At 47.3% G+C, this 68,801-nt stretch overlaps 5 protein-coding genes across 14 annotated transcripts in view; 2 read left to right on the top strand and 3 right to left on the bottom strand.

Annotated features, from left to right (window-relative positions):
- Positions 1–5,291: 5,291 nt before the first annotated feature.
- Positions 5,292–17,852, bottom strand: DRG2 (developmentally regulated GTP binding protein 2). Of its 3 annotated transcripts, XM_043523956.1 has the most exons (14): positions 17,460–17,655; positions 16,402–16,562; positions 15,791–15,880; positions 13,978–14,038; positions 12,778–12,868; positions 11,871–11,943; positions 11,623–11,713; positions 11,210–11,307; positions 10,427–10,503; positions 9,820–9,908; positions 8,140–8,198; positions 7,761–7,792; positions 6,766–6,819; positions 5,292–6,675 (listed from the first exon to the last, which is right to left on the bottom strand). In XM_043523956.1, the coding sequence occupies exons 1-13, from the start codon at positions 17,521–17,523 to the stop codon at positions 6,795–6,797; spliced, it is 1,011 nt and encodes a 336-aa protein (XP_043379891.1). In that variant the 5' UTR covers positions 17,524–17,655; the 3' UTR covers positions 5,292–6,675; positions 6,766–6,794. The 3 variants fall into 3 exon arrangements, with proteins under 3 accessions (XP_043379891.1, XP_037766962.1, XP_037766963.1); XM_037911034.2 differs by lacking the exon at positions 7,761–7,792 and having other exon boundaries at positions 17,460–17,852; XM_037911035.2 differs by lacking the exons at positions 7,761–7,792; positions 17,460–17,655 and adding an exon at positions 16,889–17,087.
- Positions 17,853–21,163: 3,311 nt separating this feature from the next.
- On the bottom strand, positions 21,164–31,831 carry GID4 (GID complex subunit 4 homolog). Its single transcript, XM_037910866.2, has 6 exons — positions 31,515–31,831; positions 27,503–27,562; positions 26,396–26,503; positions 25,372–25,473; positions 24,487–24,617; positions 21,164–22,519 (listed from the first exon to the last, which is right to left on the bottom strand). The coding sequence occupies exons 1-6, from the start codon at positions 31,704–31,706 to the stop codon at positions 22,456–22,458; spliced, it is 657 nt and encodes a 218-aa protein (XP_037766794.1). The 5' UTR covers positions 31,707–31,831; the 3' UTR covers positions 21,164–22,455.
- Positions 31,832–31,974: 143 nt separating this feature from the next.
- ATPAF2 (ATP synthase mitochondrial F1 complex assembly factor 2) lies at positions 31,975–42,500 on the top strand. The gene is made up of 8 exons (XM_007062749.4): positions 31,975–32,630; positions 35,636–35,680; positions 36,111–36,256; positions 36,899–36,996; positions 38,509–38,589; positions 39,165–39,277; positions 40,989–41,104; positions 41,763–42,500. The coding sequence occupies exons 1-8, from the start codon at positions 32,501–32,503 to the stop codon at positions 41,898–41,900; spliced, it is 867 nt and encodes a 288-aa protein (XP_007062811.2). The 5' UTR covers positions 31,975–32,500; the 3' UTR covers positions 41,901–42,500.
- Positions 42,501–44,039: 1,539 nt separating this feature from the next.
- Positions 44,040–63,980, bottom strand: DRC3 (dynein regulatory complex subunit 3). Of its 6 annotated transcripts, none has more exons than XM_037910791.2 (14): positions 63,712–63,970; positions 63,229–63,288; positions 62,659–62,835; positions 60,904–61,020; positions 57,915–58,081; positions 56,887–57,033; positions 56,424–56,543; positions 54,517–54,629; positions 52,876–53,050; positions 49,935–50,066; positions 48,685–48,755; positions 47,601–47,724; positions 44,588–44,719; positions 44,040–44,331 (listed from the first exon to the last, which is right to left on the bottom strand). In XM_037910791.2, exons 3-14 carry the CDS (start codon positions 62,816–62,818, stop codon positions 44,218–44,220), a joined length of 1,572 nt encoding a protein of 523 aa, XP_037766719.1. In that variant the 5' UTR covers positions 62,819–62,835; positions 63,229–63,288; positions 63,712–63,970; the 3' UTR covers positions 44,040–44,217. The 6 variants fall into 6 exon arrangements, with proteins under 6 accessions (XP_037766719.1, XP_037766720.1, XP_037766718.1 ...); XM_037910792.2 differs by having other exon boundaries at positions 63,708–63,970; XM_037910790.2 differs by having other exon boundaries at positions 63,690–63,970.
- A 284-nt stretch (positions 63,981–64,264) lies between these two features.
- The window catches only part of TOM1L2 (target of myb1 like 2 membrane trafficking protein), a 65,329-nt gene continuing 60,792 nt past the window's right edge, over positions 64,265–68,801 (top strand). Inside the window, exon 1 of one of the 3 annotated variants that reach the window (XM_037910105.2) lies at positions 64,265–64,501. In XM_037910105.2, coding sequence (XP_037766033.1) covers positions 64,450–64,501 — 52 coding nt within the window. In that variant the 5' untranslated portion in view covers positions 64,265–64,449. The remainder of the gene's footprint in view (positions 64,502–68,801) is intronic. The other 2 variants (XM_037910104.2, XM_037910106.2) reach the window with 2 other exon arrangements.

Consider the following 68,801-nt stretch of genomic DNA (forward strand, 5'->3'; position numbering starts at 1 on the left):
TGCAGCTACCTCCAAAGAGGGAGAAGATGGGTGGGACAAAACCTGTTAACGGGGACCTATGGGGAAAAAGGAGGGAACGGTGTAGCCAAAAGAGCAGCTACCTGCCAAGGGCACTAGAAGAGGAAGCCAAACAGACTAGCGTGTCCCATTGCACCTCCTACTGGATGATGCTTGAAACAGACACAGGTTTTGGAACAACAGTGCAAGGGGATACAGGTACGTGCAGACACTCAGTACCCATCAATACCTGTCACGATGAACTAGCTTCTGTATGTCTGAGGGCCAGAGGAGAATCATTTGGGAGAACTCAGACCAATACATAAGGGTGGCTATAAAGGCAGATGTTATATTTTGCCAACATAAAATTAATCCCTCCACATGAACCAGATGTGATCTTTAAACCACTCACTGAGGGCAGGTGTTGACCAATGGTTTAGCACAGACCTGGCAGGCAGAAGACCTGGGTTTTTAACCCCAACAATAGCACTGACTCATGATGTGAGCTCAGGCAATTCACTCCCCCTCTCTGTGCCTCTGTTTTCCCAGCTGTATAATGGGTATGTTACCTGTCTTTATAAATAAGGCTTTGGAAGTAGCACTGGCAGATGACAGCGCTACAGAGGCATTATTATTCACTCACTCCTAGCCCTGGAGTGGTGATTAGTACCAAGGGCTGAGTGACCTGTTAGCCAGTTGTGAGAACCGTTTGCATTAACAGATTGTGGTTTTTAGGTTTACGGGCTTGGACTGTGGTGCATTGTGGGGCACCAAAGGGCCTGAGTTCAAATCCCACAAAGGACTAAGAACCTTTGCAGTTGGTTGCATTGAGACCACAAGCTCATAGACTTTCAGGCCAGAAGGGACCATCATGATCATCTTGTCTGCCCTCCTGCAGGTTGCAGGCCACAGAACCTCACCCACCCACTCCTGTAATAGACCCCTAACCTCTAGCTGACTTATCGAAGTCTTCAAACCTTGATTTAAAGACTCCAAGTTACAGAGAATCCACCATTTCCTCTAATTCAAAGCAGCAAGTGCTCATCCTAGATGGCCTTCCCTGCACCTGTTCCAGTTTGAATTAATCTTTTTTAACCCTGGGAGACCTGAACTGCACACAGTATCCCAGAAAAGATCTTACAAGGGCCTTGTATAACAGTACTAACACTGCCATCTTTGCTGAAAATACCTTGCCTGACGTAGCCTAGGATTGCATTAGCCTTTTTCACGGCCGCATCACTTTGGCAGCTCATAGTAATCAACCAATGCACTCAGGTCTTTCTCCTCCGCTGCCATTTCCAATTGATATGTCCTCTGCTTATATCAAAAAGTCTTCCTGTTAGTCTTTAAGGGCAGGACCTTGCATTGTGCATTATTAAATTTCATCCCATTTCTATTACTCCAGTTTTCAAGGTTGTCCAAATCTCCTTGCGTGATATTCCGGTCTTCCTCCATATTGGCAATACCACCCAACTTTGTGTCCTCTGCCAATTTTATTAAGACCCTCCCACTTTCTGTGCCATGGTCATTAATGAAAATGTTAAATAAGGTTGGTCCCAGGACCAATCCTGAAGGAACTCCCTTGAGATGGACAGTTCACCTTTCAGCATGATCCACTGAAGTCTCCGCTTTCACCACTTCCTTACCCATCTTTCGAGACTCGTGTTAATCCCCAACATCTCCAATTTCACTAATAATTTAGTGAGGGGGGATTTGATAGCTGCTTTCAAATACCTGAGAGGATGGAGCTACACTGTTCTCAGTGGTACCAGATGACAGAACAAGAAATAATAGTCTCAAGTTACAGGAAGGGAGGTTTAGGTTGGATATTAGGAAAAACTTTTTCACTAGGAGGGTAGTGAAGCACTGGAATGGGTTACCTAGGGAGGTGGTGGAATCTCCTTCCTTAGAGGTTTTTAAGGTCAGGCTTGACAAAGCCCTGCCTGGGATGATTTAGTTGAGGACTGGTCCTGCTTTGAGCAGGGGGTTGGACTAGATGACCTCCTGAAGTCCCTTCCAACCCTGATATTCTATGAATTTCCCAGGTGGAAGCTGTTACACCCACACTGTTACGTAAAGAACAATAGGGACAAGGTTAAACTGGCAGTTTTGTGCTCCTCTCTCCTGTTAGTGAGCCTGCACCAGCTTGCACCTGCTCCAGACTAATGGAATCTGCAGTCTTAGCTCTAATGCAGTGGGTATTTATTATGCCAAGTCTTCAGAAAGCAAGGGCTTAATTGCAAATTACAATCAATAACCCCCACAGGGTGACCTCCACATTTAAAACATGCCACCAGAAGAATTCAAAAGTATGTGAAGGCAAGCAATCCTCATCTCAGCAGCCTCCTGAGCCACCTCTGCTACAAAGGAGGTTCACAGGCCTAGCTTGGTTGGGGTGACCCTTGTCACTGTTTGAAACAATTAAATTGGCACGGCAAGACCGTGACTGTTATATACTGCCCCGTGCAGCACCTTCAATCTTGCCAGGATGGCAGGAGCGAAGATAGCAGAGGAGAGCCCATAGCTGTAACTGTCTCTCATTGAATTAAACAAATGTAGCTGGAGTCAAGTCCTGTTTTATTACCTTGCAAATGATTCCTGGCTAAATTAAATTATAAAAGGAGTGTTTGGCCAATCAAATGTGCTTGATTGCCTGGAACATGCACAGGCCTCTAGTTTTGAGCAGAACATGCTTCAAGCCGCAACCATTTCTAGGATGACAATCTCGAGGGAGTAACTGCTGGACTGTCTAAAACTGAAATCACACTCATCAAAATATAGGGCTAGAAAGGACGTCAAGCAGTCATCAAATCCATCCCTGGACCGAGTAAACCTAAAAAATGCTGGAGTTTGTTGACTTTGCAGGGAACTTAGACCATCCATCCACTCGCGCTTTCGTCAGACGAGGTGGTTGGGAGCTGCGTTTAAAGGTATAGCTTAACTTTACGTTTGAGTTGTACTTAGTTTGACAGCGGGCAGTTGTATTTTGCAGATTACGTACATACACTGGGAGACAAATGGTGGGAGCATTCTATTACAATTAATCTGCTACTCCCCTCGATTTGCTGTATGGCCTTGGGAGTCATTTAACTTTCTGGCCCTCTGCGATCTCCTGTGGAAAGAGGGCTAACACTAATCTCTCCCTTTTGTGAAATGCCACACTTGGCCTTTGAGCAACATGCAGCAGCGACTTGTGAAGTTGTATTTTAAACACACAAACCTAATCTTTCCGTGAAGCAGGTAAGGGATATAACAGGGATCCTCTCACTCAGCCCTGAAGTGCAGCTGCTTCTGGGGTGGAACGCAGCACTAACATCCTGTAATTAGGGCAAGACACTGAGGAATACCACATCCAGTTGAAACTGCAAGGAAAGGACGCTGGGAGAGCGGAACTAGCCCTGTCATTTGGCCAGAACAGCAGGGCTAACACCCTTCTCTTGGAAAAACAGGGTGATGTCATTAAGCACAAATGGTAAGATTGCAGCTGTACATCTCATACAAGAGACAGCATAGAAACACAACACAGCCTTTCACTGTTACAGGGTATGAAGTTCTGCTACTTCTAACCAGAGGGTTGTAATTCAAATGTTCACAATTCCTCACAAGAGATTTTAAGTAAACTGCCTCATGAGAATCTACCACTCTATACGGGTACATGCGCACGGAAGTGGAGCGTGTGCTTCCCAGCTTGGAGAGACACCAGAGTGCAGCCCCAGGGGGTCCAGTCGGGTTTGGACTTAGGCCACACTATTATTTTTAATGCGCGAGGTGAAGCAGAGCGAGCCTGGGTCCATGTACTCAAGATGAGAAGCATGTTCCCAGCTTCAGTGTAGAAATGCCCAATCCCCACTGCACAAAAGCACCTCCTTCCTCACTAAAGGTCCCAAAAAATGTTCTTGGAATGTACTGGGCTTGCCTTTGATCTCCATGAGCAATAAGATAACTAGGGGTCTGATCCAACTCCCACTGGAAATCAATGGAGCCTTTCCATTTCCTTCAACGAAAACTGCTGGATTGATGTTAAAGTGTTTGTAAGAATTTGATCTTCCCATGCAGATAATTAGGCACTTCAGGATCCCCACTAAAGGTTCTATATGTAGATCTTCAGCCCAACGTGCTCTCACCGCTGATACTAAACTGTACCGCTTGCAGCGTGTGCTGCAGTTAATCTGAAAAGATGGAAACGTACAAAAACCTATTTCCAGATGTAGCTACAGCTACCCATGCTTACCCAAGCTAGTCATGCATGCAGCAGAATTAGCTGCTCTCGATCTGTTTCCATTTTCTTCCCTGCCAAGTTTAATCAAAGTTCAGCTGCTTTATACACTTGGACTATGATGGGGGGAAAAATCGTTGGCTTTCCAAACTACTAGGGAGAGCAGCTCAGTTAATTTGACAGTGGTTCCAATATTGATCCACCAGACTATTAAATTTGAGACAACCAGCTAATCTAAGACAGCTGTAATGATCAGCCTTGTATTAACCAGTGCAAGTTCGCATTTTTTTTTTTTAGATTTACAATGAGTTTTAATAAGCTATTTTGAATATTTTTGTTCCCCCTCCCTCTCCTGTTTGAGGAGCATGTGCAGTTCAGTATTCTGACTATCAAGTCATGCATGGGCTTTCCTCCATTGTCCTTGTTTAGTAGTTAAACGCCAGCACGGTTAAAAATGAAACAGTTAAAAATGAAACACGAAAAGCTTTGTCCTGGCGTGTTGGCCTGCGCAACCTTCATGGGGAATATAAAGGGCGAGTCAATGTGCTGGAACAGCATCCCACTCAATTAGCAGAGAGAAGTGCAGGCATTAGAAAGCCAGCTCAGGCATAATGCAGCTAATTTGGAGATTATTCTCCAGTAGCTTCTACCTGAGCCCTGATTCCCTCTGCATTCCAGCTGCGAGCAAAATCATTAACACCAAAGGTAACCTACAAAGCTCAGTGTCACCTTTTTGGCTTGGTTCTTGTGTAATTTATCCAGCTCATGTCATCCGAGGAAGCCCTAATGCGTCCAACTCTTCTCCATCCTTAGAGCGCCCTTTGTTCACTCTTCACAATGCCACTTTAGTCTCATTTCAGGTTTGGGTTAGCGTGTAGGTGCTGGATGGTGGTGGTAGCCTGAGAGATACAGGTCAGACTAGACATCTAGTGGGTCCCTTCTGGCCTCAAATTCTATGACACACTACCATCAAAATCCACTCCACCACACAGCTCCTTACCACTCAGTTGGCCAAAAGGGAGGGAGAGGGGTGATAAAGCAAGTGTTCCCGTGTCTGTTTCGAGAGGCAAGGGCATAATTCACATGAAATAGCCACTTTTATTTTCTTAAATAAAACACTCCCAGCCATTGCAGTTCAGGAGGAGCACGAAAGAGGAGTTTGGGGGCGGAGGAGCTAGCCATCCAACCAGGCTTCATGGTTCAGAATTCGGCATTGGAGGCTCTTGCTCATGGAAAGAAAGAGCCTGTACCTATCAGACACTATAAACCATTAGCAACAACATTTAATAAAGCATGATTAGAAAATCCAAGTTTTCTGATGGAAGATCTCCATTAAGAAGCATCATTGTTCATTTATTTTAGCCAAAAAAGGCCACAGCTTAGAATGGGATTTGAGCCTGAATAGCTATTTCTGGGGTTTAGGAGCCATGGATGCATGATTTAGAGACAAGTGGTTTCCTGACAACTATTCCTCAGGTACTGTGTCAGAAAAGGTGGAAGAAGGCGGCAAAGCAGAGGTTTCCCCCTGGGAAACTCCTAATGCCACTTCTCGGACCTGTGACATGGACGGAAATGAATCCTCACCAAGTCTTGGAGCTCTTCTAGGATGTAGCTACGGCACCTGTGGCTTGGCCACGTATCAATCCCTTTGTTAATAGGGTTGCACCTTCCAGCTCTCTCAAGAGTACTAATGGGATCAGGACACCCTATAGGCTGTGTCAGAGGGTTAAGAGGCATGGGGTGTTGGTTTTAAATTTGATAGAGTGGGATGTTCAAAAGCTCAGCCTAGGGCTGTCTCGGATGTGGGAAACCCGCGGAAGCTAGAAAGGCTGTGAATTCTAGCAGCCCTCGTATTGGGCGAGTGGGGGAGGGAAAGGTTTGCTTTAATGACACTCTTACAATAAATGACAGGAACGTGCAACGAATGGCAGGTACCCTCTCTTAGTGCTGGTATCAATGGCACCAAGAGAAGAGTCACATTTGTGTGGACAAATCCACAGATTCCAATTGGCCAGAAAGCTGCTGGCAGGTATAACAGACAGACATGTATGGGAAATTTGCAGCGGTACAGGAGGGTGGAGGATTCTCATCGCATCGTAACAAATGGGTTCCATGATCCAACTTTTAGAGATGTTGTGCAAACAAGCTACCTTGCCTGAAATGTCACAAGATGGGAAACCCCTCGTCTCCCTGCTCCCCACCTGTTATAGTGTATCCTTAGTCTCTTCTCGTCTCCAATGGAACAAGCTTCATGGAAGCCTACGTGGCTTTGGAGCACATCTTCCTTTTTTTGGCTTTTATATGGTCACAATAAGTCAGTTCTGATTCTACAGCCTAGGGCAGGGTCAGGCACCAGTGAGCAGTGGCTAAGAGGGTTACTTCTTGACAATCTGGATGACATCTTCGTGCTCCATCAAATGAGTTAATCCTACTCTTTGAGGACTGTATTTTGTGCTGGTTCCCTTTAAATCAGGAGAAAGCAAGTTGAAACGTGTTAGGAGTGGACACTTCAAATACAGGCAAATCAAATTCAGAGAGTATTAGTCACTTACCCACACCAAGGCATATTTGAACTGGCTGGCTAACGTTCTGTGAATTCGATGGCACTGCAATAAGACAGAGTGTGAGACAGTCAAATGATAATGCTTCACTATATATCAGCCTCTATTCTATTTAGGTTCTTATACTGTGCCCCTCACCATGGTGTCTGAGCACCTGAGAATTAGATATGAAAACACTGTTTTTGATGATTAGCTCCAACTAATCATGTCTCCCAAGACAAGAAGTGGAGATTTTCCCCAGACTTCCAGTACACTGCTGTATTCAATTAACATCTAGCCACTACAAACAGGAACACCTTGGGTCCACGCTGTTTACTGCAAAGGCAACTTCAGAGCCACATTCAAAAACGCACAAAGAGCATAAAGTAAATGTACCAGAATCATGCTTTCTCCATACAAAGTTCCCAGGAATAGCATCAAAAAAGTCTCATCATTTCCATTTGCTTGTTCGCTGAACTCTATTAGGTTACCTTTGTGATGTTACATGCCACATTCTTTATAGAAATATGGTTATGATATGAAGATGGCCTAAGATATATTTTATGCGAAGTGAGCTGTAGCTCACGAAAGCTTATGCTCAAATAAATGTGTTAGTCTCTAAGGTGCCACAAGTACTCCTTTTCTTTTTTCTTGAAACCAGTCTCTTTAACATCCTAATCTTAGTATGTGTGTTTTGTTTTATTTGCTCAGTAATCTGCTTTGTTCTGTTTGCTAGCCCTTATAATCACTTAAAATCTGCCTTTTACAGTTAATACATTTGTTTTGTATATTATTAAACCCAGGTTGTGCATGAAGTTGTGCATCTCTCTTCACACTGAGGGAGAGGACAAATTTGTATGAGCTTGCGCTGTGCAGATCTTTCTATATAGTGCCAGACAGTATTATTTTGGGTTTATTCCCCAAAGGGGGTGTGCACGTGAGTGCTGGGTGAATCCTCTCACACAGAGCTGACTTCAGTCTATGTCTGCAGCTGGGTGTGGCCCTACCTGTGTATGTATGCTGCAAGAGGCTGTAGAGCCTAATTCAGCAAAACAGAGAGAGAGAATATCCAGGCTGATGGAGGAGAAAGGGCTAAGTGAAACCCCAGTACACCAGGTGGCATGTCAGAAGTGGGGGTCCAACTCGTCACAACCTTCATCACCTTTTATCTAGTAAAGTACATAACCAGAAAAGAAACATTTGTTTCTATATCTCAGTTAGACCAAGCTAAGGAATGCTAATGGGCAACAAAACATCAACATGTGTTTTTTCATAGGACAACCTGAAATATTCAAAATCCTACCAACAGTTTGGGTAGGAAGTTTGCATTGGACTGAGTGCAGTTCCACCACCAGAGAAAGATCTTTCTTTGTGTTATTTACTTACCACATGCTCTACAGAAGCCCCTTTTCGGAGAATAATGGCATCTGAGAAGTCCGGTCTCTCTAGAGAGCACAGAAAAACAAGAAGGGAAAAGATAGCATCGCTTTCCCGATCGCTGTCCTTTAACACAATCTGACAATTTGATTATGTACAACTCCTTGAATCCCCCCCGGTCCCCCGCGCCAGTTACACCTGACAGCAGGCTGGCATACAAATAGCCATTCACCTGAGTTATATTGCCTACTTAGCTCCACACACACTCCAGTGGCAGGAAGTACAAATTGGCTACTTACCCTGGACTTTTAAAGACCAATACAATACATTGAATCAATTCATAATCTTCAAAGACAGTACTTCCAAGTTTTGATTTACTCTCTCTCAGGTACCAAGTTTTGATTTACTCTCTCTCTCTATACCGACTTTAACATTTAAAAGTCAAAGTCAACCATTTCCTTAGAATTCACAAGCCCATCCAGGCCCAATCTTCATTCAATCCACATGACAGGACTTATCGCAACAGTAATAGCCAAAGTCTAAACACACACGTTTAAATAAAAGGGAATCACTGCTGCAGTTTCCTTGAAGATCCTAACATTTTAGGATCTAATAAGCTACCACAAAATCTCACTGACGTTTACCCAAAATTCAAGCTTGCAGCCCTCCAATGCCAAATGCAACAACGGCCTTTACAAAGTGACAGGGAAAGTGACAGCTGTACAAGGACCCTCAGTAATGCGTTTGGGGAGTTAAAGCCAGCTGAGGAGTGCTGCTCCTGCTCATCCTCAGCCTATGTGACACCTGTAAGCAGCCGCTTGGGAGTTCTGTCTCAGGAGGGGATGGTGCTAAGTGCCCATCCTTCCCAACTCCCCTGTGGGCTCCTAGTGGGACTGCTGAAAGAACCTAAAGGGACAAATGAACTAACCTGAAGGGAAAGGCAGAGGTGAGTCCAGACAGTGGTCCAGTCTGTAAGAAATAACTGGAACTCTGAGCTACAGAAACCCTGCATCCTGCCTAATTCAACATTTAGGGTGAGAAATTACATTTTGTAACCTGTTTCTTTAGTGAATCAAGCTTAGTTTGCGTATTTTATTTGCTTAGTAATCTGGTTTGTTCTGTTTGCTATCCCTTATAATCACTTAAATCTGTCTTTTGTAGTTAATAAACTTATTTCTTGTTCATAACATAACCCAGTTTGTGCAATTCATATGGGGGGGAGGGGGAGAAGCTGTGCATCTCTCTCTCCACATTGAGGGAGAGGGCGAATTTTTATGAGCTTGCGCTGTGCAGATTTTTCTATCCAGCACAAGACAATACACCTTTGGGTCTGCACTCCATGGGGGGTGGGCACCTGAGTGTTGGGGAAAGTCCCTTAAGTGGAGTTTTCCCAGAGCTGATCTCAGTGTCTGTGTCTTTCTGCAGCTGGGTGTGGCCCTGTCTGTGTGTGTGCTAGAGGAGGCTTAAGAGCCTTGCTCAGCAAGACAGGTTAAAGGGGGCCCAGGATAGTGGAACAGGGGGGCTCAGTGGTATCTCAGTACATCAGGTGGCACCTTAAAGGGGGGCAACCTGTCACACCAACTACTCACTGACAGCCAATGGGAGCTGGGCACCTAGTGCCCAGCTCCCATTGTATTTCTGAAAATCTCCCCCTTGGACTCTTCTTTTGCCTGTCAGTGTTTTGCTTACGTCCTCTCTTCTTAGTGAAGATACAGGTAAGCGCCAGGTACTCCCACAGCTTCTCCAGTAAATAGTCCAGGTTCAGCTTCATTCCACAGCTGCAAAACACCATGAACATCTCGGCTTAGTGTAATTCTATTCCCCAAAGAGCAGCCCAAATTCCGTCTTACCTGGAGTCCACAAAGAAGTGTGATCGAGAAGCCTATTAAGTGCTAGATGACAAGGTGAAGCTTTCTGATGGGTCAGTATGATGAAACAGACAATGCTTTCCAAAGGTACACCACCTTCAAAGTGGCAGAGCCCATCAGTTTAACAGAACAGATAATATAACAGAACTACTGGGAAGACCTGGTTTATTTCAACCTGGAGATGGTGCGAGGCAGCTTATAGCAGATTTGCCTCTCTCTGTGGATAGAGGCCACTGAATATTTTGTTAAAAATGACAGGGTACTTGTTGAGTTTCACTCTCAGCCAGAGCACAGAGCAGCTAAGTGGTGTGCCAAGGAGCGTGCCCATCTTTGGGATAGCAAAGGAAAAGGGTATTAATGAAATGTAAACCAACTTCCGAGTGCAGAACCTGTAGAAGGTGTGGATTGACGGGCTTGCAAGCTCTTACCTGATCACAACACTGTTTGGTCTCCTAGCCAGACGATCTACTTCCTCCATAGATATCTGGTCAATCTTGTTATAAACCTAAAATCAAAAGGGAAAAGAACATATCCTTTAGAAAGTCAATTCAAGTGACACTGCAAGCAAATTCGATACATGCAAGTAGTTATGAGGTTCTGCAGCTTCTAGTCCTCGTAGACATGCAATAATGAGATGCCGGGGCTTGTTAAAAAATGTGGCTCTTATCAATATTGATCAAAGATTTTTGGTAAATTGTTAAAGTTCATAAGCCTCAAAATAAATGACAAGTTTTCCCATTTTAACATTCTTTCCTTTAGGGGTCACCCTCTGGTGTTTTGTTCTTGGACCGCATTATAAAAATCCAAAACATTATCAAAAGGGGCCCCTGAAATGAAGGGTGCATCTATAGCGCACCAAGGCTGTGCACATACAGACACCATGGTTGTTAGAGGAAATCAGCCATGGAACTTTCAGCACCAAAACACAAGTCTCTACCCCAGCTGAGCGACAAGAGGAATGATCAGCTCTAGGTAGCCTGCCGCTATAGTTATCGGGGCCAGCCACAAGAGGGCGCTGGAATCATGTGCTAAACGAGTGTACTACACAGGCACATGCGCAACAGGTTAACTAGATGTTTGATGACAAGTGGTGGTTTTCACATACAGAGTAATTCTCCCAAGGCAAGAGGTCAAGATCATTCTGTATTTAGGACCCCAATCTTGCTGTCCCATTAATTATACAGAAATAAGGCTGTTTCCGGGATACTCACATAAAGGCAGGGCATGTAGACTCTGTTACCGACAATCACATCGATAAACTCATCAGGAGAACAATCTTCTCTAAACAGAACCTCTGCATTGAAGATTTCTGAGGTGGCATCATTAAGGCCAAACTTCCTCTCTTGGCTAAACACACCGGACAGGCACAATGGGCTGGATTTGTTTAATCTTGGTATAATGGGGGCTGCTCAGATGACCCCCCCCCCAAATTACTACTGCTTTTAACTACTCCGTCACCCTATTGGCATGAACACCTTGCTCTGGAATTAGTATTGAAGATACAATCCCATTCTAGTTCACCTTCACCGAGTGGGCTGCTGCGGATCTGAGGTGTGGGACGGGGGTCAAGAGAAGCGGTTTCTGGACGTTGCCCCTTTCTGGGCTCTCCTTCAGGAAAGGATACTGTACTCATGGAGGATGAGCTGCACCAGCTTCTCGGAGCACTGGGTCAGCGTGACAGTCGAGTTAAAGGAGATGCCCCCACCCTTCTTTGGCTGGATGAACAGAACAAAGAAAGTTAAAACAGTCTGTAAAATGTAAAGTCCACGTTATCTGTGGCATAACAAAAGGGACAGGCACAGAGGAATTCGTGTTTCCATTGGATGAGCACACGCAAACCCATGACTGTGCAGGGCCATTGGTAAGTCTCACCTTGAAATAGATGTTTGGTTTGCATTTGTTCAGCCGGATTCCTACAGATTCCAATTCCTTTTCCAAGAGAGACCTGCGTAGACACTGCAAATTAGTCATTGGTACACTGGACTTAGTGCAATAAGAGGAAAAAATGGTCAAAAGCTTGGCCAGCACCTTGACGTTTCCCAGCTCTAAATCACCCTGTGGATCTCCACCACCCTGTGGATCTTCTCTATACCACTGACTGGGGCCCTCCCATTCAGCAAGGCCTCTAGTTGGGACCTAAGAACATGGCCATGGGAGGAGGAAGCCTCAAACAAAGACACCACCATGTAATATATTATCCTTCCCTGCAGAGGCCATATGTTGATGTTCTTCCCCTCAAGAAGCTAGAACTGAGATTCCTGGAAATCTTAGTAAATGCTGCGCCTACCTAGCCAGTAGGTATTTCTGTTGAGCACAACTAAGTCCATTGCCCAAGCCTGGGCTGCTTGCTTGGAAGCTACCAACAGGCCATCCAGCCCAGGCAATAATCTGCAGTAACAGTTATCTTGCTAGCGAAAGCAATGGCCAAAAAGCCCCAGTAGAAGTTTAAATTTAAACTGAAACACATTAACAGAGTGGCCTCATGATGCACAGATTTTGAGATGAGCCAGCTAGCGTGGAAGAACAATTTAGCAAAAATCAGCACAGGCGGTTCATTTTGGAACGTCCATGGAGAGCAGGACTAAAATGAGAAGATGATCCCAGGAATATTAAAGAGTAAAATTATTAGCTGACTATAGATTATATTAGGACATTAGTAAATATTTAGTGTGCTGCATACGGGGTATGCCTAGTTAGCCTCCGCAGCTGGGAAGTAGCAAGCCATCGGGATTCATTGGCTTATCAGTCCAGAACTGTCTAACCTGCTCCCTGTGCTCACCTCTGTACTTCGCCCTTGGTGGCATCCAGCATCATGATAACGACATCAGCAGTCCTAGCCACAGCTATCACCTGACGTCCTCTCCCTTTCCCTGCAAAGAAAGGAGATGGCGTTATCCGTGGGAAGGCAGAATAGTTAAAAGCTCCCTCGAACCAGGAACCGTCCCATGGGACTTCTTCGAAGCAAGAAAGAATTTCATTCCTGCTTTGGCTGCACTAACCTGTTGGGAAGGCGGCCAGGCTAATGGGGTCAAGGCCCATTCAGAGCTCTTGCAGGCTGAAATATGTGCTTGTTCCCAAAAGAAACACCATATTTTGAAGGCCAGTCCAATAGAAAGCACTACACAAACACACAAGGGACTTGGCTCTAAGCAACCGCAGGATCCATTCCCCTAGTTGCATGGGGCTGGGATGCGACCCACTCAGCCTCTAGTGTGAGGGCATGCAGTTCTTGATGAGCAAGCACTGCTCTGCAGGCAGACAGTGGAGAAGCATTGCAATCCCATCAGACCGCCTTCTTTCCAAGAAGCAATGTGTGTGCAATTCTCTCTCTCCTCTGCACTGAAGTGAGGATACCCAGAATAGCAAAGAGGAAAACCCTGAGATCCCAGTTGAAATCAGCTAGACACACTTTCTGATCAGAAGTGAAAGCAGACTACCAAACTACACTCTGCTCAGAATGAAACATCAGGAGACTCCTACCAACCTCACGAGACTCCTCTCGCCACAGCTGAGCGACTGGCAGACAAAGCGAGAGGAAAGAGGTGGAACGAATTCCTTGGTCCCAAATCAAGGAGCCACATCAGAACTCTCAAACACCCAGGCGATCGTAGCTGAACAATATTTCTTGTCTTGCTTAACCCTCCTCCCGCACATCTCCAGGTTCTTTCTCTAGTGACCAATACCAAAGACCTCCCCTTGTACCAGGAGAACAAATGAGCAAGGCCATGATTCCCCCTGAATAGGGAGGTTTGCTTACTTCTGCTACCCACCTCCAGAACAAGCATCTTCTACAACATAATATGATTTTTTGTAATTCAGGGACTCTCTTACAATTGTCTCCCACATTCAGGACCTCAGGTTTTAAGTCTAAGGTGTTCACACAATACATGACTAGGCTGGCAAGGTTGGTACCATTTAGAAACTCCACACAGTACTGAGAGCAATGGCACACATTAAATTAATGTAAGAGCTAACCAACCTTGTGCAGCTCCTTCGATGATTCCAGGCAGATCCAAAAGCTGAATGTTTGCTCCTTTATACTGCAAGATAATCAGAAAGGTGGAAGATTATGAGGACCTCCACAAAACCTTTAAAACTGCTTTCCGAACACAGGCTAAGCACTCAATGTATTGTACACAGAGGGCCAAATTCTGAAATCAATGGGGCTGCACAGGGTATAGGGCAGGGCAAAACCTGGACCAATAAGTTGAACATCCCACTGAACTGGAAACAATTTGCAGAGTTTTTACCATGAAGCTGTTTCACTAACCTTCTGAAAATTCCTCCTTCCACCTCAAGATACATTTTACTGCAGCAGTTAATGGCCAAAGCTACAAAAATTCTAGACCATCTTGGTTTGACTACAAAATGACAAGACTAGAGCACACTTTGGCTGTAATATTATTTTGGTCCTCTGTTCACCAAAGAAACTTGTCCACACGAGTAATAAGTTTCTTATCTGGTCCAACAGGTGAAATATTTTTATGATAAGAGCACTCTCATGGCTGGATTCAGAATTACTCAGGTGTGAATCATAGGCATAATATTACTCCTGTTAACAGAGATTCTCCTTGAAACTCAAGTGGTGAGGGTCACTTGCTTATGGAGCAGGAAGATAAGAGTTCCATTCCTGCAACGGCAGTGAAGTTTAAAATGACGACATCGTGCAGTAAATGAAGTTGCAGGAGGCCTCAGATTTGTGACAATATTTATGCTTGTTTTGACATCAGTGTGTTTGTTTTAATTATTTTCACTCAGCCTGAATTTTGACCCCAAAATTTCACATTATACTAGAGGGATGCTTTTCACTTTGGTGCTTTTTATAAATTTGCTTTACAGATGGATGTACAGGGCACAGATAGCAAAAACTCCTCAAGGATAGGAGTTGTCCTATTTGCTGTCCAAATTGATTACTGCACAGATTGCCTATTTTAAAGCTTCATTAACAACAAATCTGTCAAGGCTTCCAGCCATCTGGTCAATGGTGTTATACAAAAAAAAAAAAAAAAAATCAGTTGAGAATTATCTTGTTGCCTGGCCACTCAAAATGCAGAGTCAGATTCCCAGTGCATGCTGCCTGTAAAAGTGCCAGGCTCCACAGACCTAACTGCAAATGCTCGAGACCTTCCAAGAGTTCAAAACAGAAATCAGCTGGGAAGCAGGAACCTTTGGATACAGCTGCTTCTGAGCCCTACCATAGACCTACCTGCTTCTGAGCCCTATCATAGACATAATTAGAACACACACATCAGGAACAGCACATCCCTACATACTAAGTTGTGGGTCTTGTTGCTAACAGCTTATGATTAAGGCTATGTTTTAGTCACAGGTATTTTTAGTAAAAGTCATGGACAGGTCACAGGAAGTAAACAAAAATTCATGGCCCGTGACCTGTCCATGACTTGTACAATATACCCCTGACTAAACCTTGGAACCGCAACCAATGGGAGCTGTGGGGGTGGTGCCTGCAGGTGGAGGCCGTGTGCAGAGCTGCCTGGCCACGCCTCTGCCTAGGAGCTGAGGGAGGGAGATGTCACTGTTTCTGGGGAGCCCCCAAGGTAAGTGCCGCCCAGAGCCCTCACCCTGTCTTGTGTCCCAACCCTCTGCCCCCTCCCGCACCCAAACTCCTGCTGCTGCGGGGGGAGAAAAGACAGTGGCTCAAGACTGCCCCGGCAGCAGCCGGTGCAACTGGCCAGGCACACTGGCTGCTGCAAAAGTCACAGAAGTCCATGACTTCTGTGACAATCTCGCAGCCTTACTTATGATGTAGAATCCAGCCAAATCACACTTACTTCTATGACACCTGGAATACACGTCAGCGTTGTGAATTCATATGAGGCAGCTTCACTGGCTGTGGAGGTCATTAAGCTCAGAAATGTGGACTGAAAAGCAAGATATCATAATATGGAATACATAAACAAATGACAGCACCACTGAATAAATAAAGATACATGGAAATAATGCACATCGACGACTTCTGAACTGGAATGGGGAGAAAACTACTCTAGTTTTTAACAGCCATGTGCTCTTGCTATGCCGGCCATGGCAGTTTTAGAGGTGAAGAGGAATATTTGGCATGTTCTCTTGAATGTCAGTTACCGGGCTGCTCTTACAGACCTTTCATAGTGGTGTTGCTGTCAGATGGGAACAAACGAAAGGTTTTGATATGCACCAAGTGTGCTTTGCATGCAGGGATGATGACAGACTTTCCCCAGTTTTAGCCTTCAGGTCTGGGTGCGCGAGCAACATTCTTTCCTTTCATTTTTGGAAAACAAACACTTAAGTTGTGGAAATACAGAAAAAGTCAGAAACATTAGCGGTCAGATCACAAAAGCATATTTCAAAAGACTGAAAACAAACTTAGGAACGGCACGTGCTAGAGTCAGCTCTGATAGTCACTGACCTTACCCACAGAGGGAAAGCCAATCAGTGCCACTCTGGCATCTCCAGATTTCATCACATCAAAACCTTCTCCTTTAGCAGCAGCAGATTTGGAGGGTTCTAGTAGCTGAGCTCTGTACTTGGCAAGCTTTGCCTTCAGTAGGCCAAGATGGTACTCAGTAGCTTAAACAAAATAACAAGAACAGTTAGCAACCAAATAGCCTGCAACAGCATGGGAACATGCACCTATTTCCCTGTTAGTTCAAGTGACTTGTTTCTAGTTTGGGAATTGCAGCAATTAGGACATTACTACAAATTAACATTGTAGATCAAGTTTGGTGTTTTTAACTATTTACTCTTTATGCCTGATGTGGCACAAAACACCGGAATAAAGGTAGCTCCTGCCTTAGGAGTGTCCACTCTGACAGAGAAGGGAGCGGATTCCTAGGGAGAGAAAACAACAGGGTTTTGTATTTTCTCCCCCCTTAATTTCGTTATTATAGACTCACTTCTTGTGGTGTAAGTTATGCCTTGACATTTAATCTATTCCCAGGGGCATATCAAGACACAGGTATACACCACGCACGAGGTGCAAGTGGTATTTCTTTGCCCCAATACGGCATCCTGTAGGTGTGTAGAACAGGCACCCAGTCAATTCTCTGGGGTGCAAATGGAGCCCCCCCAAAAGGATGAAAAAAATCAGTGTAAGGGAAGAGGCTGATAGAATGCCCCCCCCCCGCACCTCCCTGCTGCCAGGCTCCCCGCACCCCACCTGTCTCCCCCCGCCTCCAGGCCCCCCCCACACCCCTCCCCTCCCCGCTGCCAGGCTCCCCGCACCCCACCTGTCTCCCCCCGCCTCCAGGCCCCCCCCACACCCCTCCCCTCCCCGCTGCCAGCCCCCCCTCGCACCTCTCTCCCCCCGCCCCCAGCCCCGCTGCCAGCCTCCCCCCGCCGCCGGCCCCCCACCTCTCTCCCCCCGCCCCCAGCCCCGCTGCCAGCCTCCCCCCGCCGCCGGCCCCCCCACACCCCACCTCTCCCCCCTCCGCCAGCCCCCCGACAGAAGGGCGGGCCGCCCCTGACCTTTGTTCTTCTGGGTGCGCGCGATCTCCTTCTCGATCTCCGAGATCTTCTCCAGGATGCCCATGGCGCCGGCGGGCGGGGGCGCAGCCGGGCTCTGGGGGCTCCGAAGCGGGCGCCGGGGGCCTAACGCGCCGCGCTCCAGCAACCCCGGCTCCTCGCCCGGAAGCTGCCGCCGGCTCGTCCGTCGCACTAATCACCCCCTCGGCGTGACGGTGTGGCGGCGGGTGCACCCACGTTCCAGTCCGGCCGGGACACGCAGCGTGCCGACCCCCGCTGCAAGGGTTCCGGGAGCACAAACGTCCCACGCACAGTGGGCAGTGGCCCTTGGAAAGCGCCGGGTCCCCGTGTTGGGCCTGGCTCCCTCTCCCTACAGAGGAGCCCCGGGGCTGGCCCCAGCAATTCCCCCCCCCCGCCCCCGACATGTGGTGCAGCTGCTGTGGGGGGAAGGGGCAGCAGCCTCACCCTGTGCTTAGCTGCCCCCAGGCCCCCTGCCCGTGCGCTGCAGCCCTCGAGCAGGGGGAAGGAAGAGTTCTAGCTCGGGGGGCTGTGTAAGGAGCTTGTGTTATGCAACCCCCCCGCACTGTAACAGGAGGAGGCCTGTGCTCAACCCCCACTTCCGAGCCTGCACAGTCCCCCAGGAGAAGGGAGACGGGGGGCAGACAAACGAGGCAGGACTCGTCTAACTTCCCCAGCTCCGCCTGCTCCCACTCAGCCACCGGTGACACTCCTGCGACAGACAGCGCCCAGGGAAAAGGCTGCAGCAGCATTTCAGATTGCCTTGCACGAGTCGTATCCCCCCACCCTTGCTAAACCAGAAGTTTCCCCGAGTCTTCTCAAGCAGAAAGCTCGGGCTTCTGCAGTGGTTTGTCCTTTTAACGTGCAGGCTGATTTCCTTAGATGCATCATTCCGTTTGCCATGCCCTTAGCTACAAGGGCTCTGCGATTCTGCCCCCAGATTATTTTGAACAAGAGAAATGGCCACTTAGGTTAATGATATAAAGCAGTGGTGATTTTTCATTTGTACAGTAGATAAAAGAACGGAAGGGGCATTTAAATAATTAGCACTTAAGCAGATACATCAAGGCCCCTCCCCAAAACTCTTCTTACCCTAGTCTAGCAAAGAGGAACATGCTTTTTAAACAGACTAAGACTGATGATTACAAGAGAAAAAAAAAGCTGATTTCTATATTATCTATTGGGGGAACGCCACAAAATGGTAACAAATCCTACCTCCTTTCCTAATACACCAAGGTCAAAATATATACTCATGCCATAATTACCATATAGAGCCTGTAGCAAAAGTACAGATTGAGCATGCCAGGAAAGTTGGTTACAGATATAACTACTTTGATTGTTGCTTATAATATTAAGCCTATTTAGATTTAGACTTGCCAAACATTAACCCCTATGTGTACAAGTAGCCCATTGTCAGATGTGTCCCTCAAACAACATAGCTGTACTCCAATATGATGAGGCTATATAAGAACTAACCTGATTATGAATGCGTTAAAATTAAGTCTTTTTTAACTGCTAAGGGTTTAGATAGTATCCCATTAACATTTGGATTCAGTCACAAAGCTCTGAAACCTTAAACAGGATGCCATGGTGGGGGAAAACCAACATTTGTAGAAAAGTGACCATGGGCTTCAAGAAGATAATTTGTTAGCACAACTCCCCACAACCACTAAAGAAACAGCAAATGCAAACAGATTGATGTTGTTATACTAGTCAGCAAACATGACTCCATTCCTAAGACACACACACCAAAAAAACCCATCCAGGCTTTCCAGGAAAGGGAAAAAAAAATTTAAGCCAGAACAGCAAGACATGTAAACTAACCACAGAGCTGATTTTCCTGAAGTGACCATGTTCTAGGTTTGATGTGTGGTGCTGTAAGAGCTGTGTTGTCAGTATTGTACCTTTAAGGCCTAGACCATGGTGTGTGGGAGGGGTCAGCAGACTTTTCAGCTGCCAGTCAGCTGCTACTCTGAAACCAAGAAAGGAGGGGGCTAAGGTGCTCTGGCTAAAAAAGCTAACAATCAGAAAGAGTTTTTCAGAGAACTTTCTCACTATAATTTGATGGTTAGCTTATTTTCTGCTTGCCATTCTAGTCCAATTAAAGCCAGGGTAATTCACTTAAGACAATCAGTTGCTTATTGGATTCTCCAGCCATAAAGCTTGATCAGCAAGATGCAACTTGCTGTTCCTATAAAACAAGAATTGCTTTGATTTACAAACACACACACAAGCGCTCCTTAAAATACATTTCTTTTTAATTTGGACGTTGATAGCTCTGCAAAATACTTCTCCCAGTCCCTTTTCCACAATTAATCATAAATATACTCACTCTGCACCCACATTAGGTTTTCTGTAAAACTTTCACAAGACTCAAAGATCCACCCTCCGACTTACTCTCCCCAAGAAGTCTCACCTTGTTAGTTTTCTTTCACCACAATGCAACATAATTAAGAGCATTTCCTCTTAGCTTAAACAGTTTCAGAAGAAAAAAAAACCCAAGCAAATCAAGGCTTTAGAGAATAAAAGCTTCTCCTTTTCTGAATGTAAGACAATCCTTTAACATTTTTTCATTCCTTTGCAACTTTTGGATTTCAGCTGAAATATGCTTTATGTGAGGGGGAAAGGAGCCCCTTCCATCCCAAATCCCTCTCAAAAACATCAAGTCTCAGTGGTTTAGGAAACACATTAGGAGAGCTTCCTGATTATTAGATGATTCCAGGGACCTCCTGCAACCTGGTTTCTGCATGTGGCCACCACAATGTTTAGAAAGTTAAAGTCTAACCATAATTGTCACAAAAATGTCATAGTGAGGGGTCGGGTATCAGTGACAATATTGCACACCGCTCCAGAGGCACAGAAACAACTAACGGATTAAAAGTATTTGCAAATTTAATTTTTGTTAAAAGGGTCTAAGGAGGCATTAGCGCAGATGGGCCTGATCAGTTTTAGTTTGGAAAACTGAGAAAAATGTTCCATTCATATTTTGTGGCAGAACCACCACCTCTGAAATAGGACAAACCCATCCCAGTGCACAGGAGCAAGCCAGCAGCCCTTGTACTGCCAAGGTGCCTTATTCAAGTCATCGTGTCATCAGAATAGCAGACCTAGACAAGACACCTCTCACCCACCCTGTCCTCTGGCTGTTATCGCAGATCATTTCAGCATTTGTCTTCTAGCCATTTTTTAACTCCATCATTGCTATCAATCAAAACCTACAAGAAGTTCCCTCATCCTTCACCTTTTTTAATACACCAGGTGGTTTCCCATCTAACCTTTAAGATGGAAACCGACTCCTTGCCTGTTTAGGCAACTTTTCCCAAATTTGTCTTCAAGATGGGGTACAGCTAGGATAAACAGGGCCACAGGACAAAGCTTTGAACACTATGTCACCGAGCAGGCTAAACCGGTTCATTTTCTTAAGCAAAATAAACCAAGTTCCCAATGTAGAATATACAAAGTGAGCCCACTGAGACCTGAATGCTTTCCCATTAAGGCTTGAACAATCAGCTCAGCCTCTGCAAAATACAATACGGATACTGTGAAAAGGAAAAGTTAGTTAAAAAAACAGCTTAGCACTCAATAAGTGAAGGGCTTTGCTTTTTGATTGCAAGCGGCAAACATTCTTAAAAAATGATCTGCTCTCTTGGAACAAATCTCCCTTTTCTTAATAGCTTCCCCCCCCGACCCCATAAAACAGCCAGAAAAAAGCATGGTAAGTTGTCCCACGAAAGCCCTGCACGCATAGAGCGTCATATTAAATATACAACTGATGCCAACTTTTAAAATGTCTTTAAAAAAACCTCCCCCCACACATACACGCGCACACTTTGGCACACAAGCCGTAAGTTATTTCACTTGAACGTTTCAAAGTTGTAGGACAGCCACTGTTCTTTTTGTTGTTTTTTTCGTTTTGCCTGGTATAAAGATAGCAAGCAGTGATGTTGGTGGAGCACGAAGAGTAGGTACAAATGCTAAACAGTTCACTAGCATCATTTCTGCAATGCTGCTAAACACTTGTACCAGGATGATTTTTCCAAAGCTGCTGGTTGATTACATACATATATATAAAAACTAATGTAGACATTCACTGTTTTCAATGTGAAAACAGTAAAATGTAATTCTGAATAATTGTGCATTTGCCATAGGGTCCTTGGGAAGAGGAACCATAAAAATATTTTTTTTATTAAAAGTCTTTTTTATTTTTTTACCCTTAAGTAAAGAGCAAATATACACTTAGTAAGCAGAGCTCAGATCCACTTCTACTGAGGGCCTGGAAGTCTTTACATTTAATCTATTCCCCGTGGCATATTGAGACAAAGGAACAGCTTGCAGCTCAGAAGTGGCTAGCGTTCCTGAGAGATCTACAGCTCCGGCTAACCTCATTAGCCAGTACGAGCTGGAGATTCATTAGGTCTTCAAGACTTGTCTGTCTCAGCCAAATGCTTCTGTAGAGGACTCTCCAGATCAGCAGTTCTCTCCACTAGGCAAAGCCTCGCAAATGCATCGACACGCCCAGGCTCTGGAAGTGGCAGCGCAGTCAGAGCGACAAATGTGAACGGCCACAGTTCTTTGTATTTCAACCCATACTAGGGCATAACACGAAACCAAAAGTGCTGAGCTTATGTTTTCTTATTACTCAGAGGAAAAGGTCTTGATTCCAGCTAGGACCAAACTTCCAGAAGGGGGTCAGGAGGAATTTCAGTGATAAAGAAACTAGCTGTGCAAAAAGAAAGTGCATTTAAAGGTAGCTTTAAAACCAGATTAAAGATCAAATTGCCACTTGGCAGGAGGGAGACTCCAGCTCCTGCAGCCATGCTCCTTGGATCGGATGGGCTGACATTCATGCTTTCTTTCACAAGTCCGTTGGGCAGAAGAGAAGCGCGTGTCCCCCCCCACTCCGACAGGGACACATCTCTTGTGGCAGATCACGCTCTCTCCTGCCCGTGTTGTTTTCACTTGGTATCATTCTGTCCACCTGTCATCGGAACTCATAAATGGGTGCACTGTGCTCAGGGACATGAGTTAGATTCAGAGACTGATACCTGAGAGGAAGGAAAAACAGGGAAGATAATGATAAGACACAATGAGCCATTTCCCCTTCCGACCTTTCCCTGAGCCCGGCATCTGTTCAGCTGGTTACACGTTTTAAGGATCTGACCATTCGACTTCAGAATGGAAGCAAGCTCTAAAATGTGCCTCTTCGATTGAATCCTGATTTTCAGCCCCATCACTTTGGATTGTCTACAGCTGGTTGTATTTTGCTGCAAATCACAAAACGCTTTTAAATTAACGTCTGACACATTCATTACATCCGGAAAGAAAAAGCTGCACCCGCATCAAGGGCTCTCAAACTCTTAGACCGTTCCATTCATCGCTGTGCACACTTCCCCACCCATTCGAAATCACTTAACAGCTCTGGCTGTTGCTTACTTTCCTAATATTGCTAAAAATACAGGGCTAATAGTCTTTTCAAGCTATCTAGCAAAGGAGAGCCAGCACCCTAGGACTTGCCTGCTCACCATGGGTCCTTGGCAGAGGCTCTGCAGACTGGGAAGCACCGACCTGAATGAAACCTGACTGAAGGTTGTAACAGCAGAACTGTTAGTTACAAGAACACTCTTCACTCTCTTTTCAAAAGGTCCTCCTCCACAGATGCCTGCTTTGCAGTTGGTCCCACCCAGGGCAGATGCAGAGTGTTGAGTGCATGGAAGCTCAAGTTAGAGGAGACTAGCAGAACAAGAATTACAGGAGAAGCCAATCCTGCAGTGGTGATACTGTACTACTGTTCCCCACTCACACCGCCCCCCAAACCTCTTTTACCCTAGCATGGGAGCAAGTATGTGAGAGGCTTGTGACTTGCTAGTGCCGAGGACACAATCTTACCAAGCCCACAGGCAGCCTCCGCCCCACTGCTCAGGAGAGCACCTTACTCTGCCCCTTGCTAGATGCACGGTGGACCAAGGCCACAGCAGTGCAGCACAGCCATGGCCAGCAGTTTGGCTCCGGAAAGAGCCCCTTGCACGGTGGTTCCTCTATTCCTTTCTCATGAGCTACAGAGATTTCTCGATAGTAAAGATAGAGGGGGGCTAGCTGTTCAGGAAGCCCGCACCTGCTGTATGTGTGGAATTACTGAAGGGGTCAAGTTAGCAGCTACTCACCACCAGGCTTGACATCAGTTATTGGGATGGTGTTACCAAGATGGGGGTATTAATGTAGGGACAGCTCTATAGGCAGTAAGAAAACCCTATTCACAGTATCTAACTGTGCCCCCAAAGCCTCAGCATTGAGCAAGAGCCAAGTCCAGGAAGCAGCCATGAGCCCATGACTTTGACCTGCTGGTGAGCCCTGCAACTAAGTGACTGACACTGGGCGTCAGCACACCATGCTAACAGGGCAAGTGGGGAAGGGAAAACATTCAAAAAGTCAGTCCTGAAGAGGTTAAAAGTGAATCGCCAGCATCACAGAGACAGTATTTTAATCTCAAGAAGCCGAGTGTTCTTCGCTATACTATCATGTGTAATACAAGTCATGGCTTCCTCTCAACAGCCGGCAGCTGAAGAATGAGTCACTCGTGTAGCATACGGTAAGTATGATGCCAGACAAGCAGAAGGAGGGAAAGAAAAGCTTTTGACATGTAGCAATAGTACTTAGCAGCAATTCACCAGCCGCTGCCGGATCTCTCCACTTCAGATCTTTTGACCTCGATTTTACCGTGCTCCATGGCTAGTGAGAGGTACGTGAACGGGCAGAGCTGTCAGACAGAGCGACAAATGCGACACCACTTTTGGTGCTGGCACCTACAGCTGACCTAACCACACACCATATAGAAACTCTCTCTCCAGGCCAGCCTGAGTTTCAGATGCCAGGGGCTGTGAGTAGGGCTGGTGGAACATTGTTCTTTCATAGCACAGTAAGGTCCTACATCCAATCCCAGGGCTGTGACGTGATAGAGGAGCCCAGACACCGCTAGCATCCTTCAGCCTGTAGAAGGGAAGGAAGCTCCCCTTACCATTCTGAACTCCTGTGGTAGTAATAACCCTCTATAGATGCTGCAGACTTCTGGAAGCTGATGTAATAAAACCCAGCAAAGGAAGCTCCGCTGATGTCTTTGATCGTGTGATCTGGGACTAGGAACTGCTCCTGCACAAAAGAGAACAAGGGTTTGTATTTAAAATGGGTTTGAACCTTTGCCTCCCAGAAGTCCTAGGGTGCACATTTGCACTTGTTATAAGTCAGAGGGGTTGAGCTCTGGAAACTCAATAGAGAAAGATGTCAAGTGAGTATTTTATAGCTGTGAATTCATATTAGTCATACCAGCATGGACCAAAGGGACTATTCAGCAGGTATATAGTGACCATTGTTCCCTTTCAGAAGATCTCCACTACGACAGTCTTAAAGGGACATTGTCCATTTGCAACCCAATGTTTTTAAAGAGCACATTAGAAGTCATTTCAGCTTTCACCTGCCAATTTGTGGTTTGACAATCACATTTTCCTGTTTTTAAAGACAGTGGTTTTCTCCCCCTGTAACAGCACGAAAGACCCACATAAATGGGAAGGAACAGATTTAGCTACCCAGTGGAAACAACGAAATTGGCTATACAGTGCGTCAAAAAACACACAGCCCAAAAAGTCTCTCTTATTCCTTCCAGGTACCTACATGTGCTGAGTGGTGCAGAATAACTTGACAGAAGTGCCATTTTAAAGATGTTTATGTCTCTCTCAAGCAAGGAGGGACAAATCCTTAGTGCTGCTACAAACACCCCCTTCCCGGAATCTCATTCTGTATGCAGTGCCCATGCATTTCATGTTCTAAGTGTTGGCAGTTTCATACCAGCTGCCTGGGCCGGGGAAGGGGGGGCCGGGAGGAAACACATCCACAGGAAGTTTTTTACCTTCCACCTCATGAAGACATAGTCCCCGTTCTTCAAATCCTCGTAATCAAAATCATCCGAGTTAAATGTTTTCGCATATTGGTAAAAGGCCTGGAATTTCCCCTGAAAGCATAGGAAAAACAAAAATCAATTCCTAGAGCACAGCTGGCTTTCAGTTAGCAGAGTTTATGAAGGGAAGAACGTGTTAGCAGGTAAGAGTCTCTGGGAACTGCACCCTGCAATGTCAGGAATAGGAATTGATGATCCAGTAGGATTTTTTGTTTTGTCTCCAGGTTTGGCAACTGCAGTGAAGATGGTAAGGGATTGCTGCTGTGACTTGCCAGCAGAGGGCCCAGTAGAAGTGGTGGCTTTTGATATGGGTGCCTGCCCTGGATCAAGGCAAGCTGGCTAGTTAGTCTGGCTTGAATCTATCACACAATAAGGCCTTACTCCAGGGGTGGTCCCTTCAGCCCAGAAGATCATATCATTCGTTCTCAGGAACAGATCAGAGATTCTGGCTGGCAGCACTTGTAAAGTCTGCAAAGAAATCCTCTAGCCAAGCCACGGAAGATCAGAACTGACATTCCTGATCTATGGGCTTGTCTACGTGGGTGATTCTTGCACGAACATAGCAGCACAGATGTCACTGCACTGCTGGAAATCACTAGTGCTGCACTTGGGTAAAGAGCGACTTTTGCCAGAGGAGCTTCCCCTCGTTTCAAACCAGCTGAGTCATGCTGGTGCCAGTCACTTTTTTCACCAGTACAGTGTGTCCACACCAGGGCTTTGCACTGGTGCAGCAACATCAGTGAAGCTACATCAGTAGGGGTGAAAAAAAGCAAAGGAAAGAATCCCTACAGGAAAAAGCAACCAGGAGAAAAGCCAAGAGAGAACTTTCCAGGCTGTCTTTGTATATCAACAACAGAGATACACAAAGCCTTAATTGTTTCTTTTTGTAAAAAAACCCTCTGCATATCCCCTTTAAACAGGTAATGTGTTTGGTGTGGTTTTAGATCTCTAGTTGGTTGCCAATATGTTTAATTACCCAGTGTTTACGATCGACGTCTTCATCTGCATCCCATTTCCGCGTTAAGAAGGGGTGCTTTTTACTGATTATTTCCCCTTCAAAGAAAGTGGTAAGGGTCGGGTATTCCTAGGAGGAGGGTAAAAAAGATGAAAGATTAAGGAATTTTGCCAACAAAAAAACAAAAACCCGGGCCCTGTACAGGAGAGGACACACTCAGATACTGGCAAGCATTTCAGCAAAGAATGACACATCAGCACCAAACCCCCTAAAGTGGTCGGAGAGTTCGGTCTGATGTCCCCCCTCTCTCTGCTTTGCACCTTATTTTATCCCGTTCCATACACTTCTAATGGGGTGCCCCTTCCCATCTCTCTCCCATAGCCCATTTCTTCCCTTCATCTCTCCTACACTGGTCCCCTTGCCCACAATCTGTCTGCTGACTCCCCACACCTTTAATTTGCTCCTTGAGAAGGGATCAGAGGCTATGGTGAAATTAAAGAAAAAGGTGACAGATCAGCCAAAGACAGACAGAAGAATTAGGCTGGATGGGCTTCCCCTGCTCGCATACATTGAAACTATGGTCTATTTTAGAGTTCCACTGCATAGAAATGCTCAGTAAGCTCTACAACAGTGGTGAGCCAACGTGTATCATCAGCTGAAATAAGGAGCCTGTGTCAGGAGAACCTTGTGAGGAAAGGAATGCAGAGGTAGAAAGAAACCGGACAATCTGCATGTTAAACCAGTCATCTTGCTGAATGCCTGAGAGGTCAGCTGTTAATACAGGCAGGTCCTACATGAAAGGTGTGGAAAGAAGAACTTCAGGAAGATCTGGCTTGTCTGGAGGTTTGGGGCAACAAAGATACACGCACAGCCAATTAACTGGTGATGGCAAACTCAGGGCCGCTTCAGCTCAGCCCTTACAGCGCTGCTATTAAGTTAAAACAATTTTTAATTAAGTTGCTACAAAACCATTGATATTTGGTTTACACTGTGTAAAAAAAACAAAGGAAAGGGATGAAGGTACCCAACGGTCCTCTTAATTATGGGCTCAACCTCACAGACCCTCATACCTTTAGCCAGAAATAGGAGAATGGAGTATAGAAAAGGAGTGTAGTAACAAGTGCTCACCTCTGTAAGGCCTTTAATCTTCAAGTATCCACAAAGATAGGAGTTTTCCATATCCACATGCTAGGATGGAGAGCACAAAATCTGTAAGTGTGTGTATCCAGGGTCAAGATACCCAAGTTGGCCCAATGCCAGAGCATTTTGAGCATTGGGCCTTAAAGTCTCAGCTCTGTTAAGGATGGTACAGAACTGCATTGCCCAGCTTTGTTCATAAGTCATTTGTGCTGATCACACAGTGGTATCTGGACTCAGGAGAGAATCATTTAGAGGTATCCACTTTACCTTTTCTGAAAGCGGGCTGGGGAATGTCTCACGTGCTTTCAGCTAATTAATAATATGTTCTACTTGTATAGCACCTTTCACCCAAGGATCTCAAAATGTTTTATGAAGATGGGTAAGCATCCCCGTTTTACAGAAGGGGAAGTTGAGTTGGAAGTTAAGTCATTTGCCCAAGATCACAGCACATCAACAGAGCCAGATCTTCTGATTTGTCTGTCACCTGTTCTAACCACACGCTACCAGCGATCTAGACATCTGCGAGTGACAAAAACAGAGGGAACGTCCTCAAACAATCAGATCTTTCTCCCTCTCCACCTGAAACTCTGGTTTCATCTTTGACTTTGAGGACAACTGTGTGTAAATCGGTCTCCCACCACTTCCATAACATGACCTACCCCAATGAGTTCTCTCTACTTATCTGGCACTAAGGCCTAGTCCCTTCTAAACAACTCCATGACTGCTGCACACAAGAGCCTTCTCTGGAATGTTTGCCATCTGGAAAAGTCTGCGTGTACCTCTCTTTAAACTGTGTCTAACACATACCTGTCTCCCAATGCCTTTGTTTCTCCCCCGCCCTTTTCTTGGGCTTCTGACTGAATGTTCCATTTACTCGCCATGCAGTGTCTGAACACTGGGATACTTTGATTTCTAGAAACTTCTGCTCAGAAACCCACCAATCATCAGATCAGCTCTCAAAGCCAAACGAAGAGTTTGACAAGCCCAGTCATCAAAGGTAAAGATGCATCTTTCCCATCTGTAGCAAATTAAGCTCAATCTTTCACTGTGCTTATGCAGAATAATTGTAGTTAACACTACCTTTCAGATGACATGCAAAACATCAGCGTTTAACCTAAAAGACTGGGTAGTCTTTGGGGGAAGAATAGCTGTAACGAACCTGATCACCCATAGGAGGACTCCATTGACGCTAGCTGTTCCAGGTACTCTTGTGCTGTTGACAAATGTAGCACTGTACGTGAAGATTAACAGTATGGTTTAAATGCTACTCATGTCTGCTGACCTTAGGACTTTGACATTGTTCCACAACACTAACCAATGTGTCAGGCTTCATCATAGCTCTTGTTATATAAACCTCCAGATCTTTTGCAATCCAGCTGGAAACAGAGCTGTAACATGCAGGATGTTTTATAGCAAGAACGTATCAGATATCTGCTTGCCACTTACACACGACCCTACATCTCGCCAGCTCTGTCCAAAGTGATCATGCCAGTGCCTACAACTAAAAATAAAGCACAGAGAAACAATCACTCTAAATAGGAATGGGAGGGCTGCAGAGACAAGTGCTCAGTTAAAGAGATCCCTGCAGCACAGCTGGGCCCAACAGCTGCTCTTGCTTCATTCCGTTCCAGGACTGATTGCTTGGATTTACTCTAATGCCTGGTCTACACTTACAATTGATCAACCTAGCTACCTCACTGAGAGCTGTGAAGGAATCATCCCTGAGCACCGTAGTTAAGCTGACCAAGTTCCCAGGGTAGAAGCAGCTAGGCTGACAGAAGAATTCTTCTGTCAGCTTAGGCTATGCCTATACTTAAACCACTACAGTGGTATGCTGCACCGTAGACACTCACTACATCGATGGGAGGGTTCAATCCACCTCCCTGAGTGGCCGTAACTAGGTCAATGGAAGAATACTTCCATCGACCTAGCACTGGGGGTTTGGTCAGCTTAACTATATCTCAGGTGTGTGGATTTTTCACACCCCTAAGCAACACAGCTGGGTCGACCTAATGTTTACTATAGACCTGGCCTCAGCTATCGCTGCCTGCAGAGGTGGATTAACTACAGCAACAGAAAACGCCTGTCGGTCGCAGTAGGAAGGGCCAACCCTATAGCACAAAGGCACAGCTGCAGTGCTGGAGCTGTGCCGTTGAAGTGTCAGTAGACACGGCTGTTGTTCCCTTGTCAGCAGGAGATCCAAAGGCTTCAGAGCCAGGAACTAGACATGCACGGATTGTGAATCTCAGGGCTGGAGAGCTGAAGTCCCAGTGTGAGCCCCTCAGAGACAAACCACCTGCGGTGGCTGGAAAACCCGATGTCTGGGGCATCTTACGCCCAGATGACTAGTATGGAGTAGTTTCCTCCCCAGCCCTCCTCATGCAGGCTGGCCTGCCATGCAACTACCCACTCAGCCTATTACCCACCCACTCAACCAGTCCCAGCTGCTTGCTTCTTCCTCGACTGAAGCTGAGGGAAGAGCCCCCAGACTAGCAAAGGGTTTTGTTCATTTACTACGTTCTACCCCCACTGCTCCATGAAGGATGAGGGGGAGACATCATTTGCTGAGCAGATTTGCTCTAGCTCATGCCGGGGCAATCTGGGGTGGGGGCCTGGTGGGTCCCAAAAGAGGTCTCACCTGCCTCGCCCAACTCAGAGGCTGTTCTTGTCTGTATTACAGCTGCCCTTGTGTTGCAGGCCTGGATTGGGGGAGCCACCTGCATCACCTCCACCTCGCAGGTGCTGCTGGCCCAAGGTACATTTAGAGCCATGAAGGTCTTCCTAGGGTGGGAAGGGTCCCGAACCTCCCCTGGACATCCACCTCACAGGCACTGCCGGTGCTATTTGGCTTGGGGTCCCCTCCTGATCTCTGAGAATGAAGTGTCCTACAGGCAGGGGGCTTCATGCGGAGGTCTCAGGAGGCAGTAGGTCCGGATCTGAAGAAAGGGGTGCCCTGGGAGGGGGGAGTCGCATGAGTGCATGAGTGTGTGTGTTTTGGGGACAATGTAGATCCCAGTCTCTGCCAGAGAAGGTATGTGAGAGAAGGGGGTCCCTGTGGAGATCTCAGGGAGCAGGGGTCCCCATCTAAGAGAGGGACGTGCTTTAAGAGCAGATATTGCATATATAAATGTTGGATCCTGATCTCTGTGAAATGGGGGGATTAGGGAAAGAGGTCCCCATGGTGTCTTTGGGGGAGGGCTCTCAGGGGGCAGTGGGTGCCTGGGCTCAGGGGGGCTAAGGTACATGGGGGTCCACACTCTGGGGGACAGGTATCATTCTAGGCCCTGGTGGGGCAGAGGTGCTCAAGAGGATCCCCAAGAGGTGCTCTAGGAGAACAGGAAGGATCTTAGGAGAAAGGACCCTAAAAGGCAAGACAGAGTACTGGGGCGGATCCGGGGGGCGGGGGGGGGGGCAGGCGCTCAGGAGGGTATATGAGAGGCACTCTAGGATGAAGTGAGGGACCCCAAAAGGGAGGATGATCCCAGGGGGTGCTCTCAGGGAGAGGAGCAGCGGGTGCTCTAGGGGGGACCCCTGTGGGGAGGACCTCAAGGGGTGCTATGGGGGTCCCAGAGAGGGGGCACGGTAGGAGGACGCAGGGGAGGAACCCAGGAGGGGGCAGGGATGCTCTAGGAAGTCCCCAGAGAAGGGGTGTTCTGGGGTGTCCCCAAGGCGAGGAGCCAGGAAGGGAGGCAAGGGGCACTCTGGGGATACCCGGGGAAGACCCTAGGAGGAAGTGCGGGGGGCACTCTAGGGGGGTCCCAGGAAGGGAGCAGAGGGTGCTCTAGGAGGGCTCCCTAGGGAGGACCTGGGCGGGGGGAGGACCCCGGGAGGGGCTGCAGGGGGCGCTCTCGGGGGGGGTCCCCCAGGGAGGGGGGACCTCTGTGGGGCCCCGGGGAGGCGGCGCGCTAGGGGGAGCCGGGGGAGGAGCCCGGGAGCGAGCGCTAGGGGGAGCCCGGGGGGGGGTCCCGAGAGGCGGGGCGGGGGATCCCCGGGGGCTCACCTGCATCACCACCTCCACCTCGTAGGCGTTGCCCTTGCTGCGCTGCTGGCCGCGGAACTTGGCCCCGCTGTAGAGCAGGGAGGTGGCGACCCCGGGCTGCGCCGTGTTGATGGGGGGCGGCGGCACCAGGCTGGCGGCGGCCCCGCGGCCCCGGGCTCCCCCCGGGCAGCAGCACTCGCTCCGCACCGGCATCTCGGGGGGGTCCCCGGGCGCCAGCGTGACTCGGGCTGCGGGGAGCCGGCCCGGCCGCCTGACCGACCCGGGAACTCGCCGGCTGCCCCCGCCGCCCGCCTCAGGGCCTCCCAGCGGCGCCTCCGCACCCTCTGATTGGCCCAGCGGGCTCGGCGGGGGGCGGGGCGCCGTGCCCATTGGTCTAGTGGCGTCACGTGTGGGGGCTGCAATGCCCCCTGGGCCTCGTAGTTTCCTGTAGGTCCGGGTGACGGTGCAGGCGGAGGGACAAAATAGCGATTATGATGCTGATTGGACGTGGGTGAGCAAGATGGCGGCGCCCAGAGGCAGGGCCGTTCGCCGAGCCGCGGGAGTGAGGGGAAGGCGGCTGTCCCTCCAGCCGCGTCCCTGCGCCCCTGTCGGGAGCGGGAGACGGGCCCAGAGCCATTATATACTCTGTAGGGTTACACAGGGGATTCCGTGGGGTTCTGCCCTCCTCTCTTTGGGGCCCACTGATCCCGGCGGGGGCGATTCTTTGGGCGGCGGGGGGCACTGATCCCGGCCGGGGGGTTCCTTGCGTAGCCTATTAATCCTGGCGGAGGGCTCTGGGGGGGCCGTTGATCCTAGCAGGAGGGCTCTTGGGGGGCGGCGTTGACCCCGGTTGGGGGGCTTTTGGGGGTGGGCATTGATCCCAGCCTGGGGCTCTTGGGGGGAGGGGCGGGCATTGATCCCGGGGGGCGGTCCCGAGTCGTGAGGAGCCCAGGTCTTTAACAGGGCCGGGTCGTCCCCATCTTGCGGTTGCTCGCTGCCTCCCCAGAATGTGGCGCAGTTGTCAGCGGCTGTTCTGCGCCAGGCCGCCCCAGGCCCCACGGCTGTGCCCGGCCCCCCTTGCTGGGGGCCCGAGCCTTTCACTGCCGGGCACGGCACGGACCTACACGCCACCAACAGGTGAGGACAAAGCTGGACAGCGATCCTGCTGCACACGCGGCGGATTTCAACACGGTTATTTCCAGGTGGCAGGGACGTTCATCAGGGGTGGATTTAGCCCGTCCTAAAAGCTGGCTGTGACCACGGTTTATGAGAGGGGCCTGATCCCCTATTTACAGAGCAGGGCGGGCCCAACATTTTGAAGCAGTAGTTGTGGAGACCCAGGTATTTCAAGCCTGATGATGAACATTTATTATTCACGTATGTGCAGGCTGCTGCAGAGGCAAAAGACAACCACACCCCTGCCCCAGAGAGCTTGAAGTCTAATGCCTCATGCCTGTTGCTGACCGTGTGTGAGTCTGCGGCTCTGCCTGCCTAGGGCCTCACAGATGCAGCAGTTAGCACGGGCTGTCAGTTCTGTTTTAGGTTCTGCTGTGACCTCAGTCACCACAGTAGCTGAGTACCTCACATTGTTTAATTTATTCTTTCTCACAACCCCCCTGTAAGGCTGGCCAGTGCTGTGATTCCCCACTTAAAAGACAGGGAACGGAGGGACAGAGAACCTGAGGTCCCACACAAAGTCTGCGGCAAAGCAGCAAATCAAATCCAGGTCTCCTGAGTCACAGGCTAACACCTCCACCACTAGTCCATCCTTCCTTAGTTGTAGAAGTGGCGCTTTAAACATCTTTCCCCTGTGGTTTCAGTAGTTTGTACAAGGATGGTGAAATTTGACCCTTTGTTTCTCACAAGCCAAAACCCTGAACTTGCAATGAAATGCATGTCCTGGAGCCCCATTAAAACAGGACTAGGGAGTGTGTCTTATTGCAGGATGAAAGCTGTGGACGCATGCTTTTATAGTCCTAACAACATGGCATTCTTTAAGTCCCTTGATCCTGCAACTGTCTTGGTCTGGGCAGACTCCCTTTGCCTTCACTGGGACTCTGGAAATCCAGGGGCCTGCATGTGCAGTCAGATGTAGGAATGGAGCCATAGTCCAGGCCCAGTTTGTCACTACCGTAAGGGCAAGGGTTTGGAGAGGTAGCCCATTCTCCCTGCTTTGTGTGGGAAATGGGTCCAGGTGTCTGTCTATCTCTGTAAGTGGCCCAGTCCCCGTGTTAACGCAGCCTCAGAACTGGATCCACAGCACAGGCACGTAGCTCCCAGTTTGGAACTTATTTACCTGCTGTTGCTCTGCATGTCCTCAAAGAGCCGGTCTTCCTATGTTAATTTATTACTACATTATAAAGCCAGAAGGAACCACTGTGATCATCTAGTCTGGCCTCCTGCGTAACACAGGCCCTAGGATTCCCTTGAATTCATTCATTAACATTGACCGTGGTTTTTGTTTGGGGCGGGGAATACTGTGGGTGTGACGACTGTTAGTGCAGGGATCTAGCTGTGTTACGTGTGGGCGCAGTCAGGGAATTAGCAGGTGCCATTCATGCCATTTCAAAGTCTATTGGTTGTGCCTGGCAACAGTGCAGGTGCCAAATGGAAACGGCTTCTAAAACCGGGGCCCTGTAACCCCTAGCAGTAGATTTGCTATTGCACCAGATTGGCATCAGACAGGTGCAGCTGGGAGGGAGATCCTCAGTTTAAAGGCCTGGGGAAGACCAAAGAGATCATTGCTTCCCCAGTATATTAAATTGCACGCTGCAGTATACATCTACATGAACGCAGGTTTGTGCTTTATGGGCAATGCTCCTGGATCCAGCCAGAGGGCGTTCAGGGCAGAATGACAGGCTAGCTTGTTGCTGTAATTTAGAGGCTATTCTAGACTCAGGCACATCGTCGGCTTCCGTCTGAAATCACACCCGAGGGAGCTGTTTTAAAAGCTGGCTGGATATTGGTGACCCACCTAAGCTACATGGGAGTTGTAGCTCCTGCTGATTGGAATTGCTGCATCTCTCCAGCAGGTGGAACAGCTTTGACCAGCTGAGAAAAGCTCCTGACAGGTCACTGGAACACTGGGGTGACAGCAAATGACATGTTAGTGCCATGGTTTTTTTTTTTTTGTTTTTTTGTTTTTTTTTTTTTGTGGTGGGTTTAGTTAGGAACGGCTCAGCTAACTGGAGAGAAAAGGGCAGGGGAGAAGAGGGGCCGGTGGGAGGGAAACAGGTGAAGAGACTGGGAGAGCTGGTTGGAACAGTTGATCAGCACTGGGCACAGATAGTCCAGTCAAAATTGCTGCATATTCTCTGAGTGTCCTGCTTTGGCTTCTTCTGCCCTGATCAGCTGGAGTCTCTGGCTCCTCCTCCTTGCAGGTGTCCCCCAAGGCCACCTGGTGTGGGGAGGAGAAGCAGCATCTGGTCCTAGTGCCCCAGAGTAAACAGCATTTGAAAGCTATATGTAGAAAAAGATCAGGAGTGTGTAATATGCCGACTCCGTATTCCCCTGTTGAAATACATGGGACAAGGATTGCTTTGACAAGGGACATGGGGGGAGGGAGGGATGGAGGGGAAGAATGGTGCTATAAGTTGGGTGTCTCCCTTTTACCTGGGCACAGCTGGCGCTTAGGAAGTGGGTGGGGGGAGGGGTTAAAACTAGAATGGATGACCAAGTTGTATCTCTGGGGTGGCTCTTTGGCTTCAGTGGGCTCACAGCAGGGCTGAGCCTGGCTCGTTACTAAGCCAAATGAGCCATAACACCCTTGTCGAGGTCATGCCCATTGCTTTGTATATGGGTGCCGCACAACAGGCGTGAGACTACAGCTGGGCGCAGCATGCTAGAGGGAAGCAGCTGCTCTGCTTAAAGAGGGGCCCCTGGTTCATGGTGAGCCCTCTCCCAGGACAGGCCTCGCACCAAAGCCCTGAGGCAGGTCCAGAGGGACTCAGGCACATGGGCTAGTTTAGAGGGACTCTGAACCAGCAAGGTTCCGAGATGAGAGGGAGGCCAGCTGTGCCATGCTCAGCACTGCCGAGGAGAGACGGTATGTCAGATCTGCAGTGAGCGGGGATGAGGAGAGGGGCTTGACTGTTGTTCTTCTTGCTGCTTTCTGAGTATATTAATTTCCGCCCCCCCCCCAGAAAGGAAGAGGTTTTACCAGAACGTTAGCATCTCCCAAGGCGAAGGTGAGTGCTTCTGCCAGGAGTCTGGCCGGGTGTCCGACGCGTTGCCGTTTGTGTGACAGCTGGGCACAGGGAAGGGTGGTTATGGAACGCGGGCCCTGCCTTCCGGCAGATGCTGGCCAGGCCTGGAAATCAGACCTTGAGAGCTAGCTTTGTCACAAACCTGGTTTGCCCTTTCCCCATTGGCTGGCAAAACCATGGGAAGGGAAATGGCTTCCAAGAATGGTTCTTGGAAATTCTTTTCTGGTAGAGCGGGGCCCCTAAGACCTTCAGTGGGGAGACTCCTGGGCCAGGTGTATCACTGGCATTGCCCGGGGATGAGTTTGCTCCCTTCAGCTTTATCTCTGAATCTGCCCCCTGTCTGGGGGTTGCACATGAATCGCTCGTGTGCTTTACCCTGGAATCCCGCTGGGTTTCTAATCTGATCCCCCAGGTGGCTTTGAAATAAACCTGGACCACAGGAAGCTGAAAACGCCCCAGGCCAAACTCTTCACTGTCCCCAGTGAGGCCCTGGCTATTGCTGTTGCTACAGAATGGGATTCCCAGCAGGACACCATCAAGTCCTACACCATGCATCTGGTGAGCGCTGTGGGCTTTGGTGGAAGGGGAGGCTCCATAGTGAGCCTCGAGGTGGGAAGGAATCTAACAAGTGGTTTCACTGGGGCCACTGCTATGGACAGCCTCATCTTGGATAAAGATGGAGCATAGCATGCTGGGAACTGTAGTCTGTGCAGGCCCCATCGCTGAGCTAAATACATGAACTAGATTGATGTATAAAGGGGCTAAGTCTAGTTTTTTTTTTTTTTTTTTTACACTTTCTTGGCTTTTGCCTGACCCACAGTGCTGGGGCAAAGCACGTTTCACCTGTTAGCAGCTATTGGGTCTAACCCTAGGGTTAAAAACTTCCCCCTAACATGGGCCAAACTCCCATGTGAATGGGACCTGACTTGCAGCTGGAAATGCTTCTCATCCAGATTATTTTACCCCAAGGCCTCCAGCGTGCTCCCGTCCTGTCATTGCTCATGGGAGCACTGTGTTTATGGGCCTGATCCAAAGCTGGGAAGATTCCCGTCTCCAGTGGGCTTGGACTCATTAACCTCCCGGGCTAGGCTTTGCGTCACTATAGCTTAATCAGTCACTAGCATGATAAGGATTCTTCAGCTGTTGTCTGGGACCTTGTAAAATCAGAGCTGGCTGGTGTAACTGCCTTTTGTTTTGCAGACCACATTGTGCAACACAGCTTTGGACAACCCATCTCAGCGAAACAAAGATCAGATAATCAGAGCAGCTGTAAAGTTCCTGGAGACAGATACTATCTGGTAGGGGACTGTCTAGGCTTGCATTTCACTAGGGAAACCTCTGGCTTAGAAGCCAGGGCAGTCTCATTGCATTATTATGGGTTATTGCATCTTCCAGCTGGGCAGACCGGAAGGGTGTCTAGAGGTTTGGAAACACATTAAGCTAGGTGACTAGTTGGCACAAATGTAGCCTTTGGGACAAATGCCCTGGCTTGAACAATGCCTCTGCCCTTCTCTTTCTGTAGAGGTGCAGCCCCGGCAATGACTCCAGTGTGTAGTACGTCCCCTTGAGCCTAGCAGCCAACGTGGATCAGAGGACGGGTCCCTTCTAAAAGGGGACCAGCACAGAGCTACTCCTTAGGGGTAGAGAAGCACAACGCACTCATAGTGTCAACATAGTGCCCCCCCCGTCTCCTCCAAACTCATGAACCCCAGGGAGATTTCACCCCCTGTACGGGGGGCCAGTTCAGCCCTGGTGTGATAGGGTTCAGCTCTACTGAGACTTTACCCTAGGCCTGAATTGCTCCCCACAAGATGTTGCTCTCTGTAAGTATTTGGCCGTGCAAGCGCCTTGGATTTAGCTGTACAGAGCATGGCAGTTTCCGTGCTGGGCCTTAACACCTGGTTTGCTCTAGAATTCCTTTCTGCTGTATTTTATTTTTTCACTGAACCCATCGGCCTGCCCCGTTGAACTCCAGGAGCTCCGACTAAGGGATCAGAACTGTCTTTGGCCTTTAAGGGTATGTCTACACTGCAAAGAAAAACTTTGGCGCCGAGTCTCTGAGCCCAGATCAATTGACTTGGGCTCGTGCTGCGGGGCTACAAATAGCCGTGTAGTTGCTCAAGCTGGAGCATGGGCTCTGAGACCCTCCCCCCTTGCCAGCTTTTGTGGAAGTGTTTTTTAAAACAGATAGCTAACAAGTTCGTGCTTCAGGGGTCAGTGCCCCTGCTCTGACCACTGGACAGCACTTAATCCCACGGCCAATTTAGGGCCTGATCCAGTGCTCACTGAGGTCGACTACTGGCCCATTTGATAGTGGACAAGTCTATGGCCTTCCCTGTGCCTCAGTTTCCCCATCTGTAAAACTGACTCGCCTTTGGTCAAAGTGCTTTGCAGCCTGTGGCTGCAGAGGTCTCTCGTGGTGTGAAGCAGAACTGTAGGCCGGCACTCCGCCCCCACAGTTATTTCAGGAGGGCACAGGCAGAGACCTGGAAGTGATATCACAGCATCAGGCCCTAAATGTGGGCAGGGCTGTGGGAGCAGCATCCCTCCTTACAGGGATCAAGAGCTGGCTGGTGGTCTGTCCAGCAGAGGGCTCTGGATCCGGGGGAGGGTCGTCAATGGAAGCTCTTCCTTTCCGTAGCCGGCAGCATACGCATTGAAGCTTATGGTCGGTACCTGCTCTTCAAATACTGGACTCCCCTTGCCATCCCTGAAACAGGCTTAGCTGCCCGGTAGGTTTGCTCCACGTACTGCATGAAGAAGGCCAATGATTTGTTGGTGAAGGTTGTTTTCTTGTTGCAATGTTCTAGCTACAGGGTGGAGGAGCCAGCCGGCCTAGTAGAACTGCAGAAGAATGAGTGGGATCCCATGATCGAGTGGGCTGAGAAAAGGTAAGAAGTCAAAGACTTTTCCCCTCTCGTTGCTAGCTGCCCTCTCTGTGGTATTCCGAGGGTGCTCGTCACTGCACTATCCGAAAACCAGTCTTGCTGGTGACAGTTTAGTTCACGAGCTATTCTGGGGCCAGTACGTTGGGCTATGGAAAGAGGCACGGAGGAGGCTTTGGAGGGCAGAGACTGTACCTAAGGGGTGTCAAGTCTCCAGCAGCGAGGAGCTGCTGTTGGCCAGTCTCCAGCGTGATGTCTTGGAGATCCTTCATGGTGTTTCTCAACCCACTGAGGAGGAAGGGAATTAGGCTTGTAAATTCCATAAGCAAGACCAGATGTTGCTGCACATACAACATTGCACTGACTGGCTCTGTGAATGAATTAGAGCAGTGCAGTGTGGGTAGAAAATGTCCCCACATAGACCCCCAGGGACAAAAGCAGGTATAACCCCAGCCAGCATCAGTGAGGGTTGTATCTGCTTATGCCAGGCCTAAATTTAGCCAGAGTCTTGCTTCATAATGATACTGAGGCTCACGTCTCAGCGACTAATCGTTTGTCTGGTACCATCTAACTCATTTCAGGTACAACGTGGAGATCGGCTCCTCTACTAGCATCATGGGACCAAACATCCCAGCCAGGACCAAAGACACTTTCACCAGCCATTTGGCATCTTACAACATGTGGGCACTGCAAGGTACTGAGGACGACTTATCTGGTGTGTCCATCCATCCCGAGTACACGAAGCACCGTTAGCACATACCCCTTTTCCTCTCTCGCAGCAGTGACCAGCACAACACAAACGTTTCGGGGAAGGAAGGGAGACTTTAAATCAACAGGGGGAAAACAAAGGGGGATTGTAGTTTAAAATAAATGAATCCAAGCTAGACGTTTAGTTCTAGCTCTGTATGGCAGGGGCTCTCTTCATTGTACAGTGTCTTGTTGTATTAGGCCCTGATTCTCTCAGAACTACTGATATTTATTTTTTTCCTTAACATGACATTTTCAGGTGATTTCGGTCCAAAATTTAGGCTTTGTTACCAAGAAAAGGGGTTTGAAACCCCAAATGCACAGAAAAATTTTATGGTTTTGTGACCCCCTCCCCCCCCCCAGTAAACAAAAACCCCTTGAGTTTAAATTTAAAATGTAAGAGCTGTGGTTATTGGCAGCCCAGTTGTTCTTCTCTTGTGAAACTGAAGGAGATCCAGAAAGTGAATCTGACTGGAAATGAAGGTGAAACTAACTAATCTGTTCTCATTGCTCATCCTCCTTGAAGCACAAGATGTGAATAAACAGCAAAAATGGTGAAAAGTGCCCAAGACTTTAAAAAATTCTTTCAGTTCAGTGGTAAAGATTTTAAAACGGATTTTTACCCCGACACGTCCCTTCTTTATTCCTTGTGTCATTCTCCTTTCAAAACAAAAATGTTTTAAACAGAGTTGATTAAAAACGGCTTTGGAGCTGTGCTCCGGCTCCGCTCCAGCTCCAGGCAAAAACCTGCAGCTCCACTGCTCTGGAGCTGCTCCGCGGGCTCCGGTCCAAAGCCCTGATTAGAAACCCACCAGAATCCCTGGCTACCTCGTCAGAAGACAATGAGACACTGAATTCCTAGTAGAAAAGTGTGCTGTCTGTTCTGATTTCAGGGCCTCCTCAATCCTTCCTGCAAACATTTCTGGTCACCTTTTGTTTACAGCTTGTGTTTAGGGTAAGGTCGGGGGTGCTTCTTTTAGTTGATTGGTTGGTATTTTGGCACGTCTGTCTTCAGCTGGGGACGACAAGGCCACAGGCACCAGCTGTTATATTCCTGGGCAGTCAGTTGACTATCAATCCCCAATCTGGCCTTGACTCTAGCTGATCACTTAGCTCAGATTGAGCGTGAATCATGCTTCGTCTCCTCCCCTTGCCCTGTACATGGCCCTAGTTTTTAGTGGCGCTCAGCACCTCCAGCTGTCACAAATGCTCATCATCTCTGCAGATCAAGACCCTTTTTCTCTCTCTCCCTTTCCTGGATGGTTGTGTGTGTTCTCTGATCTCATTCCCAGCTCTTCAGCGATAGGATGTGAGCTCTGCCATTCTGCAGAAGGGAATCCTTCCAAATTTGTATCCAGTGGTGTGGCATTATTACATTACAAGGGTGTGTTTCAGAATGAGAGAAAGTGGTTTGCAGTCAGAGCTGCAGCCATTTGCATCACAGTAACAATGGATCCTGAGTAGCAACAGAAATTTCATGTGTATTAACTGTGGACTTGACTCTGTCGAGTGCATTGATCCAAGGTGTGGGGGATCATCTACCCATCTGATCCTGCCGAACACGTTATGCCCTGGCTGCACCTTCAGAAGGTGTGAAGAATCCGACGTGATTTTGTATAAATACCGTGGTTCACGTTTGCTATTTTCCCCCCTCCCAGGTATAGAATATGTGATCACACAATTGAAATCTCTGATTCTGTCCATGGGACTGATTGACAGACACATTCCGGTCGAAAAAGCTGTGCTGTTGTCTCGCCTGGAGGAAGAATTCCAGGTAAAGTATGTTCCAGAGCAACCCTAGAATTCAAATAGCGATAATCTCAGCGGGAGAAGTGATCTCCCAGCACAAACGACTGGCCACAGAACTGCCTGCTATTACAGGAGATGGTCACTGCGCCAGGCTGCCACTGGTCAATACAGTGTGAGTGGTCAGCCACGCAAGTCACATGAGGAACAGCCAAAGGCGCTTTGAGTCCAATCTGCTGAGGGCTGTGGATTTCTTTTGCAGAACCTGGACTGCTGTTTTTTGGCCCTCCTCTAGCCTGCAGTGCAAAGCCAAGGAATGGTCTTGATTCTTTGTATTGGCCAGGCCTAAGCATTTTGCCAAGGACTAAGCTAATGCTAACGCGATGGTTGTGAACAGAAAAAGCTCTGTTCTTGCACCAAACCATCCTTGACCCAAAGTCCAGTGAACTTAATGGAAGTCTGACTTGAATGAGCTTTGGATCAGGCCCTAATACGTTGCCTTCTGCAGCCCCTTTCACCTGAGGGTCTCCAAACGCAGGGCAGGCACTGGTTACTGAGGCTTTGTGCCACTCCTGGGAGGTATTATCTCTGTTTTACAGACAGAAAAATGGAGGCCAAGAAGTTCTGAAGTTCAAACCCCTTTCTAACTAACTCTTGAGTGAGCTGATTGTTCTCTCTTTTCTCAGATCCAGCATTGGGGCAACGTGGAGTGGGCCCACGACTATGACCTGTACGAGCTGCGTGCCCGCACGGCCGCTGGGACCCTCTTTGCTCACCTTTGTTCAGAGAGCTCAACTGTAAAACACAAGCTGCTTCAGGACTGAGGCTCTGGGGAGTGACGCGTTAGGCAGAGCCAGAGAATGCCCAGTACAGATTACAAATGCAGCCTGGTGAATTGGAGCCATTGGCTGGCAATCAGCGCCTACCAGCGTGGTGACTTAGCACGGAGAGGGCCATGACTTTATAGTGATTCCTAGCGGAGGCATTTCTTCCCTAGCTTGGCTAGTGCTGGGGGGTGCCAGTGACTCTCAGCAGCCCTGACTTTTGTTACAAAGGCAGTACAGTCTGAGTTCCCTTCAGCCCCAATTCAATGCCGTGTCCCTGGCTGTAGCTCAGCCAGTGTTTATGATCACTCAGAAGGGTCTACATTCTAGCTAGTCTACATTCTACCCTCCAAGGCTCCCAGCCGTGGGACCAGAACCCCAGCAAAAGGGCTTCGGTAAGGCAAGGCAAACACTCTAGCATAGGTCCCATCTTGGCATCTGCCTGCCCATGGCCCACGTTTGTTGCTAAAATCCAAAGTCATATCTTTGGAGACAAGACCCAGCTGTACCTGTTCCTCACGCAGTAATGTGCTTCTGCCCCTGTGCAAAGCTGGGCTCAATCCCAGTTTGATTAAAGGCGTCTCTTGCTAGATACTGGAAGTCAGTGCATGTGGTCAGTTATTTTGTACTTCCCCACCGCACTGTGGGATGCGCGCTGCCTCTCTGCCCAAGAGCGCCCAGACAGCAGCAGAGCCATCTGCTGGGGACACACAGAGCCATCGCTGATTGACCTGTCTGCTCCCCCGTCTGTGTCCTCTGCCTGAGGATCTCCATGCTCTGCTCTGTCGCAAGCACGGGCCTGCCCGCCAAGGACCGGACGGGAGCTCCCCCTTGTTTTTGGACTAATTCTAATTCCCCAACTGTCCGAGGCCCTGATCCTGCAAAGGCTTATGCACATGCTCAACTCTGAACTTGGAGCAAACCCACTGACTTCAATGGGACTCCTAATGCATAATATGTATTGAGCAGGCACGTATGACCTGTGGGATCAATGCCTATGCCTCACCCAGCAGGCCTGTGCTGTAAAGTTCTGATCTAACCTGCCTCTCTCCCCCACGTTCAGGGGTGTTTGGCCCCTGGGCTTTCATTTAGGCTTGTCTCTGAAGACTTCAGACTCTTAAAGGAAAAGAAAATATCAGCTGGGCAGTTGTTATGAAAACCTCCTATGAGCATGACCACCCCTGGAATCCTCATTTAGAATCAGTTTCATTTCCACTTAACACTCGGGGGAATCAGTAGCACCAGGCATTTTCATAAGTGACTACAGACTTGGGGCCCCTTCATTTCTGGGCGCCCAACTACACACGTAGGGCTTGACCTTCCAGAGGGGCTGAGCACCCGCAGATCCCATTGATTTCAATTGGAGCCACGAGAGCTCAGCTCTGCCGAAAAGCCAGAGCCCATGTGCAGCCAGTTGGTGCCGTTTCTCAGTGAGCAGGCATGGTGTTAGCAATGACCGGAGGAGAGCCTGCTCTCAAACCAGCCCAAGGGAGGACAGTGTTTTGTCAGCTGAACCAGAGCAACTTCCATCAGCCCATGGGAAGGGCTGGAAAATTTGCCAGGAAAGGAGGAGTGGAAGTCTTGGGGTATTTGGCCCTTTCCCAAACTGTGCACAGCCACATCCGTTCCACAAGCATGGGTTTCCCTTCTTCCGCCCCTTCAGTGCCCTGCCTCCAGCAAGAAAAGGAGTCCGAGCTCCCTGCCAAGCAAATGGAGCAGCTGCTGCTGAGCGAGGAGGGAAAGTAATGACTCGGCACTGAGAAGCTTCAGCAGAATCATTGGTCTCCCTCTCTGCTGGTCAGAGGCCACTCCAGGCACGCTGCAGGAAGCTGCCTTAGTGTGGGGCAGAGGAAAGAGAAGCCTGCCGGGAGTGCACAGCCTCAAACCTCAGGCTTCCTGGGCCAGAAACCCACGATTGTTAGGGAGGCAGCGGTTAGCCCAATGGAGAATGTTCTCTTCCCCATCACAGCCTCATGCCAGCTGCTGCATGAGTCCCAGGCTCCTAAAGCTGCCTTCCAGGCATGGCCTGGTGTTGGAGAATCGCAGCTCAATCAGGGACCCAGCTGTTTGTGAGCTGGCTTTGATTTGCACCATAAGTCTCAGAGGGCTTCAAAGCAAAATCCTCAGCTCCTCTTTAAGAACTTTTCCAAACTAAACTGGTATTTTTATTTGCATATGATCGGGGAGGGGGGGAGGGTTCACACCCCAGGATGAAACATCCCCAATCAGTGAGTATTTACATGGGGGCTGTCGGAAATGGTGATTAACAGGTGCGCCTCACCAAGGCCTGTGTCCTAACAGGGGAGCCACTGTTGGCCTACTCCATCTGTTCCAGGCTTTCCATGTTGTCCAGCTCCTCCTGCAGATGGTCAATGTATTGATTAATCTCTCTCACACGGTTGCGGTTTCTGCTGATCTCGTTCTTGTGAACCTAAGGAGAGTGCGATCAGAGAGTGGGCCCTTGGGCTTATTTCAAACCTTCAGTCACCTGCGCTGGCCAAAGGGCCCAGCAGAAAGTTAGGAGGTACCTCCCCCAGCCCTTCTGACTCCCTGCTACATTGGCTGGACCCTGGTGCCTCTGCCCGCTGCGCTAGGAAGAAGCTGCAGGCCCGTATGCTTTCATTGCCTTGTTGCTTGTCTTTTCCCTGAATAGGGTTTTGCTCCCCGAGCCGCAGGGGTTTCCTTACCTCCTCAATCACCGAAGAGGACCAGCTATTGGCTTTGGTGATGATGTCATCCTCTCTGTTATCGATCTTCAGCAGGTGGATATCGTGGGAGGCGTTCACTGCATTGACGATGGTGTCTTTGTCCACAAAAAGCTAGGGAGTGAAATTGACCAAGCGATGGGAGATGTGGATTTTACATATAAATGCAGCAAAAGCAGCAGGTCTCTGAACTAGATGTGGTTCAGTGCGGCACTTGGTAGCACCATCAGAGAAGAAAATAAAAGCTGTCTCTGGTACATCTCATGCTTTACCTGTTCAAAGCCCTGTACAAACTTAGCCTCACTACAGCCTTGTGTAAGGACTATTTTACAGATATGGAAACTGAGGCAGCACTGAAGTAACTTGCCAAAGGCTGCATAGCAAGCCAGAGCTGGAAGTAAACTCCTAACTCATGCTTATTCCTCCAGACTGTGCTGCCTTCCAGCATATGGCAAGCCCATCTTGGCAGCTGTCAATCCCAGGGAAGGCTGCATATGCTCTTACATGCCTCTCCTAGCAGGTATGGAAAATGGAAAACTGCACTCAGAAGAGGTCGCTTTAACTGGTGTCATGCACTGTGTATCTTTGTTCTGGCACCACAACTTGGAACAGAAGCAGCAGCTTCCCCCTGAGATTTTAAATAGAGGATGGCTTCTATAAACCATAATACTATCCTCCTGCAGCCAAGCCTGCCTGTTAAACCCCTGAAGATTACCTCTCTGTGGAGATGGCCAGGAGTGAGGAAAACTCAGTATGGGGCAATGGTGCAGGCTGCACTCACAGTCCATAAAGCCGGCAGCTGCCCCTGCCCCGGACGGCTATTTTCTGAACATGTGGCACAAAAGTCACTTATTTCCTTCTGACTTTCCCTCCTTACAGCTGTCACTAGTTCTGGAGAAATAATTACCACAGCCTGTCACACCTTGTAGGCAGGGCACCAGCTCAGAGAATCTGCCATGCTAGGCTCTGAGCTGGCAGGGTGTTGGCTCAGAGGGGCCTTGGGCAAGCAGGGCACTGGCTCAAAGGGACACTGACATGCTGTTTTGGATGTGTGAATTTCCGTTACAGAAGCTTCTGTGCTGAGCGAGTCCCTAAAGAGTGATAGTAAAATTGGGACTAGATGTCTCCTGTGAAAACGTGAGAACCCCATTCACTCCTTAAGCACCTGGAGACATTAGCAGCGATTGGAACGGATCTTAATACAAGTGGTGAAAGCCTGGATCTGTTTATTTTTCAGCTGTAATAGAAATGTTAGAGGAGCAGTACATCTGCTCAGTGCTAAAAATGTGGATTTATTTTTTCGGGGGTGGCGGTAAAGATGGGGCAACCCAGACTGACAAGTGTTAAAACTCTGGGACAGGTCAGGTGTAGTACCCACATTGGGAAGGTAGTCCCTACTGCTTCAATCCCCACCCCACCAAACCCCCTCAGCTGTAAGAAACTGTCATTTGTTTAATAGCAGTAAAAGGTCCCAGCTAGAGCGACATTAAATGGAGAGCCTTCCCAGGTAAGCTTTCTGAGGGGCCAGAATCCAGAAAACTGATATCTAAGCAACATCCCACCCTGTCTGTTCATCTGAAAAACAGATCTTGCATCTGCAAACCTCTGTGAAGTCTTTGCCCATAATTTTTTTCCTTAAGTTATAAACCTTGGTAAAGAGAGTTGAATAATGTAATTTTCAATGTATACAGCAGCTTTTGTTCTGATAGACTGCAACCTGCATTATGCACTACCTCCATCCACTGCCACTGAAATGCAGCCACCTGGGGCAAAGTGCAATAGCAAGGAAGGGGGAGATTTTGGCTAAGGGTACCAGACGTAGCACTGCACTCTTACAAGTGCACCATGGGATCTCTACTATTCCCGTAGAGCAGACAGGACCTTGGTTTGTGAGGTCTCAGATGAAAGACCTATGTGGAATTCAATGTATCTGCTTCAAAAGGACGATTGATCTCTGTGGGGATATGAAACAGTAGGGCCAAATAAAACCCTAATTAAGCAGGTACAACTCTACTGACTTTAAAGGAGTGACAGCCAGGTTACATTTAGCCCACAGGCTCATGGGGTTGGGAAATCTACCAGAAGTGGGAATGGAGTAGCGCACACTGCCCCAAACTCCTGCTGTGTTAGAGGGCTTAGAGATCAGCCCGAGAGAGTCATGCTGACCTGGGAGGGGACAGGGCGAGGCCAGTCAGAATAGACACCTCTCCCGGGCAGCTTCCAGCAGCAGAGCTCTGGCCAGAACACAAACAGGTCTTCATCCCTGATGGAAAGCTGCAGTGCCATCACCATCTTCCCTCCCGCATACCGGCAGAGCTGCCCTTGCAGGCCCAGGGGTGAAATTTGTCTAGCACAGCTGCTTTATGGGTACAGATGTAAGAAAATTCTAGGCTGCAATTTTATGGTCACGCACACCATAACTTTTTAACCCACGTGGCACCTTTTTATAATTGCTGCAACTCTGAGTGGCGCTATGACCCTGTGCGCCAGCTCGCAAGGCCCCTCACTCAGCTTTGGCCTGGCTGCCCCTCCGTCATGCTTGCCTTCAAAAGTCAAGGGGTCTCTTCCATGCTTCGGAGGGGAGGCTGCATGCCTTGGAAGGAGTTGCTGGAGCAAGGGTAGTGCTACTTGGGCAGGTACCCAGAGGGGGTCTTCATTCCTTATCAGGAAACAAGTTGAGGGGAAGTCTGAGACCAAGCTTGTGAGACCCAGGGAGTATCTGCTTAGTGCCATGCTGCTGTCTGACCATGCCAAAACCACAACTTCAGCAAACTTCAGCTACAACCTGTGAACCGACAAACCATAACTTCCTTGCAGCCTTTGGGAGAGGGGTTGAAAGGAAACTACTTCTAGCTTTGGCAAGGTAATTCAAAACGATATTGGGTCTCTGAAACCCAGTCCTGATTGGGAACATGCTGAGCTCCCTTCTTCCTCCACACTCGGGATCCCTGCTTCCTAGAAGAGCCTAAGCTGCATACACAACCGGGGGCCTCACCAGTCGAGCATCATCTGGCATCTCCTCATCAAACTCGCTCTTGACTATCTTCTCCAGCGTGTTGATTGCGATCTCCAGCAGTTTCTCGTGGTGATGATTTTCTAGATCCCGGCATTGAGCCATCGTATGGAAGAAGGTTAAGAAACAAAGAACAGTGGCATCTGACCTGCCTCTGACAGGCTGGACCTGGTGCTGAACATCATCAACATCGACAGAGAATGACTTTCTACATAAACAAGCACTGCTAACCCTAAAAGGGGATTGGTCCACTTCCTGTGAAGCAGGTAACCAGTAAAAACTCTGCTTCCTTGAGTCTGCATTGCAAACCCCCAAAAGGAATTGAGCTGGCTGGTGGAGAAGGTCCCGGAGTGTTCAAAAGCAATCCTTCCCCCTCACTACCCTCATTGTGTTACGTTATCCAGAGCTGACACTGGGGGCCGTTTCTACAGGAAGTTCAATGAGGCCTCTGTTTGCATGTACGAAACTCCAAACGTGACAAGCACTTGTACAGGGCTGAGAGTTGTGTATATAAAAATCATTTCACCTGCCACGGCAATGCAACCACTTCTGAGACGGAAGAGGGCAGCTGTTCTAGAGCACACAGCTGCACAACAATCTAGGGCACAAAGAGACAGTACAGGAGTTTTTTTAGGTATTTCACCTCTTAAAATGGCAGCAATACACAGTCAGATTTACCAAGAGTTTGCTCAGAAGTAGAGGTGGACTTTCAAAGGCACAAAGGGCAGCTAGGAAGGCTAACTCCCATTGACTTTCACTGAGAATTAGGTACCTAACTCTGTAATTTCACTACATCCTCATCACTGAGTTGTGTAGCAGTTTCTGTGTTGTCTTGCTGAGAATATGGTAGAGAAGTATTTGAACAGAGTCTGTATTTCATGAACAAGGAAATGTTCCTAAGAATTAATCAAAGCCTACAACACATTAATAAGCAACAATCCATTTCCACACAGTGAGTGCTGACTTCTGGCCCTTGCACTAATCTTGTGAAGTGAAGCAATACCTTTGCTGTGGGTCACATTTATATTACACAGAGTTCCAGGCCAGTAGACTGCCAAAAGGATATATCCCTTGGACGTTCTCAATAAATGTTGACACCTGGTCAGCAATGTTTCTTTCAAAATCCTTTATTATTTCCTTAACAGGAAAAAGAAACGGAAAATTTACCAAGTACTCAAACACACACACAACACCGATCAGAACCAGGGAGGAGTCTAAAATGCAGTATACTTTTGATCTGATCCACCAGTTTTATCAGCACTGCTGGGGACTGAAGGTACTTCAGATAAATTAATTGTGCTGAAGCACCGAAAGGCATGTGCTTTTCTGCACTGGTATGCAAATCTCAGGGAAGATTAGACTCAATCCTTTTGGGAAGAGTTGATGGAACGACGCATTTATAACAGACTCTGGGAAGTTCACTCCATCAAATCACGTCAAACCTTCTATGTACATTATGACTAGAGAACATTTTGTCTCTGATTAGAGACAGGTGTCAAACTTTCTCATTCTGTTTATGAGGCTGCAGGCTTCTTGCCTTCTTGAAGACTTTGCCATCAGGAGCATAAGTAACAGCTGGGATTATGAGAGCTTTTGTTTAAATCCTGGAAGGTGGGTGCTGCTTCTTGTTGCCTCTCTCAAAAACAGGGGATAGTCTCTTAGAGCTTCTGCTTTCCCTAACATCCCTAATAAAAGGTTTAAAACATTCCAGTGCCTCAAACAGGGCATGTGAAAAGCACCTCTGATATTTCTGCAAAATCTGTCGGTAACCATCGAAATAAATAAATTAGCCCCCTCCCCATCCCAGATTTGCTAAGCATCCGGTTTGAACTCCACTACAAGCTACCATAGTCATGCTCCCAGTGGGGTGCTCAGGAAAGCGGACTAACTTGGGGTTGGGGCATGAGTGTAATTTTTCGGTCATAGCAATGATCCCTTTGAAAGAATCACACCCCTAGAACCTTGAAAAAGTGTCTTATACTAGTGGACCTGACTCTGGAAGCTGCCCCCAACATGGCCCAATAACCTCCCGGATGACCCTTTAGCCAAAGCCGATGCCTTCATCCGCGGGAGCAGCGCGTGAATAGTAAGTTCCAATGCAACATATAAATACACTGGGTCCAATTCTCCGCTGCCTTGCGCTTTGCGTACTCACTCCTGTGCAGAGTGAGAATAAAGCCGGTGTCAGACACTACCCAGAATGATAGAGTTCTACACTCATTCTGCACAAGTGGGACTACGCAAGGTGTAAGGCAACAGAGAATCAGCCCCAGTGTTCTCTATCTGAGGCTTAGCAGATCTATCCCCTTGCCTTACCTCTAGCTGGTCAACCGTCTGCATTTCCAGGGTCATAAGTGTGTCCGACAGCTGACTGATGTCCTCATTGTACTTTACGAGTTTAAAGTCCGCAATCTCAAAATTACTCATGTTTTGAATGACGTCCAACTGCTAAACATAGAGAGAGACATACAATATCATTTGTGCTCACCATTCCATTGCAATTTAATTAACTGTTGTTACATACATGAGAAAACTTCTGGCTCACAATTGGCTGAAATGAAATGTAATGGCTTGCTAAGTGGCTGTGGTTTACATATTCAGAGGTCAATAATACTGAGGTTCTCTACAATGTTAACCAACAAGATTCCACTGCAGCAAGTTGTGTGAAAATTCTAATGTATTTGCCAGTCAACAAATGACTTTTCCTAGACCTCCTACTTCAACTCACGTGTGGAAAGTCCATGTCAAAGGAAAAACTATAAGCCTTCTACAATTCATGGCTACGGGGAAAGACTTCCAATTACTCCTTATTAAGAAATGCAGGTCTAAATCCTGATCCCTTGGAAGTCAAGGAGAATTTTGCCCGACTTCAATGGGCCCAGGATTTTGCACTCGGAAGATATGTAATAGAACATCACAAGTAATGAGTTCTTGTTATACTGAACGACAATAAATCTTGCTCTTCAAAGTTAAATACTGACATCAGCCTCACAGCGGTCAATAATCTTAATATTGCTGAGCAATGTATATGCTAAGCAAAGGTTATTTTCAAGAAGCGTCTTTGTAATAAATCTCTCCTACTGAAATCTGAGCATTAAAAATATATTTTGAAGGAGCCTAATGCACCTCACAGTTGGAGCCAATAGAAGGGGCTAAAATTAGGCAAGAACCATTGCAAGAGGGCTATGTGTAAATCAAATAAGATTATGCAGACACTGTAATGTTAAAGGGGCATTTCTTTATATAATTTAATCAAGCCAGGAGGCCCCAAGCAATTAAAACCAGGCTCCTGTTAGCAACACCTGCTGCTTTAGGGCTTTGGCATAATTCTTTGCTCCTTAACCAGCTTCAGAGCAAGCTGAGCTGTCTTGCAGTTCATATAGACCTGTGTGATGGAATTATAGCTAGGCAAATGCAGCCTAGCAATGGTTTATATTTTATCACCTTCTCATCTCCTCCCACCCATTTTTAAACTGGTATTACTAAGCCTGCAAGATCCATTTATCAGCATTTCTGACTGACTGTGACTCCCTCTGTCACCTTGACCAGCTCACTTAGGTCAGAATTTTTCATATGCAACAAGGTGCCTACATTCAGCACCTAAATCCATATCTAAGCTTGTAAGCAGGCAGAGTTCTTATGCTGCTCTGAGAAGCACACAGACATATTGCCTAAAATCCAGACTTATCCCCATTTTGAGTGTGGATTTATTGGTAACTCAAATAAAAATGCTTTTGGGCTGGGACTGTCTTTTTGTTCCGTTTGTACAGTACCCAGCACAACAGGGTCGTGAACATATTCCTAAGTGTTTTTCCCCCAAGGTTGTTTTTCCTCCCCCCCCCCGGATTTCCATGCAACACCTCTGAGGCCTCAACCCGACTTATACCCTGACTGGAGTTAAGTCCACCTGCTTGTCTGAGTCAGCGTTAACATACACTGTGCCTGCACACAGGATTCAAGCACTTGGTAACAGAATGACTCAGCATCCTGCCACCTTGTTACAAAGCACCTACATAAAAGCAGCCTGTTTTCAGAGGTGCTGAGCACAGGGGATCATGAGCGGCTTGTTCTGTACAGCTGACAAAGCCCTTTACCAGGGTTTAGCCAAGCTGATATTTCCATGGACCTCTAGAAACAAGAGGTTTGCCCCGCTATTTTAAATGGTTAGAAAGGGATGCAGCTAGAAGCCATGACCTTGCCTTCCCCAGTGATGTGGCTGCAGCTCTCTGGAAAGCAGAGCTGGTTGGAAAATGGTATTTGCTGCCAAAATATTCAAACAAAATGAACTTTTTTTTCTGTTTAAAGTTATTTCGTGGATTCTTTTTTTACAAAATGAATTGAAACCAAAATGATTTGAATAAATCATTGTTTGCAGTGTTGTTGTAACCATCTTGGTCCCAGGCTAAGGAGACAAGGAGGGTGAGGTAATATCTTTTATTGGACCAACTTCTGTTGGTGAGAGACAAGCTTTCGAGGTTCCCTGTTGGGAAGAAGAGCTCTGTGTAGCTCGAAAGCTTGTCTCTCTCACCAACTGACATTGGTCCAATAAAAGATATATCACCCATCTTGTCTCTTGAATAAATAATGATCATCTTGTCAGGTTTTCCCTTTCCTTCTCCTTTTCCAGTGAAGGCAGAGTACATGGGTATGGACCAAAAAGCAAAGATAAAATGAAAACTTCTGAATCAAAAATTCTCATTTCAGTTAGTTTCATAAACATTTTCAAAAGAAAAATTTGTGACCATTTTCTTAAAAAAAAAAAAATCACTCATTTTTTGGTGGAAAAAAATTTCAGTTAAAAATCTTTGACAGCTCTCCTGCCACGCCTTTAAGAAGAACCATTAACATGAAGACTTGTCTGTAGTAGGAAACGACTTAGTGTTATCATTATGTTGAATACACACAGACAAGGACTGTCATGTTTAAGACCACATCAGCTGGTGTGCTTAGCCCCAGAGGCCAGGTTTAACCACTTCCAGTTGATTTGATTTTAGACACACCAGTCCTTTTCTATGCTGAGTGCTAAGTCATGCTCAATATTATGTTAGTTAACACAATGTCAATCCCTCCAGTGTAGACAAGCTCCTAGAAACATATACAGTAAGATCTGGGGCCAGATTCTGATTTCCCTTACCCTAGCGTAAACCTGGAGTCATTAAACTGATCTCAGTGGTGTTACTCCATACATCCCTGAGATCAGAGTCTGGCCTCTGATACACAGAAATCATTTCAAGAAATAAAAACTGTAATCAAATACCCCCTGGTTGTCATTTTCAAAATCTAGGATTATTTTTGTGCCCTGTTGTTGACTGTCCTGTATCGCTTCTTGAAGGCACTCGTAGAAGGTTGAGACTTCAGCTTGTCGCTTTTCATGCTCTTTCAGACCATAGGCAAAAAGATTCTCACAAATTAATACAAATTTACTCTTGTATGTGAAACCAGAGTCAAGGTATATAATCTGTAATAGTTTAAATGAGTCAACACACTAAGCATGGCTGCATGATAATCAACACTGCTCTATTGTATCCAGCTACTACCAACCTAAATGCAAGGCAAAGCATCTTGACGGATAACTCCACTGAGCTGACTGACAGTTGAGGTGCTGAGCTGAGCATTTTTCACCTTGAAGGCTTGGGGCACATCATCTTTTCGCACTGGGGTTTTGCTACCTTAACTGTGTGGAGAGGGCAACATGGTGGGCACAAAAGGAAACTACGTGTGCATTCATCCCTGACTCTTCTGCCATTCAAGTAGAACAGAGCATCTGACTCTATCTGTCTCCATAGCTGTGAGTACAGTGTTTGTAAAGTTAATAAATCCTGCTCCAGAGCCAAGAGCCAGAGCCCCAAACACACAGATTTGGTAGCACCACAAAGATAATGGCTATTGTGGGGAAGGGTTGCAAGTTGCTTGGCAATGGAATGGTTTCAAAAGTCTATTATATTTAGTCTCTGATGAACTTTCCTGACAACAGTGTCTAGCAATCATAAGCAAGGTCACATATGGGGCCTTGCTAATATTCCATTAATCTGAGCTAGAAAAGGAAAGATACAATGATCTACTTTTTGATCATTGTCCAGGATCAGTGGTGAGAAAAATGTACTAGCCATGAATGTGTTTGTATTGGTCCTACAGGGTTAGTGTTTCTATCTGGCAGATTTTGAGTTTATAAGATCAAAAGCTTGTTTCTCTGACCAATAGAAGTTGGTCTAATAAAAGATATTACCTCATCCACCTTGTCTCTCTGACATCCTGGGACCAACATGGCTCCCACAACACTGCAGGTAACCAGCACGCTGTGAGATATTTGACTTGGATAATCCTGATTATTCTTACTGTGCCCTACCACTTCAACAGTAACATGACTTTAGCAATTGCTATCGCACAACTTGCTGCAGATGTAAATTAAATCTCTATGCCATTTGAAAGGTCGGATGCATTCTGGGCTTTAAGAGACTGCAAATGCCTTGATTTCTAGAGGTTCAGAAGGCATTGGCTTTTAACAGCAAGTCTGATTCAAGTGGAGAAAAAGCAAGATGGTAATCAGAATGATGTGATTGTAAAACTCTGAAATCTCATGACTCTCAGCATTGGAAGCAAGCCTTTTATACAAATGGGATTTCCTAATTTGAGGTTTCCAGTTTGCCAATGGGACAAAGCATTTGTTTTCAGCCCTTGTATTTAATGAAATATCAGACCTTAAAACTGTCAGCGGTCTCAGGGTCTAGCAGTACTTTTAAGGCACTGGTCCAAGACTGAATACAGCAAGTCTCCAATCTCAGATCAATATAGCTTTCAGTTCTGCATGAAAAGAACAGATGAAGCATCCCTGTTGATGCATGTCCTTGTGAACTGAAGTCATCAGCTTTTATCACTAGATTTTCTAACAGAAGGATATGTCTCCAGCAGGTCAGCCATTCCAGGGAGGTAAGCCAGCCTGGCAGCTTCTGTATCTTCTGCATACATACTCTCAAATAAGAAGGATCCATTCAGGTACTCGACGTAAGCAGCCTTTGGAGAGAATCAGTACAATAAAAACAAAAAAACCAAAAACCCCACAAAGAGCACCAACTTTCTGCAGAACTTACGTAACACCTTGCTTCTTCTTGCAAAGTGCTAAGGAAGGTTCAGTCAATCAGTCAGGCTGAACGGCCCACTGAAATCAATGGCACCTAAATATCTTTGAGGATCTGGGCTGACATTATTAACTCTCCAGTTCTGAATGACGGACGCCTCCTGCTATGGAATGTGAAGCTCATAACAATGGACCAGATCATTATTACTATGTAGTGGGGGGAGGTTTTTTAGCTTTCCAAGGAAAACACTATAAAATCATTGATAAGTCCTCTTCTGGAATTAGATTTCAGAGAAACAGCCGTGTTAGTCTGTATTTGCAAAAAGAAAAGGAGTACTAGTGACACCTTAGAGACTAACCAATTTATTTGAGCATAAGCTTTCGTGAGCTACAGCTCACTTCATCGGATGCATACTGTGGAAAGTGTAGAAGATCTTTTTATACACACAAAGCATGAAAAAATACCTCCCCCCACCCCACTCTCCTGCTGGTAAAAGCTTATCTAAAGTGATCACTCTCCTTACAATGTGTACGATAACCTGGATTTGTGCTGGAAATGGCCCAACTTGATTATCATACACATTGTAAGGAGAGTGATCACTTTAGATAAGCTATTACCAGCAGGAGAGTGGGGTGGGGGGAGGTATTTTTTCATGCTTTGTGTGTATAAAAAGATCTTCTACACTTTCCACAGTATGCATCCGATGAAGTGAGCTGTAGCTCACGAAAGCTTATGCTCAAATAAATTGGTTAGTCTCTAAGGTGCCACAAGTACTCCTTTTCTTCTGGAATTAGACAGTGGCTCCTTCACCAAACAATGTGACAGAGCAGTTCAACTCCACTTCGTGGTCCTGCAATGTGCTATCTAAGCTACTCAGGCATAAACGGGACAGATTTTGTGAGGCCCTATGCAAAGGAAGACATGAAGGGCTCCATGCAGGTTCCTCAGCACCTATGACCTTTCCTCCCTGATCCTATCTCCATGTATTCGGCACTCCTCCATGTCAATTTTAATGCACAGGGATCTATGTCATTGTGGGGGTGGCACAGGCCTCCAACAGCCACCCCGTGGAAGTGCTCCTCTGATCACCATCTGCTCCTTGCTCTGCCCATGTGCTTTGAGGGGGGAGCAATGCTGATGCCAAGCAGAGTGCGTGGAACAAGCAAGTGGTATGGAAACAAACCTGCAGCACTGCCATATTGCCAGCAGATGAATGGAGGCAGGAGAGCACCACTCAGACAGCCTGAGGGTAGCTGAGGGCACCACTCTGCTCTATCCCATTCTCGCTACATACCTTGACAGTTTCCCCATTGGGATCTTGCAATCGCTCGTAAGATTAAATTAATACTGCAATATTATCCATTCACTAAGTCTGAAGGGGGAAAATCACTGCACTGTGAATAATGCTAACAGCTCCGTCAGATCGGATATGGTGTTAATCTAGCATGAGGCTGACAAGAAACCAAACTATGATTTACTCTGGAGCTTCCCTAGGGCCGTCATGTAGGTTTCGTTGTTCAGCCCAATGAATTATGTTCCTCCATGTCATGCGTATGACATAGCAGCTTCAGTTTTCATTCAAAAGGTGAGATTTACAGACCTCAGAGATTGACACTGACTGTATTTTTATCTCAATGTTAACCTCCCATTAAATCTTCTAACGGGTAAAAGAGAAGCCGTCTGGTTTCTTTGCAGTGCGGTAACAGACAGTCAGCCCCAGAGAACGTACCGTGTGGTGCTCCAACTCTTTCTGCTTAGCCTGCTCTTCCACCAGCTTAGCCAGGGCCTGAGCTTCCCCTTGCTTTAGCTCATCAATGGCATACTGATATTTTATTTCTGCAAGTTCTCGCTAGGAAATACAAACAAAGAAAACAATTGGGGTGGATTACCCTGTCTCCTAATAAATCTGGGTCAGATACAGCTCTCTGTGTAATGTACATCCAGACTGCTGTTGCTTTCCTATGTTAGGTGTAATCTACGTCCTGTGCATATTAAAAATCAGTCCCAGGGAGGACATTTCTGATGGCTCTTATTTGTCTAGGTAGTATTTCAGTAAGACAGCAACTGAAAAAAGAATTACTCTAACTCTTTGAATGCTGGTATATTCTCAGAGTGCCAGCAAGATGAATGCTTTGGAAAGTGTGTGTCTAGTCTCCAAATGGTTAAATAAAAGGGAAGGTGGAAGTACTTACTGTGTTGTCATCCAGAAGCCTGAAGTCCAAGTACACCAGATCTGGAAGGTGAGCGGCAATAAACATTGAATATTGTTCATTTTCGCAGACAGGGTTCCCAGTGAGATTCAATGTGCGTAGGTTTTTAAACTTCCGGAGATAGACCACCTGTGCCAAAAGAAAGATGATGCTGCATTCCCGCACGCCATGGGAACAACAAGCAGCAATGCCTTGAAATTCATGACATTTATCATCTCCATCCTAGCTCAGGACCTTGCTCACATCTCCATCCTTCAGAAAGAGCTGGCACAACACATTGACTGAATGTCTAACCACAGTTACAGGTTTAAAGCAGTAGCTTCTAGCACAGTGTTGAACCATTTTATTTGAGAAAGAAACCGCTTTCTATATGGTTCTTATACATACAGTATAACTCTTATTGTGGACACACAATCTGTGGGCTTAGTGATGCAGCCTTTATATGGATGGATGATAAGCTTCCAGGGGTCTCAGACTAGTAAAACTGCCCTCCATAAAGGCCCAAGCATAACATCAAAGCACCCAAAATAAATCTTTGCCTCTGTTTTCTATTCACATAAGCTATTTCCCCTTTTTCAATTCCACTGGAGTCAACAGGAGTTTTGCCATTGATATTAATCGTAGCAAGATCTGGCCCAATGAGTGAATAATCCAAAAATGGGAAAAGGTAGCTGAAATAAGTATTTCCTACTTGAATATCTTACTAGAACCTTACTTTAGACTATACAGAAAATGACACTTTCAAGGGGAAGTCGCCCCTCTAAAAAGGTGTTCTGATTCAGTGAGAGGTGGCAATATAAGAATAACAGAGAGATAGAGGATATGTATGAGGGTGTGTGGATATATTTGGGGAGAAAGGGATGGATGGATGGATAATGGATATATCTGGGGAGAAAGGGATGGATGGACAATGGGTATATATGGGGATGGAGGGAGGGGAAGACGGATATATGGATAGATAGATTAGAAAGGAAGGAAGGAAACACTGGCAAAAACAATGGGATTCTTACATTTTCCAAAGCAGTTAGATTATTGTTTCCTATAGAGAAGACCTGTAGTTCTTGTAGCGTGTCCAGATTCTCAATCTTAGATATTCTATTATTGTAGAGGCTCAAGTCCTGCAGTTTAACCAGAGCCTCCAGACCTTCAATGACTTCAATATTGTTGAAGGACAAATCTAGGGGGAAAAAAAAAAAAAAGAAGTCAAGAAGTTTTACAAGCAAATTGTTTGATCTTCAACTAAATATCATTGCTTGGGGCCTGCAGTTCAGTTTGTACCTTTCATCTAATATATATATTGTTTTCCCTGGCAGTGATCAGTATTGCTGATGAAGCCCTAAGAAAGGCTCTGCATAAAAGCACCACTCTTTTGGCAAAGAAGGAATAGATGCAACTTTTTGTACCACTTGTCCATGCAACTCTTAAATCAGACAGAGGAGTCACTGAAGTCCTCCTCTACCCAGAAGCTGTGTGCATGACCAGCACGTGGCTCCTACCTCTTAGTGACACAGAGAGCAAGAGATGTAGAGAAGAAATCCATCTACGTCTCTTATGGAAGTGCATAGCACAGGGGAACAGGTTAGGAAATGCCTAAAGAGATGCAATTTACAAGAAAATTTCTGCAACAAATTTGATAGCACCGGCTAGCTTTCTTTCCCTTAGACTGTTACCTGCATCACAAAGCCATCAGCCTAGTGGTGATGCACCTTGGGCCAACTCCTGCTCTCAGTTCATGCAACCCCAATAAAATCAGTGGAGATACACCAGGGAAGAGTTTGCCCATTGTTGCTATTTGACCCATGGATACTTTCACTCATCTTATTCTTCAAGAACATCCCATTCAGCACCTAAACTTATATAAAGATCTAGAGTAAAAATTTCAAGTGTATAAGTGGTTTAGGAGCCTACTTCCCATTTTCAACAGACTTAGACACTTGGGAGCCTACATCCTATTGACTTTCAATGAGACTTTGGCTCCGAAGTGCCTGAATCACTTTTGAAATTGGGACTTAGGCTCCTAAGTCAGTTAAGCATTTTTGAAAATGACACCCTAAGTTGAGACTTCCTAAGCCAGAAGATAGACAGAGATTCTTCAGGCAGCTTTGAAAATCTCAGTCCCCCCGAAAATGTTTTCTTAAACATATATTTTTAATATTTTAGTTATAAACAAAAAGATTTTATGATATTCATGTCCTCCGACATTTGACAATCAAATTGAGGGGCACTTCAGAGAGCTGACTATATCCCTGGGGAACGTCTCCCTTAGCAGTGTTTGAGATGGGGCATAACATCCTGTTTTCATTGTGGAGCTGCAGATGCAGATGGTGAGAGACACTTTTGTTCGGAGTAGAACTGAGCTCCACTGTGTTCAAGTTCCAGCTTCTCAGAGCCGCACGATGACATCATCAGGATGGTTTTTGTTTTATTTCAAAGAGGTCGATATGCCCAAAATAACACTCTTTAGAAAGGTTTCAGAGTAGCAGCCATGTTAGTCTGTATTCGCAAAAAGAAAAGGAGTACTTGTGGCACCTTAGAGACTAACCAATTTATTTGAGCATAAGCTTTTGTGAGCTACAGCTCACTTGTAGCTCATGAAAGCTTATGCTCAAATAAATTGGTTAGTCTCTAAGGTGCCACAAGTCCTCCTTTTCTTTTTACTCTTTGGAAATGGATTCCCGATACTAGTAAAGCAGCTAGATCATGAATGGAAGCTAGAGTTCTAGGACGCTACTGGCAGACTCAGAATAGTGGCCAGAGAAGGACAGATCTCTATATCTTAAGAGTTTACTCTCTCTATATTAATCACTTGGATGCTACCAAACATAACAGGCATATCTGGCAAAATGCCCCCCTACCACAATACCAGATTTATCAGGTGCATCCTCCTGAACATACCAGCAAATGACTGAGTCTGGGGTAACAGCAATGAAGGTGGTCCAAACCTCTCCTCACAGTGTCACAGCCTGGAGCGTACATTCAAGCAAAACACGCGTTGATTTACTTCAGTGGGTCTTTGCCTGAACAAGGACTGAGTAAGCAGGGCTGGGCTGGGCTGGGCTGAAGGCCAAGCTCCAGCTTCACCCTGGCGTACCACCACTGAAATCAATGCAGTAGTGAATCAGGCCCCAAGTCTCTTTGTCATGGGCCTGAGCCAGTGGAGCATCTCGCAACATGAGCTCGCCTAGTCTTCCAGCAGTCACATTAATATTTGACTCCAAATGGCCCGCTCTGGGGCCTTACATGCCACAAAGTACAAAACAGGCTTTTGTTGGCTCAAACAACAAAGGCGCAGTCAGAGTTCATCCCTGAGCAGGCCAGGCTTCTTGGGTTAAGCCAGATGGACCTCCTTCCTCCTCTGTCCCAGTTTCACTCAGAACTAGTCCCTGGAAGCAGCCAGCCCTTTTTATCCCACCTGCTGGGCCCTGATTAGTTTCTGGCTGCTCCCAGTCCTTCTAGCTGCTGGAGGTCCGATTTTCACTGGTTCCACCCGCAGCTGATCCCAGGTGGCCTTTCTTAGCAGCTCCTGGAGGTCTAAACTCTGTGCTTTTTTTCCCCAGGACACTTTCTTTGGGCAGGGTGCACCAAGGTTGCAGGGTCTTCATCTGGAGGCAACAAATACCTGGTACATCCCATCATATTCTATAACTCTTCCCCGTGCTAGCATGGGGTGATTGTTGCCAGTATCTCCTTCCAAACACCATTACAATGGAATTTAATATCTTGTGTAGGCATTTCAAAGTACAATTCCATTTCATTCTAGAAGTGCAGCATATCCAATCTACAGACACCAATTTCATTTCAACTATCAAGCAAAATACATATAACATATACTAAAAGCTGAGCCATCAACTGACAGTACCACTAACTGCCTTTTTCCAGTTATGACATAGACCTGAATCTGATCTCACTTACACCAGTGTAACTCCACTGATTTTAATGGAATTACTCCTGCTTTACACCAGTACAAGGTGAAGCCAGCCTCATACCCCTAACTCTTACCAAGCCAGATTAGGTGAACCAGACTATCCAACGCCTCTATCTTCTCAATGATGTTGTTGTCTAGCTGCAGCTTAGTCAGATTCACAAACTGCCATAGGTTATCAATCTTCAAAATATCTAAACACACCGAAAAAAAATACTGCAGTTCACACACCCCAGACTTTAGTTACAACACACACTATATTGTACTAGTGACACATGCCCAATATTACCTCTTTGAGCAGATTATGATGGCGCACTGGTGTGTGACTGCTAAAAGGTCCTTAGGCTAGATGAGGGTTTAGATTGAAACAGCTGGGATAACCTCATTGTCTTGCACCACTGCCCACTGCTAATCAGTACTACCAGGAAGTCATTGAGGGGATGCTGACTGCAACACTGCAGTCAAGAGTGGCTTTATGGATTCACTACAAGAAGGCCTTGACCTTCACTTTGATGTCCAACTTAAAGATTGGGGCTTAGAATGAGACAGTACTTTCCTCTGAAGTTGCAGGCTACTGGTGGGTAGTGGCTAATTGTAAACAGCTACCCTATCACATTATAAAGTTACCCTGCATTCTGTAATGCTCTTCACCTGCTGAGGTTATGGAATCATTGCATGAGAACAAAGTGGAACTACTATGAGAATTACAATTCAATTTTTATGCATCATATCGTCTTCTGTCTGGAGTGAAAACAAGAGTTATTGCGTTTTGATTTTTGGAGAAAATTAGATACGAGGGCAGGCTGATATGGATTACAGCAAAACACTGGGGTCATGGTGATGGAATGCATAGGAAATTCTCATTTCCCTTCTTTTTATACGAGTGGGAGTTGAGATAAAAAGTAGGAGTAGAAATACAGAAGAGGAAAACCACATAAAAAACACGCTTTAACCTCAGACAAACATGGCATGATTTTTTTTAACTTTAGGCATGCAAGTGCATGTGAAAAATGTGCACACAACTGCACACTCCACTTGCAAGCAAATGCATGCACAAATCAGGAAATGGTGTGTGCAAATTACCAGAAGTCATCAATTGCACACACAGTTACCTCACTGGCATGCACACAATCATGATAACTGCATGAACAAACTAAGTGTACATTTTGCTCATCAATTTATTTTAATTTTTGTGTATTAATTTACTGCTGGTTTGACAGTACTAGGGACCAAATTCCTATATCCACACAGTAATGGGGCACACTTCTCCCACACCACCTCTGGAATGTACCTAAACCTGCAATGGGAAGGGCAAGTGGGTAATTCAGTCTCCTTCACCAATTAAATCCTTGGCCTCTTTGCTGAGCCCTTCAACAAAGCTGTCAATCAGTACCAATTGTGGTGATGGGATATTATTTTAATATAGATGCTCGTCCACTCTGAACTGGACTGTGTCCACCATAAACTACCAAAGTGCCATCAGATGAGGACAACTTGTGGTCACCAGAAACTTAGGTTGGATTTGATTTGGCCTACCACAACAGGGCCAAGCTTGGTTGTGGCCATTAGGTGCCACCACAAGATAAATATTAAATCATAATAGTAATAATTAATAATAACAGAGTTGAGAAGCTTTATAGCCCATTACCATTCAGCTAAACCATCCAGCCCCTAATACTGTAACTATTTCATATGGCTACAGCTAAAAATGTAAATTTAGTCCCTTACTATTTACATGACAAATTCCAGGCTAGTCACGATTATTTAATGACCAGTTTGTCACTTCAAACATACGACTATTATCCTTTAATTTAAAAAAATCTGATACTTACTTCTAAAATCAAGCTGTAGCTCTAAGACATCTTTGTAATCAATGCCTTCCCTTTTGGCAAGCTGTCCTAATTCCTCTTGGGGCCCTTGCTCTTCCACAGCTTTTTGAAGCAGCTCTTCATCAATCACATTTGGCTCTATGGTATCGTATAACCGACTCATTTTCACATGAAACAGGCCTTCAAGAGCAGAACAAACACTATCAGACAGTTACCTTTTTCAATGTGTTCACTGAACTGCACGCAGTATACAAAGAAACAATAGCACAGTGGGATATTCTGAGAGCCCAATTCTGCACCAATCAACTCAGACTTATTAGACTTTACTAAACAGCTACCCAGTGCAGGGCCAGAAGATTGTCAAACTCATGGGCCCAATCGTGATACCATGTAGAAACCCTGCATCGAGTTTAAGGAGAAATTTCCGTGCAGAAGAACTGCAACGTTGGGCACAATGGGTCTGCCCACAAACATCAGTGAGCAGTTGCAACAGACTTCCATCGGAGCAGGAGAGGGCCCATCCCACTACAAGGTTCCATGGGTGAAATTCATCCTAGTGGAGAGGGCACGTACCAGGCTCTACGTTGGGCCTCCACACAGGTGAATTTTACCTCCGAATAAGACTCGACGTACCTGTCAAGAGATGGTAGAACGTGCATGTGAGAATGACCAGTAACAGGTTTCTAAACTTTAAACGCCCATCTGACGCGGCAAATTCCGGCCTCACTCAGACTGGGGGACGGGGAAGGAAATCTACACACGGGCGCGTGAGACTAGCCTGCCACCCAGCCACCTGCCCAACTGCCACCCATCCTGCCATGCAACCGTCCACTCACTTGCCCCCCAGCCACCTGCCCAATTGCCACCCATCCTGCCATGCAACCATCCACTCACTTGCCCCCCAGCCACCTGCCCAATTGCCACCCATCCTGCCATGCAACCATCCACTCACTTGCCCCCCAGCCACCTGCCCAGCCTATCCCGCAGCCACCTGTCCATTCAGCCTGCCCCACACCCGCCCGCCCATCACCCACCCAGCCTGCCACTGCCACCTCCCTAGAAGCTCGGCCCGCTCGCCAGCCAGCCGGGGCCCAACATGCCCAGCAGGCGGAGGGCGCAGAAGCCGGCGAAGGCCCAGGCGAAGGCGGCCACGCGATCCCCCGGGACGCTCGGGGGCCCGGCCAGCTCGCCCCACACCGTGGGCACTAGGGCTCGCTGCTAAGGAAGCCCGCGCTGTTGCTAAGCGGAGTCATGTGATCTCGGGCGCTGGGCGACTCTCTCCGTCACGGGACAGACCGCGCCTGCCAATCGCAGCTCAGCTCGGCGGTTCACTTAGAAGAGCGGGGTCTGAAGCTTTTACACCAATCAGAACGCAGAGAAGCAGTGTCGGCCAATCAGAACCGGCTCTAGAGGTAGACGGGCTGCAGCGTCAGCGGACTGGTGTGGCCGTTGCCCAATAGAATTAGAGGATTAGCGGAGGGCTGTCCAATGGCGGGTATCGGTAGTGGGGGTTCCTGCCGCTCTTATGTCAGTCACCGTGGGGGGGGGGGGGGGTGTAACTCTGGGGCCGGGGCGCTGATTGGCGGAGGGGGCGAGGAGGCAGGACTGCCAGTGATTGGCATGGTCTGCCCCCAATGCAGTCGGGGGAGGTGGGTGCCCTGGCCAGTGGGGGTTCGGCGGGCGGGCCGTTGACGGCGGCGGAGCCCCCGGTTGGTCAGTGAGGGTGCCGGTCAGGGCGAGGAGGAGGCCGCAGCTGGATCGGAGGCCGGGCCGGCTGTTTGTTGTCATCCCAAGATGGAGTTTCTGCTGGGGAATCCGTTCAGCACCCCGGTGGGGCAGAGCCTGGGTGAGGGGGGGCCGGGGCACAGCCGGGCCTGGGGAGGAGGGCGGGGAGCCAGGGGCCGGAGGAGTAAGTGGGGGCAGAGCCCGGCTGGGTGGGAGTAGAGCCCCAAGGGCAAGGGGGGCCGGGGGAGAGGAGGTGGGGGGCTGGGGAATAAGGGGGCGCAGAACCTGGGGGAGGGTGAGAGGGGCCGGGGGAGTAAGTGGGGGCAGAGCCCGGCTGGGTGCGGGAGGAGGGGGTAGAGCCCCAGGGGCAAGGGGGGCTGGGGGAGAGGAGGTGGGGGGCCGGGGAATAAGGGGGCGCAGAACCTGGGGGAGGGTGAGAGGGGGCCGAGGGAGTAAGTGGGGGCAGAGCCCGGCTGGGTGGGGGAGGAGGGGAGAGAGCTGGGGGACTAAAGGGGGCAGAGCCAAGCTGGGTTGGGGAGGAGAAGACAGAGCCCGGCTGGGGGGGTAAAGGGGACAGAGCCAGGCTGAATGGGGGAGGAGGGTGGGTAGAGCCCGGGTGAGGGGGTAAAGGGGGCAGAGCCAGGCTGAATGGGGGAGGAGGGTGGGTAGAGCCCGGAGGGAGGGGTAAAGGGGGCAGAGCCAGGCTGAATGGGGGAGGAGGGTGGGTAGAGCCCGGAGGGAGGGGGAAAGGGGGCAGAGCCAAGCTGGCTGCGGGGAGGAGAGGACAGAGCCCGGGGGGCTAGAGCTGGGCTGAGGGAGGAGCCATGCCTGCGGCAGAGCTGGGGAGGGGCAGATCCACGTAAATGGGACCCCAGCCAGTGGGGTGAGGATGGACTCCAGTAGGGTTAGGCTTGGTGGAGATGGGAGTCCCGCCCCAGAAAAGGGTGGATGTTGGGGGACCCAAGCCCTGGTGGGATCTTGAGGGCCTGGCACCCTGAGGGTGAGAGCTTGTGGGGTGGGGGGAGGCGCTGGCTAGGTAGAACTGCAGAGCCGCTGTTGAGGTGAGTGCTGAGATGCTCATGGGCCTGTTCATTGCAGTGGTCCGTGTTTCCCAGGGTTGTCCCCAGGGCATGGTTTGCAAGGTGCGGGTGCCTTACTTCACAAACAAAATCCTGCTGAAATCCCTTTTCTCCTGTGGGGTTTCCGTTGACAGCTGAGGTACTGTACTAGCACCTGTGCTGTCACAGCAGGGATATAACAGGGCAGGGTACCCTGTTGCTGCCAAAGCATCATGATGCAGTGGTTCTGCAAAGGGGAACAGAAGTCTCACCTAAGGAACTTGCCCCACTTCAGTGTGCGTTTCTAAGCAACCGGTAATATGGTGTCCCAGGAAGTCAATTCCTTCCTAGACCCAAAAACCTGTATTTAGGCTGCTGCCTCTTTCCCCTGAATATTTGCTTTGGGGGTTGTATGTTTATATACAGGGAAGGCTGCATAGTTTGGAGGCATAAGCGCAGGCTTAGAAGTCAACAAGTTTCAAGTTTTAATCCTGTCTCTGCTCTTGACTCTCTCTCTCTCTCTCTTTTTAGACCCTGAGCAAGTAAGTCATGCAGACTATGTATTCATGTGAGAGGTAGCCCAGGGTGTTGTCCCAACCCTCCTCCCAGTGTGTACACAGGTTTTACTGATGTTTTTAACCTTGGCTAGCTGGAGTCTGGGTTAAAGCCTAGGTTCTACTTTCACTTGGGCTGTGAACTTGCTCACCTTGCAGTGAGGACACAGACTGAGTGCTGATAGTCCTCCAGTGCCTTCCCACAATTCCCCTGTGTGCCCAGTAGGACAGAAACATTCTTCCACAAGTCACTGGGAAAGAATTCTAGAATGGCTTAGTTTACTGCAGAACAAAGAGCCCCAGAAGTCCTAGTGACACACACAGGGGAGCACAGCACCAGTGAGGGCACAGTAACGTGTGTAAGGCTTTGGTGTGTGCCTGCTCACCCCTGGGCTAGACTAACCCTGGTGCTTAGACCCAGGTGCAGATCTTCAGGGAAAACCTTAGCCTTATCTACTCTGTGTCTCAGTTTCCCCATTTGTAAAATGGGGATAATTCTTCTCTACCTTGCCTGGGGGTTGTGTAGGTTGTGTGAGTACAAAAATGAAAATACTTTATAAAGTGGCAGTTCTGGCCACAAAACCAGAAAGTTCCTATATTTTACCTTCCCCCTTCAGCACCCCTTATTAGAACCAAAAGGTGTGATCAAACAGATAAGTCTTGCACTGTGCTTTGAAGATCACTGAACTCTGACTTTGGCAGAATACATATAGCATATGTATATCTGTCAAGCCAGCTCTCAATACAAACCTCCCCGAGATTGCTTTCTTCTAGATTATGATATGAAGTGCTGAGGGTTTCTGGATATAATAATGGTGATGACAGTTAAATGTGATCTTAAAGTGGATTTGCTTTGTTGTATTTATCCACCTGATAAGCATCTGCAAGGGCAGCTGTCTGCTTAGCTCCTTGGATAAGGGAGCTACAGGAAACAATGTTAGAGAAAGGAATAGTGTCTGATCTATTTATTGTCTGATTCATTTAACATCAGTAAGTGATGCAACGGTGCCTTCTTAAGTCTTAGTAATTTTATATAATAAAATCTGTGTTCCAGCCTTCTTTTTCTTCTGCTTCTCCATCTCTTCCTTGTAATCATGCTCAAGGCATTTAAAGCTTCTTCTTAGTTCTTTCATCCCGTTCCTGCCCCTTGTTCTCTTGGAATTAGTAATATACAGTCATTGCCTCTTCAAAGTCTCTTATGACAGCAAAGCTTTGAGTGAGCTATGTTTAAGTCAGTTATGCAGCTTTAGTGATGTGTACATACTGTAAGATTCTGTTGTATTTTAAGAATTTTCCTCCTCTTTTGGCGGAAGACCTCAGCAGATTTTGTTCTGGAAGAAAAGTTTTGCTGGCTGTCTTATAATTGCCAGGCATGCCTTTCCAAGGTAACAATACAACAAAAACAAGACTTTCTCCCAAAGCGCTGCGATTGTCCAGTGTTCCGCAGTTCTGCTTGAATGAGCTTGTGAGATACAATTGTTTGTTGTATTATTTATATTTCTATTGGTGATTTAAATAAACCCCCATAAATAATTTCGTAGTTCCATTTGAGCATATTGTGTTGAACACCGTGTTGGTGTTTGCAGTCGAGGCCTGATGCTTACCGTATTAGAGAACTGTAGAAAATTATGGAAGGCCGTAAGCGCATGAAGAATGTGTGTTTTCTCTGCCAGGAAGCAGTGGTGGTTCACATGAAAATTTAATTAGGAGCATACAGAATGTCTTCAGGTAAATGTCAGGTTTGAAAAAGCAGATTTCAGAGGGGTTTTGAAGAGCGAGGGGAGCTAATATAAAGCATTTCATCTCTCTGAAGCTGGAGTGACCTTTCCAATAAACTGTTGCTTGAAGTATGGTTATGATCAGGAAAATACTATTATTTATTTGGATTACTAGGATGGGACTCTGATGGACGCAGAGGTTTAGTAATGGGGATATATAGCACCTTTCGCATCTAAATTGGCCGATCAAATTCCAGCCAAGTTCATGGTGTGTGAAAGTCATTCACATCTGATTTTTGGCAAGTCACTTTGTTCCATTTCCAGTGGCCAAGTGTCCACTGCACAGAAACCACCACGGCTGCCACTAACTGACAACCACAATGGAAGTGTAGGGGGTGAGGCTATGGATTAGATGGGCTATAAAGAAAATGGACTGTGAGGACTGAGCTGTCTTCTCATCTCTAAAAATGGTCCCTGCAGAGCAGGGCTGAGGTGTGTTGGTAGGGCGTTGTGGGGAAGCTCATTCTGCTGTTGTGATACACCTGGATGCTGTGTGTAAATTTATTTAAACAAATAATACTTGGTTCATTTAGTAATGCTTTTCATCCATACATCTCCAATGTGGGTAAGTATCATTATCCCCATTTTATACCCATGTTTTATGGGTAAATAGAAAATTACAGTGTCCCCACCAGGCTGTCAGATGACAAGGAGGTTGTGACCATCCCTTGTAGATGTGGTCCTCACCAGTTTTCTACACCTTAGTAACATTCTGGTTGGATGAATGCAGTACACTCTACACAGGGCTGCTTTTGAAGATGACCTGGAAAGTTTGCTTGTTCAGAATGTGGCCTCTCACATACATACTTAACTGTGCTTCTGGCACGGAGCATAACATTACAGCTGTTGGACTCAAAGCTATAATACCCTTTTGTGATTTCGGCTCTCTATATCACTGCCTCTTACCTCAAATTCTACTCCTGTAGTTGAGACCAGCTGAGTCAAATGAGCTGATAGTGTCTAGATTTGTAAATCTAGGACTGGTGGCAGAGTATTCCTAGTGAAAGGCGCTCGCCTGTGGAATTTACATC

Source organism: Chelonia mydas, chromosome 10 (genome assembly GCF_015237465.2).
Source record: "Chelonia mydas isolate rCheMyd1 chromosome 10, rCheMyd1.pri.v2, whole genome shotgun sequence".
In the NCBI taxonomy this organism is placed as follows: Eukaryota; Metazoa; Chordata; order Testudines; family Cheloniidae; genus Chelonia; species Chelonia mydas.

Excerpts from the sequence above, each read along its gene's own strand:
- DRG2 (XM_037911034.2), bottom strand. The coding sequence starts at position 17,523 with ATGGGCATCCTGGAGAAGATCTCGGAGATCGAGAAGGAGATCGCGCGC. Across the intron at positions 11,944-12,777 it reads ACCAAGGGCGAAGTACAGAG|GTCTCTCTTGGAAAAGGAAT; the intron begins GTGAGCACAGGG and ends GTGTCTACGCAG. Across the intron at positions 6,676-6,765 it reads TCAAATATGCCTTGGTGTGG|GGAACCAGCACAAAATACAG; the intron begins GTAAGTGACTAA and ends CCTGATTTAAAG.
- GID4 (XM_037910866.2), bottom strand. The coding sequence starts at position 31,706 with ATGCCGGTGCGGAGCGAGTGCTGCTGCCCGGGGGGAGCCCGGGGCCGC. Across the intron at positions 26,504-27,502 it reads AGATTAAAGGCCTTACAGAG|GAATACCCGACCCTTACCAC; the intron begins GTGAGCACTTGT and ends CCCTCCTCCTAG. Across the intron at positions 25,474-26,395 it reads ACGTCGATCGTAAACACTGG|GGGAAATTCCAGGCCTTTTA; the intron begins GTAATTAAACAT and ends CTATGCTTTCAG.
- ATPAF2 (XM_007062749.4), top strand. The coding sequence starts at position 32,501 with ATGTGGCGCAGTTGTCAGCGGCTGTTCTGCGCCAGGCCGCCCCAGGCC. Across the intron at positions 36,257-36,898 it reads AGTCCTACACCATGCATCTG|ACCACATTGTGCAACACAGC; the intron begins GTGAGCGCTGTG and ends TTTGTTTTGCAG. Across the intron at positions 36,997-38,508 it reads CTGGAGACAGATACTATCTG|CTACAGGGTGGAGGAGCCAG; the intron begins GTAGGGGACTGT and ends GCAATGTTCTAG.
- DRC3 (XM_037910791.2), bottom strand. The coding sequence starts at position 62,818 with ATGAGTCGGTTATACGATACCATAGAGCCAAATGTGATTGATGAAGAG. Across the intron at positions 54,630-56,423 it reads AAGAGTTGGAGCACCACACG|GCTGCTTACGTCGAGTACCT; the intron begins GTACGTTCTCTG and ends TTCTCTCCAAAG. Across the intron at positions 44,332-44,587 it reads CCTCTTCGGTGATTGAGGAG|GTTCACAAGAACGAGATCAG; the intron begins GTAAGGAAACCC and ends CACTCTCCTTAG.